The sequence below is a fragment of the Adelges cooleyi genome, unplaced genomic scaffold (assembly GCF_023614345.1).
Source record: "Adelges cooleyi isolate 19-005CV unplaced genomic scaffold, UGA_ACOO_1.1 ACOO_flye_CR_arks_rails_tigmint_CR_PRNA_1, whole genome shotgun sequence".
Taxonomy (NCBI): domain Eukaryota; kingdom Metazoa; phylum Arthropoda; class Insecta; order Hemiptera; family Adelgidae; genus Adelges; species Adelges cooleyi.
Window position 1 is genome coordinate 3,129,998 of NW_026095751.1, and position 70,047 is coordinate 3,200,044.

The 70,047-nt window shown below is 29.1% G+C and overlaps 1 protein-coding gene across 5 annotated transcripts; it reads right to left on the reverse strand.

Moving 5' to 3' along the window:
• Positions 1-41,836: 41,836 nt before the first annotated feature.
• On the reverse strand, positions 41,837-60,609 carry LOC126837640 (uncharacterized). Of its 5 annotated transcripts, XM_050571613.1 has the most exons (23): positions 60,396-60,609; positions 58,362-58,435; positions 58,251-58,280; positions 58,158-58,181; positions 57,537-57,593; positions 57,150-57,179; positions 56,676-56,705; positions 56,566-56,586; positions 55,137-55,160; positions 51,464-51,517; positions 47,264-47,317; positions 46,810-46,863; positions 46,593-46,622; positions 46,245-46,274; positions 45,510-45,569; positions 45,134-45,181; positions 45,006-45,056; positions 44,747-44,803; positions 44,189-44,245; positions 43,618-43,647; positions 43,200-43,277; positions 42,674-42,736; positions 41,837-42,226 (listed from the first exon to the last, which is right to left on the reverse strand). In XM_050571613.1, exons 2-23 carry the CDS (start codon positions 58,423-58,425, stop codon positions 41,985-41,987), a joined length of 1,188 nt encoding a protein of 395 aa, XP_050427570.1. In that variant the 5' UTR covers positions 58,426-58,435; positions 60,396-60,609; the 3' UTR covers positions 41,837-41,984. The 5 variants fall into 5 exon arrangements, with proteins under 5 accessions (XP_050427570.1, XP_050427702.1, XP_050427627.1 ...); XM_050571745.1 differs by lacking the exon at positions 47,264-47,317; XM_050571670.1 differs by lacking the exon at positions 46,245-46,274.
• Between the last annotated feature and the right edge of the window lie 9,438 nt (positions 60,610-70,047).

Here is a 70,047-nt window from a genome sequence, read left to right on the forward strand (position 1 = left end):
TTATAACTTAAAAACTAAAAGACGGATCCTCGTTGGCAATACGCATCATCCTATTCAGTGGTTTGTTACGGGAATAAATTGTCATACACAGTGGAATAGTGAAAGGATAGGAAGAGCGGATCTGGATACAGGAAATTTTAAAGTTGACTTTGGAAAGAAGTTCAGGACAGTCGATCGACCCATCGATAAGTTTGAGTAGGAAGACATTGTTAATGGTATTACGTCTATCGCTGAAGACTGTAAACCTAACCTATTTAATACTGCATCATAAACATGAAGTCTATGTACTATTTTTAATAGATATGCAGCAAAACTCAAAAACTTTCGTTGGACTCTTTCCAGTTGATTCATATTGCTTGCGGTGTGAGGGTTCCATATAATAACAGAAAATTCAAGAATGGATCTGTTAAGCGCACAACATAAAGCTTTTAGTGGAGTTATCAACTTAAATTCGTTACAAACCCGCTTAAGAATGCCAAGAGCTTTTAAAGCTTTACAGCATGTCGCATCTATGTGGTTATGAAAATTTAAGCTTCTATCATAGAAAACTCCAAGGTCTTTTACCGTATTCCCTTCAATAGCAAGATAGGTCCCACGAACTAAGTATTTAAATTCTAAGTGAGTGCGACCTCTATAAAAAGACATTGAGCAACATTTAGAGACATTAAAGTCCAAACCGATATTTATAGCCCAAGCATCTAATGCGCATAAGTCACTTTGAAGTAATTGACAGTCATGTACTGAGCGAATTTCTAGAAATAGCTTTTAGTCTTCTGCAAATAGTAAGAATTTACTGTGGCGAATAACTTTTTTTACGTCATTAAAACACCTATATGGATCGACTAAATACGTATAGAACTATATTATCCGATAATGAATGAACCCTAGCCCCAATAAAAATGTACTTATGAGCGTATACGTGTTACGGCAACTATATTGCCACACCGGCAATACACCTTCCTACGACTGCACAATAAAACCACTAGTGACTCTACTTTAAATTGACTAACTAAATATTATAATAATGAAATAATTGTTCGTTCAAAACGTTACATTTTTTATTTACCTTTTATATAACTTTTTCCAGATTGCATAATGTCCTCGTACTTTGCCCTATCTAATGTTCAAAATAAACCAATTTTAATGTAAACAATTTCTAATAATATAAATCAATATAATAAACATATGTTAGTCTTAAAAAAAATAAAATAAATAAGAAATTGTAGAAAACCAGTTTTTATAATTTCTGTATAACAGTTACTTTATACTAAAATTGTTTAGATTTAATAATTAAGCAATGTGACACATCGTACAATTGTTCGTTAATATTTGTACTTACCTGTTACAGCAAGTATTGCCAGTTGCATAATTTTCTGGTACTCTAACTTTCCTAACGTTTAAAATATATTCAATTGTAATGTAAATATTTTCTAATAATATAAATATAAATATCTGTTTACTTTTAAGCAGTATTATTGTTTTAGCAACACAACTTGGGTTATTAACTCCTGAAATTAAAGTAAAAATATATTTTACTTAATGAACATCAAATTATTATATTTTAAAATATAACACTCTTTGATTTGCGCTTTAGTAAGTTTTACCAACAAATATCATTACTTATTGAGATATATTAATTCACTCGACTGTAAAACAAAAGGATACTTAGGTAACCAAGTGTGTGTTGTTTTATCATCAACATTTCAATCTTGATAAAATAAATACGTATTATAATACATTTAGTGTATATTATAGGTTGTCTGAATAGTAAAAGTACTTGACTCTCTAAAAAGTATTCAAAAAAGTAGTTGACGTCAAAAGGCTTACTGAAATGGAATTATACATTTTAATTGAGTACAAGCAATTGTGATTTAAAGCATCGACCATTTTAACAGAATTAATTAAGACATTTAGAATGTGTATGATTAATGTCACTATATTTTGGAGGAAAAAAACCAGTACAGTTTGGTCAGGGCATAATGGGGGAATAAGTCCCTCATCAATAAAAAATGTTTCATTTCAAAAGAAATATTGAATTACTTTCCATTATTTCAATTGTGAGTGCACAATTTTGTGAATTAAGGTTTGAAAATTAAACTGAAGAATGGGCAAGAGGAATCTTTATTATATACATATTTCTCAAAAATATCCGTGTTATCATCAATATTTTCTGTAATTAGCATAACTCAAATTTATTATTTCATGACTTTTATATATATTATAATCTATTATTCTATTCAGCATGAATGACGTTACTTAATGAATATCAAATAACTATACTGAAATATGATCATAAAATGTTAAGATGTATTCTTACCCTTGAGGAATATTTATAAGTATCAAATAAATTCATGATTACCTTCTTCGGAATCTGGATCAAGATCTATAAGTGGAATTTGATTTTGACCAGGTCCTGTAACAAAATATATGATAACAGTCAATACAAAAACATTTTATTATCATTTCTCACTTACAGTTACATAAAACTGAGATAATTAATTTGGATCTTTCCCTTATTTCAATTATGAGTGCACAATTTTGTGAATTAAGGTCTAATAATTATTCTCAAAAATATGGAAAAATATAAAAGGGAATAATTAAACATTAACACTATAAATATTCCAGTATGTAATATATTAATAAACCAACAGTCAATAGCTTTCATAAGTCAATTCCGAGAAATCAATCGCAAATAAATATATTATCAAATATAAATTTTATCTTTTAATCTTACACTTAAGGAATATTTACTACTATCGAATAAATTTATGATTACCTTCTTCGGAATCTGGATCAAGATCTATAAGTGGAATTTGATTTTGACCAGGTCCTGTAACAAAATATATGATAATAGTCAATACAAAAACATTTTATTATCATTTCTCACTTATAGTTACATAAAACTGAGATAATTAATTTGGATCTTTCCCTTATTTCAATTATGAGTGCTTAATTTTGTGAATTAAGGTCTAATAATTATTCTCAAAAATATGGAAAAATATAAAAGGTAATAATTAAACATTAACACTATAAATATTCCAGTATGTAATATATTAATAAACCAACAGTCAATAGCTTTCATAAGTCAATTCCGAGAAATCAATCGCAAATAAATATATTATCAAATATAAATTTTATCTTTTAATCTTACACTTAAGGAATATTTACTACTATCGAATAAATTTATGATTACCTTCTTCGGAATCTGGATCAAGATCTATAAGTGGAATTTGATTTTGACCAGGTCCTGTAACAAAATATATGATAATAGTCAATACAAAAACATTTTATTATCATTTCTCACTTATAGTTACATAAAACTGAGATAATTAATTTGGATCTTTCCCTTATTTCAATTATGAGTGCTTAATTTTGTGAATTAAGGTCTAATAATTATTCTCAAAAATATGGAAAAATATAAAAGGGAATAATTAAACATTAACACTATAAATATTCCAGTATATAATATATTAATAAACCAACAGTCCATAGCTTTCATAAGTCAATTCCGAGAAATCAATCGCAAATAAATATATTATCAAATATAAATTTTATCTTTTAATCTTACACTTAAGGAATATTTACTACTATCGAATAAATTTATGATTACCTTCTTCGGAATCTGTGGACGAATCAACATTTATACTTGGAATTTGATTTTGGCCGGAGCCTGTAATAAAATGTATAATAATAATACAGTAAATAAATAACAGTTATCATTTCTTATATTTTATCATTTATAGTTACTTAAAATTAAGATCATTAAAATTAAATTAAGCAATGTAAATTATTGTACAATTGTAAATGCGAAATGTCCACAAGCCCAATAACGTATATATATATATATATATATATATATATATATATATATATATATATATATATATATTATATTATTTTGTTATAAATACCAAATAACTAAGTTGAAATATGTGCATACAAATGAGGGATAAACAGGTCCCTCATTAAAAACAAAGTTTTCACACATAACATGGTACCGTTTAAATATGATAGCTTATGTTGTATTTTGTCCACAAAAATGTATAAAAATATTTGTAACCTTAAAATTAATATTATATCCAATATAATATTAAGCCGAATACTTTGTACTTAATGAATATCAAATAACTATACTGTCCATACATTTTTAAGAAAATAATTACCTTGTCCTTCCAATGTATCACCAATATGCTCTGTAATTAGCATAAGTCAAATGTAATTTTTCTTGATGTTTTATAATACAATCTATTGTCCTATAAATACTAAAAAACTGTGTGGGTCACAAGATTCATAGAAAGACCGAAGATCACATATCACATCATAACGTATTATTATTTTGGATTTTCTGAAGGCGTTGAAAAGAAATGCAAAATCTAAAGTGTGGCCAAAAGCCTTGAACACACTATGCCCTACTGCAACTAATCTGTGTAAAAAGTGTAGCTAAAAATAACCTTATTTTATACTGTACTGATATCATGTTAGTCTATACTGCTTAAATTGGTTTAAACTATTTTTATTTGTATCTAGTTTTCTACTTTATGTTTGAGCTAGTATGAAATAAAAATTAACAAAAAAAACAGCATAACCCAAACCAGTGCATTTTAAACTATTATAAATCAAGTTCCGTCATAACCAGTAATGTAACTTAAATTTATAATTTCTTGACATAATTATGTGGAAATATTATAATATCTTATATTACGAAGTGTTTTCACTTCCTGAAATTAAAATTAAAACATTTTTTACTTAATGGATATCAAATAACTATGTTCAAAAATAACTTTGTTAACTTTTAAGTATTAATTATGTTCAAATAATAATTTACCATCAGAATCTGAACTAATATCTGAAACTAAAATACAAATATTTGTATTTAATTAATTTTAAACAACTATGTTGAAATATGTTTATAAAATGTTAAGAAATATATTACCTCCTGTTTGCAATTTACTATCAATACACTCTATAATTAACATATTTTAAAAGTATTAATTCATGACATTACATTTAATCTAATATTATAATATATAAAAACTGTGTGGGTTATAAGACTCCCAGTAAGAACGATGCAATTAAAATACGGTAACATGTAATTATGTTAGATTTTCGGAAGGCTTTGATAAATAATTCAAAAAGTATAGGGCGACCATTGTAAGATATATTTGTATAAAAGGTTATGGTAATTATTACCCGGCACTGCCAACATAAAAGCCATTTTTTCTGAAATCCACATAACAAAAAAATATTACTTTATGAGATTATATTTAATGTTTGTTCTAATTGAAAAAAAAAATTAGGAGTCAAGTAGGAATCACATAATATATTGTATTTAATTCGGTAAAACTTTAATTGGATTTATTCAAATAATTGAGTGGATACTAACGCAATATAATCGCTGAATTGGAGCAAATGTGATATGTAGAATAAATTATAATGATAAGATGACTTTAAAGAAAGTAAAATCATCGATTTCTGAAAGATTTCATTTAAGATTTTATGATTATTTGTATAATTTAAAAATATTTTTATCTTCTAGCATGCTTTGTCATTATTATATGTTTATTTATTACATAATTCTGATTACCCGGCCAATAATCTTCGGCGTTCATAACAATGCTTTTAATGATTTCCGGCATGAAATCTAGAAAAAACAAATAGTTTGACTCAAAAAAAATCTAGAACAAACTTTGTCAAAATTATGGGTATTCATAAAATAATAAATTATTAATTTGAACAAAAATCCTTAACTATAAAAATTAATACACTCTATACAGCAGCGCCACACCGGAATAATTATTAAGTGTTAAAATATTCCATTTTAATTTTCAATTGATTAAGTGTTTTAACTTTTTTATTATAACAACCTAAGCACTAAAGACTTAAGTTCCAGTTTATTAAAGTATTTTTATTTTTTAACAATTCTGTTGCCTCTCGAATACTAAGTTTTTTTAGTAATTTTTCTCTTTAAAGCTAAAATACTCAGTATAAAGAAGTTCCTTCTTGTTGCTAAATATAATCAATAATAAGTTAATTTTTTAACAAATATTGGTGAAACCGGCTGTGGTAATATCATCTCATTCATTCTTAATCTTAACTGCTTACAGAAACTATTTTTTTTTTTAATTTAAAAATTATTTGACTAGTCATCCTAATATACCAAAGACATTAATTTGTATTTTTTTTTTTTAGATATTTTTTAGTATTTTAATTTGAATAAGTTTTACCTTTAGCTTGCCTTATGTTCTCGTCTGTAACAAATTATAAAAAAATAAAAAACAAAATATTTTGTTATATGAAAAAAATATACACTGACTTGTTAAGATAACTTCTTCAATATAGTCATCTGTAACAAAAGTTAGATATTGATTTTTATTATAGATTTCTACTGCCTCATGAAGATACGTGTAAAATTAAATAATCACCTAATTCAATGGCCAAAACATGTCCAACCAATGCAAATGATATTAAAATACCTAGAAATTTCATATTTTTACTGCAAAAATAATAATAAACAATTAGTCGTTATGTATAAGACTCAATGACTATATAATTATTATCTCCTATCCAGAGTTGAGAAGATATTAGTTTTGCTATCATGTGTTTTTTTTTTTGTCTGGACTCTGGACCAACCATATAATTTTAATCTCTCAAGCAGTTACTTCCTGTAGCAACTTTATAGATCAGAAATCGTACCTGTAACGTAGTTAAATAGGCCGAAAACTAAAAAAAATTACCACTTGCAATTATTTCCATTATCTCTATTTTTTATCTCTTACCCATTAACTCTAATTTTATATTATATATATACTCGGTAACGTTTAGCCTTTTGATGCACACACGCACACACAGATTTTCTGATTAATCTCCAACCCAATATTTAAACATCCATGTTAAAAGTTATAAAGCATCGTAAGTCAAGATTTAAATTGTTATTCTAATGTATAGAGTTGCTACACGAACAAGTCGGATCAGCGGTTTTACAGATATGGTGGGTCCAGACACAAAAAATAAAATAAAAATTGAAATAAAAACATATCATTACCGCTTTATAATACCTAATTATTAGCTTCACGTCGAAGCTAATAATTAGTAAAACTTAAAATAATGTAAAAAATGTACGTACCATGACAGAGGATGGTTAATAGGTATATAGTAAATAATAAACTTCAACTACTGAAATACTTACATGAATGAGCAAAAGAACAACTGATATGTTTGTTAAATTGTTTTAAAGTACAGATAGGTACAAGTAAGACTTGTAGATGGAAGTTTATGTCCGACTGAAACGGTACAATTGAAATAAAAATTGCCGTGCCAATGTTAATTGTTTACATAGTTGGTGTTAGTATGTTATACGTAGACGCATAGTTTAAAAAAGCCAAGGTAAACAAAACAAATTATTAAAATTATTAATACTTACAGCTATTATAAAATAACGTTCTACAATACATTCAAACACAAACATCAAAACAAAAATTGTTACAAAAAAATAGCTCGTATTTTGAATTATTTACACTGCCTCAATCGAAGCAGATAACAATTTACCTTCAATTATAATATCTACAACACAACAATACACATTTTCTTGTAAAAATTGAAAATCATTATTATTTTGAAACATAGTGATTTAAAATTAGTAGGACCCGGTTATAATATTGTAGTTGTTCGATACAGTTATGCTCACATGCGCCCCTTTTTTAATATTATGTGGCGAACCGGCAATACTGCTTGTGCCACCACCACCGGCTGGAGCGAACGCTGATGTAACGCAGCTCGTCTTAATTTAGGAAATCACAATACATTCACTGTATGTCTCTCTCTTACGTTTAACGTCCGTTATTTCCACCGATCAGAGCTTAGACGGTATAGTTTGGCATTTTTGGGCTTATAACTGAATGCCTACCAAACAAGTTGGCCCCGGAAAAAGGTGCAGGTGGCAATTTTTCCCCTAGACAGTTGCCCGGCATAAGAACAAACCGCCAGTGGCCGATATTCGAACCGGCTACCGTGTGTTGATACATTGCCGCCTTCTCTCACTTCACCACGCGCCTACACACAATACATTTTTCATAGATAAAATAACAATAACGTTGTACAATGCATTCAAATACAAGCATCAAAACAAAATTTGTTACAAAAAATAGCTCTTATTTTCATTTGTTTATACTGCCACATTCGACGCAGATAACAATTTACCATCAAAATTCGTTAAACACGTAAAAGTATTTTATTGCAATTTACAATATTTTTTTAATTATTATTACTTTCGTTGTATGTCCAATCGTCAATAATTCTATAATTGAACTGGCGTTATAAATTTTGTTTAAATCTTATAATTACACAATTACACATATAAAATACCGTATTTTTTAACAAATAGTATAGTTTCATTTTTTCTTAACGAAACTCAAGTTAGAGCTTTTATTGCTTTTTTCAAAAACAAGTTGATTATATAAGTATTTTTTTTTGTAATTTGGGTACTTAAGTGTTAGAACTTAATTTTTTTTTTGCTTTGAAGGACCCTCATCTTATAATAATTATAACAGGAATTTAAAATTATTTTGCATAATACATAATATTATAAATAATAATCCCAATTAACATATATTTTAAGCGTCTTAAAATAAAATACAAAAAATTACAAATTAACATATTCACTATTATGGTAAACATATTTTTGCTTTGTTAAAAATTATTATAATACTATCTTAGACATACTGTGGATTATTTACATAGCAACGGTCATTGTAAAAAACGACACGTTACCTTTACTAACAACATATTTTCATGTTGAAAATAACCGCACAATTTTAAACCATATAAATTGTGGTAAAATATTGTATTACATTTTAGAAAAAGAATTGTTAGCGTTTTTGCAAATAAAAACATTTTATCTAAAAATGTATTTAAACTGTAACACATAAAACAATAATAATTAGTCATTTCAGGTAATTTGCTATAAGAATTGTAACATCGAGATTCTATAGCTTGTAGTAGATATGGGTTATTTGTCCTTAAGAGTTATGATTTGTTTAGTTGGTATTGCAACCAAACGTAGAGTTATATTATGTATATAATAGAGTTATGATTTTTGTAATTAAAAATTAAACAATTTATGTTTTTACAATTATTTTAAAATAGCCAAAATATTAAAACATATTAATATTGTTTTTCCTCTGAATAGACTTCGCTACACATACGGACCTTGTTAGTGTATAATCAGTAACTTTATTTACCTATTTGACTATTTCACAACGACTGTTATAATGTAAACAAATGACAAATGCCTGTTGGTACAATAAAGCAAAAACAAGATGTTTTCATATTTGGTTTTGTCCGTTGTGTATTTAAATGTTTGAACAATTTTTCTGATGTTGCTGTAGAAATGTAAATAGATAAAAAATAACTACAAGTGTTGGTTGTTCCAAAATTTTAAATTTTACACATTAAAATATGTATAGTTTATGTTTTTGATGAAACAAATTATCGTACCAATTATTTTAAAATACCTATCATATAACATATTAATATTATTAAAGTTACTAAATATTTTGAGTGGTCCATAACCAGTTTCAAATAACTATTTTTAAAGTTATAAGAGTTTCAAAGTTAAGATGGGAGTTGAAGTGCGGTTGGGAAATGCGTGCAGATAAAAATAATACTACACTCCACCTTTCCTCTTGCCCTAAACTTGAAACTTGAAGTCTGGATTTAGAAGTATTCATTATTAATATTGAATATGCAAAAAGTGTTTTTGTATAAATTGGAAATTAAATGGATTGCCTTTTATCTATATTCTCATTTGTACCAGCACCAATTCCCGAAAATTCTTCATAGTTGAACATTTTTTTTCAGTAAATTAGCCGTTTTAATAAAACAATTATTGGAAAATAAATAATAACAATGTTATTTCAATACAATCTTGAGGCCCTGTGTGGCGCCTGTTATTCTTAAGTGAAAAATCTGAAAAAGTTAGGTCATTTTTTTTCGACATTTCAAAACTATTTCTATACTTCACCCCTCAGAATCGAAATAAATTAACGACCACCCTAATGTATATACATATTATTTTTGCTTTATTAAAAATATTTTATGAATATAACTACTGTTAAAATAATTAAAATATTTAATTTACGTATTTTATATTTTATTATTAATAAAAGTATATTAATATTCCAAAATAAAAAACATATCATCAATTGTGACTCCGTACATTTTTAGCTGCTAAAAACATAATTTCAATTAAAATAAGTATTTTAATTTTTTGCAAAGGTAAATTTTTCATAGAATTACATTTTATAGCCTAAACCTTCTCGGCTAAAATCACTAAATAAAATGTCTCAAATAACAGTTTTTGATGATAATATACACATATACGTACATAAAAGAAATATTCTAAAGAAAATAAGGTCTTGAACGTTATATGATATAAAACATTCAATATTATTAGGACTAAATTAGAAAAATAAGTATCTATAATAAATGTTAAATATTCAAAATATAAGAAGTATAAAAATTTGAAGCTACGGGAATATAGATGGTTGCTTAACATGTTTTCATGTTGTTAAATAACCGCGCAATTTAAAACCACACGAATTGTGGGAAAATTTCGTACCTATTAAATTTTAGAAAAAGTATTGTTTAAAAATGCCTTTTAAGTGTAACACGTAAAATATTAATAATTAGACGTATCAGGCCATCTGTTACAATTATTAAAACACCGGGATTCTACCGTGCAAGAAAAAAAGTAGGTCAAACATTTAAAGACAAAAACAACTGCAAAACAAAATGTGTTAAGAAAAACACGTCGTTTTCGATAAAAAAAAAACCAGTACAGTGGGGTCGGGGCATAGTGGGGACGGAGCATAGTTGGGTCGGGGCATATTGGGGACGGGGAGGTCACAGGTTTACAGGAATTTTTAAATCTGAAAATGATAAAATCACTTTCGAAAAAACGCTTCGATGCAAATCGGTAGTTAGTATTTTCAAGTCAGTACAGTCCAAACCAAGCACAGTATAAACCAGCAAAGTTAGATAGTTTTAAATGAAGGTTCTGTATTTACAAATGAGCATCAAAGCGTTTATTTGAAAGCGATTTTATCCGAGAGGACTAGTACAGTAGAGTATTGGCATAATGTAATCAAAGCAATGAGGAAACGGAGAGGTCACAGGTCTACAAGAATTATTATAAATAAAAGTGATAAAATTGAATAAAATCGCTTTCAAATAAACGCTTTGATGCTCATTTGTAAATACAGAACCCTAATTTAAAACTTTCTAAATTTGCTGGTTTATACTGCGCTTGGTTTGGACTGTACTGGCTTGAAAATACTAACTACTGATTTGCATCGAAGCGTTTTTTCGAAAGTGATATTATCACTTTCAGATTTAAACATTTCTGTTAACCTGTGACCTCCCCGTCACCACTATGCCCCGACCCAACTATGCTCCGTCCCCACTATGCCCCGACTCCACTGTACTGGTTTTTTTTTTTTTTGCAAAAATGTAGTGGACCAAATAACACATATACAATGTCTTGTTATATTTTGTTGCAATTGTCGACGATTCATGTTTCAATCGTTCGTACTCCATAGTTAAAATTATAATCGCTTATTCTCAATAAAATTAATATTTATACTATATACTTATATACTATATATAATATTTATTATATACTTTCATTAGAGCAAACTCACACAAACTATTTATACTTCATAGATTATATTATTTCAAAGCTATATTATACTTCTATTTTACTAGATTGACAATGTACAAAGTAAAATACTAAAAAAACTTTTTCATAGATCCTTAAAATGTAAAGGGTGGGATAGTGAAACGGGTTTTCCCATTTAAATACATTAGAAAATTGCCGTTTTATTGTCTCATCCTGTATATTAATTTCTTGTTATTTTCTAAAGAAAAATCGATTTTCTTACATTTAAATTAAAATAATACGTATACTGGAACTGTGATGGAGAAAACAATAAATTTTAGCTACATATATTACTTATTAGTTAAATATTACTAACGTGTATAGCCACTAGCGGTCGGCTGTTGCCTGTTATTTAACAATAACCTTTTATAGAGATTTTAAAAATTGTGTTATTTTAATAAAAGCATAGGAGCAGTATCATGATGTTAAATGTTCACGAAATTTAATCTAGTCATAAAATAAAGTATTATCATTTATGACTTAATTATTATTAAAATTTATCTTAATTTGTACATAGTACTAAAATAATGAAATATTTTTAAAAGATTTTTGAAGATCTGTAACAATAAGGCAGTCTTAACCCAATATGCCCCCCCTCCATTTGCACTGCATAAGATAAATTAGTAAATATTATATTTTATGTTGTATTCAAAAATACAAAACAACAAAGCTAAAATATTACAGTTTGAATTATATTTTATGTGACTGTCCATATCAAGTATTTGACGATCAAGTAGACAATTAATGAAGTTTTGCATAAATCTATACAAATGTAGACAAAACAACTGCAAAACAAAATATGTTAAAAAAATAAATAATAAAACCATACAAATTGTTTTTGTAAAATACGAAGATTCTTATAATATTCAAAGTATGCGATACCTATACGAACTTAACATCTGTGTACACTACAATAGTCGCTGTGAAAAAGAGCTTGGTTTTGATAAAAAAAAAAACAATATTGGATTACATTTTACACAATAAATGATTTTAGAAAAACTCCTTGTAATTAGTTATAATTATAAAACATTTCCGATTTAGAAAAACCCAGTACATTAACTTTATACAAATTTAAAAAAAAAATTACTTGCCATAGTTGTTATAACTTATAACAATAACATTCCACAATGCATTCAAACACAAGCATCAAAACAAAATTTGTCACAAAAAAAGAGCTCGCATTTTCAGTTGTTTACACTGCTTCAATACAAGCAGATAACATTTTACATTCGATTAAAAAAACAACAATAAAACTATACACATTCTTTTGTAAAAATTGACAGCTCTATTATGTTAAAATAAAACATCGAAGCTAAAAGATTATAATACAAACCAAGTAAACAAATGCTCTAATAAATGTATCTCTGGACTTTGTGCGGTGAATGTAAAAAACATTTTAATTAAAATTAAAAATTTACAAAAAAAATAAAGTTAAATACAAAACATACAATACAAAAATATTTTGTTTTATCATTTGTGTACCTAAATGTTTATACCATTTATTTTCTTGCATTTTAGAACCTTGATGTTACTCTGATGTGGCCCTGATACATTTTTAAATTTGTATTTAATACTTATTGTAAATAACGAAAATAATACTACCACTTTTTCTTAAAAATCTTGAAATAATAAACAAAATTATAAATAGTAGGACCCGGTTATTATATTGTATGCTGTAGTCACTAATCACAGTAATATTGTCCATAAAAAACAAAACAAGTAATCCAAAATATCACAACTCCCATTTGTATTTTAGAATCAATTATAATATATATTTTGCCCATTATTGAATACAACTATACAAGTGATGAGAATTTTTCAAATACCAATGTATTAAACATAATTTTCTTAACGCCTAAATTAATTTAATGAGTACGGTTAATATGGTTTTTTCTTTCACTAATATGGTGTATGATAATATAGTTTTCTTGTAGAAAAGCTTAAGTTTATATGCCACTTTTTGTCAATATCGATGTAATTAATAATTGTACCTCCTAACATGTTTTTAAATTAGGTACATATTACACAAAGTGACAAAATATAGTGTGTCTTAATGCTTTAATTAACAAGTCTAGTATCATTTGAATACTAGTAATAATTGTATTTTTAAACTATTCTTTAGTCTATACAACTATTATAATATTTTTCCAAAAGCTAAAAAAATGTCATATTATTTAATTTAATTTATTTATTTTTAGTATTTTTAAAGAAATATCCATTTTTACTTAATTATATGAAAAAGTGATATTCTTCTATTCTTTAAAAAACAAAAATCGTACTATGTTTCAAAAGAAATATTGTATTAACTTGTTTTGTAATTGCTCAAATTATAAATAAAAAAGATGTTTACATATAAATCAAGACAAAAGGAATTAAATTCCTCTTTTATCAAATTTTTGCATAAGAAATTCATTTGTTTAATTGTGTAGGTACATTCTTTTGCTACCCAAATTTTTAAATTTTAATAAAACCTAATTTATTCTGTTTTTTTTTTTTTTTTAACCTATATTAGGTTGGTTTACAACGTTTTTAACTTCGCTCTCCATTTATCACGATCTTCAGCAAGTCTTTTTAATCCGGCGTAAGTATCAATCCCTGCGTCATTTTTCAGTTGAGATATGTACGAGTTTCTTGGTCTTCCTGGTGGTTTTCGTCCTTCAATTGCACCTTCTATTATAGTATGATGCAATTCTTCGTCATGGCGTAAAACGTGTCCCATCATGTCCCATCGTCGTCGCTTTATGGCTTTAATTATGGATCTTGTTTCTCCAACTTGGGTCAGTACATCTTCATTTGTTACTCTTTCTGTCCAGTTTATTTTCTCCATACGTCTCCAACACCACATTTCGAATGCTTCAAGGGATCTTTTTTCCTTTTCATTAATGACCCATGTCTCGCAGCCGTATAAAGCTACACTCCATACAAACGTTTTTAAAAATGTCTTCTTAATTTCTCTGCTAATTTTTTTCGAAACCAAAATTTTCTTTTTCTTGATAAAAGCTGCCTTTGCTTGTCCGATTCTTTGTTTAATTTCCTGCGAGCTTTTTCCGTCTGATGTTATTAAACTTCCCAAGTATTTAAAACTAGAAACTTGGGAAATAAGTTGGTTTTCTAAATAAATATTTGCGTTAATTGTGGGTTCACGTGCACAAACCAAAATTTTTGTTTTACCTGAATTTATACGCATTTGATACTTATTTATAATTATTTGCATTTCTGCCATGGCTCTCTGAAGGTCGTGCTCTGTTTCTGCTAATAATACGATGTCGTCTGCAAACCGGATCATTGGAATCAATATACCACCTACTTTGATTCCAATCCCAAGTCTGTTAAGTTTATCTTTAACTTCCGTTATACTTTTTTCTATGAAGCAGTTGAATAATAATGGTGAAAGTGGGCACCCTTGTCTTACACCTCTACGTATTTTCGCACTAGCTGACTCATTATTTATTGTAATTTCTGCGCTTTGATTTTTGTAGAGGTTATATATAATTCTCCTGTCTCTAAAATCTAAATTTAATTCCTTCATTATTGAGAACATAATTTGCCAATCAATGTTGTCGAAAGCTTTTTCGATATCTATAAATGATAAGCATGTTATTTTATTTCGGGATATTTGTTTTTCTATTAAGATCCTGAGTCCTAATATTGCCTCTCTAGTTCCCTTTGGTTTTCTGAATCCTTACTGATCATTTCCAAGATATTGGTTGGCTTTATTAAATATCCTTCGATATATAATTTTTATGAGTATCTTTGAGGCGTGGGGGAGTAAGCTCAGAGTTCTAAAATCTGTACAAGAGTCAGCTTTATTCTTTTTTGGTAATGTTACAATTCTGCTGTTGCAAAAGTCCTTCGGTATTACTCCTGTTTCATATATATCTTTCATAAGATAGTACATCGCGTCTATTATGCTTTCACTTGCGTTTTGTAGTAGTTCTCCGGGGATTTCATCTATTCCCGGGGCTTTTTTATTTTTCAAATCTCTAAGACTGGCATTAAATTCACTTCTTAGTAGCGGTGCACCATAAGAGTGCCACCACTCATCAGTTTCTTCATTGATATCTTGTAACTCATCCCCTTGATATAGTTATTCAAGGTACTCCCTCCGTCGGTTTACCACCTCTCTTGTGTCCAAGAGCAATTTACCATTCTTGTCTTTAATATTATTATTGCGAGTTTTATTTGTTTTGAGGAAACTTTTAATGGTTCCATAGGCTTGATCTAGCCTATTTGTTCCAAAAAGATTGTTTATTTCAGCACATTGTTGCTCTAGCCATTCTTCTTTTGCTTTTTTTGATTCTCTGTTTATACGGTTTCTTATGTTTCGATATTTTAGTTGTCCTTCCATGTCAGCTCGGTGTTTGTATTTTTGATGAATAGGGCCCATGCTTATCTTTTTAGTCAAAATATAAAGATGTTTAACATTATTTAAAATTGTAATTAATTTTCAGTTGTTTTCATACAAACATGTTTTAATAAAAGTTTTTTATTTATTTTATTATTTACTTTTTAGTACTATTAAAGGTACTTAATAATTATTGTTAAAACTAGTATTTTAAAAATTAGTATACATTTGTCAATAATTGTTTTTTTAATATTTTCTGTAATTGTAACTTATGGGTAACTGATCTTTTCATTAATATAAAACCTTGACTTTTTACCTGAATGTGTAATACAACAGAAGTTTAAACAACATTCCAAAGCAATGTTAATAAGTAAACATAATGCAATAGAAATAATCCCGCTTGGAGTTAAAAAATGTACATAGGGAACTCTGCAACAAATGTTAGGATTCTATTGTAAGTATACCTTCGTCTAACAAAATATGTTTTAATTTGCATTATAATTTACAGTCGAAAATGAAAGTTTTCTTTGTTTTACTGCTTTGTCCATTTTTAAATGTTTTGGCAAGTACTAGTGGAAATATGCTCCAAGAAGACCTCGTCCAAGAACTCCTGACAAACTTACTACAGGTACTTGGCTTAGGTTTAAAATAACTAAAAAACTTCAATATTCAAATTTTTTACAGCAAATTTACCAGATAGAAAGAGACTTAAATTTACAAGTCAGTACATTTTATGTTTACAAAATACATTATTAAGTTTTAAGACTTACAGTCGTTATACATAATTTGTTACAGACGTACTCATTGACAGACATATTTTAAGTGGTAAGACATACTTAAAATGATTAATACAATAAATTTAATGGTTTTAATATACTTGTCATTTGCCAGACAATAAGGTGATTTTTTTTTTATGAACTATAATTTCTATGAAAAAATGTTTTCAAAATAGCCTTTGTGTATTATGTTTTGAAAAATGGTTTTCACTGGAGTACTTCAGGAATTGTCAATAGTGGTGAAGTCGAGATTAGATGAGGATTATAAGCTTAAATAATGCGAATTGTATTGAGAATATTTCTCAAAAGAGTCTCCTACACAAAATATGATTCCATGATAAATCAGTTTCTACAACAATATTTATGATCTAGAATAGATATTATAGAATAATTGTGTAATCAAATTCAAAGACGGTTTATCACTAGTTAAATGAGCCACGTTTAACTCAAAATATATTACTATTCAGAACATTTTTATACATAATTTGTCGCATTAAAATATCATTTGATTTTTTTTAACTTAATCAATTATTTATTTATATCAGGGACCATTTGGAATCAAATAATAAATTTTGTTGTTCGTCAAGATGAAGACATGATGAGTAATTATTATTCTAAAACCAAACCAATTAAGTTTGCTAGTAGAAGAAATGTTTTGGAAATGATACGATATTTGCAAAAATTTATCAATGCAAATTTATAAGTGATCTAAATAGTAAATTTAAATTACTCAATATTTATTTGTAAATTTAACTTCCTTTTTATTTTTAAACGTGTATTTTATACCTTGACTACTCTATTTAAATTTATAATGGAGTATGAAATTAAGTCTAATATCGTTTAAAAATAATTTTTTGTAATCATAATTTCAGAGAAATTGACTTTTATATTTGCACTACCTGGTAATAATTGAAAATATTTCCATATAGTTGTTGGTTATTCACCAGAACAAAATGTTTTCGTTTTAATTTCAGAAAAAGATATTAATGGAGACTTAGATTACCGTAATTCATATTTCATATTAATAATACATTACACATGTCTTTTACATTAGTTTTTTATTATGAGAAAAATCGTATGCGTATTAATTTTGCCATAACAATAGTAGACATATATAAACATATGTTATTGTTTAAATTATAGAGAAGGCATTGGAGGATGAACTAAAACAAGAATTAAACAGAGACTTCGGTAATTATTAAATTCAACATGTTTTCTCAAACACTTTACAAAACTGATAGTTAAAATTTCAGGTAATTAAAAATAACTGTGTTTCACATTCACTTTTACTTAAAAAAAATATATAAAAAATATGTTTGATTCTTATGCGCTATACTTATTTTAATTTATGAATACTAATTTCTAAATTTATTGTTTAATCAACAGTATGAATTTTAATTGAACGAATTTGACCATTTTTATAAACAATGAGTTACTTAAGTAACATGACTACTTAACTTCGTCGATGAATAAAATCACTAAATCATAAACGGGATTGTGGGCAATACAGTGATGTAAACCAAAACTACTTTACCAATTAATTTTCGTACGAGTCTTAGCCGTCTATAGGTGTACTCTCGTTAATTAATCGTAAAGTTCACACTGAATAAACAAATGTACACAAGAAAATTAATGAAATCAAAGGAAAATGAAAAAATAAATAAAATAATGAAAATTCGTAAAACCTGATCGGCCGCCGCAACCATTAATCCCTTTCTTATTAGATAATATATCTACACGTTTTACAAATAGGACTATAGTACTTTTTCATAATGAAATAACATTTTAGCGTAGAGTGTTTGGGCAAGCTTAATTTTTTTAATAATGGCTCCAAAAATTTATTTTAGCATTATGGTTTCCCAAAAATACCAGATTTTCTAAACATTTTCATTTAGGTTCCTACTACTTTTTTCTTATAAATTGTTTTCTTAGCGCAGAGTGTCTAGGCAAGATTGACAAATGACCTAACCGATCATAGCTAAGACAAACATAAGTCCAAACACGCAGTTTGGTTTTCGTAACAGACATTCAACAATTCAACAAATAAATCGTTTAACAGATACAGTCGCCTCATCACTTGAAAATAAACAATATTGCACTGCGGTTTTTTTGGACGTTGCGCAAGCATTTGACCTAGTATGGCATGATGGTCTTCTTTTTAAACTAAAAGAAATTCTACCTCCATACTACTATTTACTCTTTCAATCTTACCTTGATGAACGACAGTTTACAGTACGTTACCGCACAACTCTTTCAACCATATCTGAAATAATAGCAGGTGCTATTTCTGCTCCTCTTCTCTTCAACATATTTACAACCTACCCATCTAAAAACAACCGTAGCAGAATTTGTCGACGATAAAGCAATCCTTTCTGTTCATAATGGCCCCCAAATTGCTTCTAATTACTTACAATCACACCTCAATAGTCTTCAAACACGGTACAATGATTGGAAAATCAAAATTAATAAAACTAAATCCTATCATATTACATTCACTCTCAAACAAGGAATCTGCCCTCACGTTACTCTAAACAATGTCCAAATACCCTCATCAAATACCTTGGGGTACACTTTGATAAAATACTAAACTGGGCACACCACATACACTCCATTAAAATTAAACTAAACTTACGTCTTAACATTCTGAGAAGATTTCTTCATTCTAAATCGAAGTTGCCCCTTCACACAAAACTAACCATTTATAAACTCTTACTTAAGCCGCTATGAACATATGGAGTCCAAAATTGGGGATCAGCTAAGAATTCAAACCTTAACAAAATACAAGTCTCACAAAATAAAATACTCCGTCTCATCACTAATTCACCACCTTATATATCAAACCATACTCTACACTCTGATTTACAAATAAAAACAATAACACAAGTTGCCAAAGACTACTACAGACGATACCACAATTCTCTCCAAAATCACCCAAACCCCCTTGTAAATAATCTCACATTACCCTCAATGCCCAACAACCCACCAAAGAAACTTAAAAGGAAGTGGTGCAGAGACCTTCTCACTATCAATTCATTAAAAAAAGAAGTTAATAAGAGTGTCGTCAGTGGACAGCTTCTCTTTTCATACTTTCAATGTCTATAATTTACCTGTAATCATTTATACTTATTATACTAAAATTGAATGGATCGTATATGTAAAATAAAGGAGAAAAAAAAATATATTTAACGTAATACTAAGAAATTTAATTTTGAAAAGGTTTTGGTGCTATGTGAGCTTCATACAATTATCGCCCGCTCCAGGCGCTGAGCAATGTATAGGAAACTTAGCATGTGGGTCCGTGATACTGTAGCCGGCGGTGGCAGAGTTCGTTCTTGATAATTGTCGGTATGGCACGTATTCAGTAGCTGAAGTCAAAGCACACTTGTGGTGGCGGCGACAATGAAAACGTGTGTTTTATAGTAGCCTGGTACACATTATTAATATTCAAACACTAAATTTCTATATACACGTTGGTGCCATGAAATCGTCACACGATTTTTCCACCCAAATTTTGGAATGACCTACAGCCAATATCATATGTATGTTACTTGTAATTTTCAACAAAATTGTGACTAATCATCTTTTATAATTAAACGATTAAGTTAATTAATTGGCCTAAGTAATCTCAGTTTTAAATTTACCATTATACGTAGATGTAATAAAATACTTATTTTCATTAATGGTACAATTATTTATTGCATATGATGTTTTTGTTACAGGCCTTAATGCCGAACAGGTTACATTTCAAGGTAATTACACTTTATTCGACAGTCGTAATTAGCGCTTAAAATCTAGATGTTCAATCGATATTTATGTTAAGTCAATCCCAGTTTTCGTAACGTAATTATAATAAACTGTTAAAATTCAAAGTTCAATTTACAAGTTTATATTTAACTAAACATAACATAACACAAATATTTGGTCAACAACTATACGTTTATTTAAACGCTATATATTTTAACGTTGAAAAACCTTTACCTCCAACTAAACGCAAAAAAATGATACTTTCATTAAACTTTTAAACTTATAACGTTACACGTTTTGACTTCAAATCCCGATATACCCATTTATATCTACCATACAAATATTAAAAAAAAATATATTTTTTTTTAGTTATTTAATAAATAGTATCAGCTAGTATTCACTAGTGGATATTTGTGTGTGATATTTATATCAATTAGCATTTTAATTGTCAGTGAAAAATTATGCCAGTAATTTTAGTTACCGCACATCACCTTACTATAATAAAATATCACAAAAAGTGTTTGAAATTGATTACACTACTATTGCTTAAAGTTTTTTACTTTATCTTCACTTTGATCACTGTTACTAGCTAGATTAATATATAGAATTTGTCATTAAACAATTGTTTTATTTAAATAACATACAAGTCGAAAAAAATATTATTTGGTTGAAAATTAATAGATTTTCGAATAACTATTTTTTTAAATAGACACTATGTGAACTTATAACTCCAATAAAAACATATTTTAACGATTAGTTTGTTTATGAAATGTGTGTTTTCCGAATAATGTAATTTGTAATTTTAAAATTTTGCCGTGTTAACAGAGGTTACAAAATTGCCATTTGAAAACCCCTTTAAAAAATTATTTATACTTTGTTGAACAAATTGATTGAATTTTTCAGTTGGTAGTCGTGGAGCAACTGAGAATGAACTTGGAAAAGCTCTAAGAGATATGTTGAAACCACAATTAAAATCGTTAACGACCGATATTAGAGACAGTAAATAATAAACTAATAAAACAACTAGTGGTAACAAGGAAAAAATGCATATTCGGACCAACAATCATTACACATTTATAGTTAAAAAAACTACATAAATTAATTGTCGGACTATTTTTCTAATTAAAAGAACTATTAACTTAGTTCAACTAGTTTTTTAAATATTATTCCATAGTTACAGTTTTTTACTAGGTTAATATCCGTACCTCAGAACAAAAGCTTAATAAATAAAAATTTACAATTTTCAAGCTTTTTAGTTCACCTAGTTTTAAATTGCACGGTCTATTCACTACCTATATATCTACCTTGTATGACGTTTGGACTTTTAGATGAGTCCTTCTAAGTTCATTTATTTTAACTAATTACTTAGTTATTTATTAATTAGAGCTTTAGAGGTGGTCGTTAAATTACATTTAATTAAAAAAACTACAATAAAACTGTACACATTCTTTTGTAATAATTAACAATTCTTATTGTGTTAAAATAAAAAAGATTATAATACAAACCAAGTAAAGAAATGCTCTAATAAATGTATCTCTAGACTTTGTGCGGTGAATGTAAAAGACGTTTTAATTAAAATAAAACATTTACAATAAAATAAAGTTAAATACAAATTATTAAGAATATTTTTTTTTATCATATTTTGTGAACCTAAATACCATTTATTTTCCCAAATTTAAAAACCTTGATGTTACCCTAGTGTGGCCGTGATACATTTTTAAATTTGCATTTAATAACTATTATAAATAACGAACATAATACTACTACTTTTTCTGAAACATCTTGAAATAATAAACAAAAAATTACAATTAAAATCTTTACTGATTCAAGAAATATGTATTCCCCCAAATAGTGATTTAAATATTAGTAGGACACGGTTATTATATCGTGTGTTCTAGTCTCTAATCACAGTAATATTATCCATAAAAACTAAAATAAGTAATCCAGAATCGTACCTTGGCTTTAGTGGTTCGCCCCTAAGGGGTCCCCTACGACCACGGACCGACTAGTAGCGCTAGGCGCTAATTGCGGGCCGGGGAAGGTGTGTCACAAGAGAAGTGAATCGGCTGAAGGCCACTTATCGTTCGGCTCGACGTCGCAATAGTCGCCTTTTACGACGGGCGCGAGAACCTTGGAAGTATTCTTTCTCCCCTATCCACTGGGATAACCGCGGCCAGCGCACGATCAACTGAGTGTTGCCCGGTTGGGCAGGTGATAGCACCACCACCCAACAGAGTATGATGTACATAAGTGCGCTCGAACGCATACCGCGCACATCACTGGTCGTGGGACTTCCACCACTCGACTCGAACGTCGTTCCTGTTTTGACCAGCCCTTCGTGTTTTAACTCTCGGCAGAGTGGTTACTGTAGTTGCCCCGTACCTCGGCCGCCCTGAGGCTGAGCCGGCAAGCTCGCGCTTGATAACACGCACTATCGGACATATTATTCAATTTAATTTTTTTTTTTAAGAAACATCCGTTTTTCAACCGAGTCTGCAACCACGAAAGAGCATTTTCATGTCTCGATGAAGTACCGAATAAATTTTGAAGTAGTGGTGGAATAATAGATAATGATATAGTATTTTTAAGAATTAGTAACAAGCTATTATATTTAAACATCAAGTTTCTGGCTAATATTGTAGTGCTTAATATTTGGATTAAAACAATTCATAGAGAATTCGGGGCTCTAAACTATTTTGAATTTATCATTTAGTTCTAATTTAAACGTTGAACGTACAAATAATCTCTTATCTCGTACCCCCTATAATTCTCACCCCCAACCCCATTCCCACCCCTATCACCACTCCCACCCCCAACCCCATCTCCGTGTGATAACGCTTTTTTCGGTTATGTGCCAGAGCTAAGAGATGAAAATGTCAAAATTGATATCCTTCTATTCTTATAAAAACAATAATCGTACTATGTTTCAAAAGAAATATTGTATTAACTTGTTTTGTAATTGCTGAAATTATAAATCTAAAAGATGATAACATATAAATCAGGACATAAGGAATTAAATTCCTCTTTTATCAAATTTTTGCATAAGAAATTCATTGGCATATTATCCCCATATAAACTTGATTAATATATTTTTCTCTTGGGTAACAAACAGTCGAGTCTGGTAATTTTAATATTGCGTTTTCGGTGATCGTATGCACAAATTGTTTTGTAAGGTTTAGTATCTAGTACACAAATATAATATTATACTATACTTGGGGATACGATTCAGAATTATGTAAATATGTTGTTTGATACGAAAAATGAATAACGTTGCTTATGTTAACAAATTCACATAAACAATTCTGCACAATACATCTAGATATTATTGTTTCGTTCGGCAAAATATGAGCCATTTGATCAGTCATAAAAACCCATTGAAGCAGTCAGTATAGACATCATTGCAATTTTAAAAGTAAGTAATATACGAAATTTTTTATTTATAATTACTGGCTTAATATGTTTTCTAAATGTAGAATGTATTAAATGTATACGAAATAATATTTTTAAATATAATAACTTTAAAAAATCACTTTTTTTTTGAAAATATTTACAATATGTTGTTAATATGTATAATAAGTAAAATGGCTATTTTTTTTTTCAAAGCTTGAGTGAAGGGGCGAATAGTGACTCTACTTTAGGTGTAAAAAATCACTTACAGACTATTTATAATAATATTTTAAACAAATAATCGAATACAGAATATTTAATCGAATAACTTTCATTTGAAAAATGTTTTATCTAGATGATTATTTAGATATCTTTTAATATAATTATGCAAAATTCTGGTTATAACTACGCATAGCATAGTACGTATCAAATCGTTTATTTGAAAGTAATTTTATCCTAGTAAGTCAGTACAGTGGGTCGAGGCATAATGGGATCAAAGCAATAAGGACAGAGTTGTCACAGGTCTACATGAATTGTTTTTTATAAAAGTGATAAAACCACTTTTAAATAATCGCTATAAACGCATCAAAGCGTTTAGCTTTGATGCTAATTTTTAACGTAGTCGTTATTTAAAAAAAAAAAAAGTTGTTCGTAGCTTCTTGCTCCTTTGTTTATGTTAAATGTGTTATTCCATACCACACATATTGTTAATAGACATCTACATATTAAAATATTTTTGAATACTATATGTTGCTGGCCTAATACAAATGATGTATAACGTTATGATATTTTATTGTATTAAGAATCGATGTGAATTGTTTTTTAGTATTGTAGTGTAGGACTTTCAACACTTGTTTAGTTGTATACCATTTTATACTTATATGATATTATTTTAGCTCCTACTCCAGACGTAGAAAATCTAATACTACGTTTACATATTTAACACGAAAAAAAACAATTTTTTAAACAAGTGTTTTGCACTAACTGAAAATTATCACCAGATATTATTGGGTACTCATATTATTATTATTATTAATATTATTTAAGTACTTTAAAAATAGTTATCAAAAACTTGTTATCGACCAGTCAAAATGTTTAGTACATTATTCTCAATTAAAATTGTTTTTAAAAACATGTTTTTCTAAGAAATAGTAAAAAAGTGAGCTAAAAAGTAAAAAAAAAATTTACTACAACTACAATTATTTACCAATCAATTGTAGCACATTTTGTTTTAAATTACAGTTACTTTGAAAACCACCGAAAATTAACTACAATTTTAAATAATGTTAAACATCTTTGATTTTTGACTAAAAAGAAAAGCGTGGGCCCTGTTCAACTAACAATAAAACTGTTATGTGTATAAGTGCTAAACTTGTATGTGTTTCGAATATATTTTCGATTTTTTATAACTTTAGCATTTTTAATAAAAAAAGTTTCATCATAAAAAATTAAATATATATATATATATATATAGAATAAACCCAAATTCCGACCGATATCGCAAATTCCGCGTAGAAATAGTAAATCAAAGTTGACCGTTATATTAGGTTAGGCTAGGGGAGGTCACAGGTTTACAGGATATAGTACAACTGAAAGGGATAAGATCACTTGTAAATAAACGCTTCGATGCGAATCACTAATTATTATTTTCAAACCAGTTAAGTCCAACCAATCACAGTATATAAACGATTTGACGTGAATCTGTGGATAGTAGGTTCAAACCAGTATAGTCCAATCCAAACACAGTAATTAAGTATTATACGTAAGCGATAAGTAGTAGTAGTAGTATTTGTAAGTGAACAAGTATTGGAGGTCCAGTATATACAGAAAAAAATACAAATATCGAAAAAACATTATACTCAATAACAAATTTGTGCTTATTATTTAAATAATCATTAAAAATTTAAAAATTATACACAAATACTTACAAGGTCAGAATATGTGTAATGGCTATACAAAAAATAATAATCTTAAACTACTAAAATAATAGAATTTATCCGCAAAAAAACGAATTTATGTTTGTTAAACCGTTTTTAAGTTATTTTCTTGCGACTTGAGGTTTAATGTCAACCGAAACAGTAAAATTAAAAACACATTTTGCAGGCCTTATGTCAATTTACTTACACAAGTGTAATTTTTCTAAATATAATTGCATATTTACATTGCACTGACGCAAGTTCAGTATTTAATTTTTAATCTACAACATATACAGAGTGATTCTTCTATCATGGGCCACTCTATATCTCATAGGGTTTAATAACAAATTTTTGTTTTACATGTTTTTACACAATGTGATGTCAATTTTTCCCAATTTCTTTTGTTTTTCACCCCTCCCAACTTGGTATTTTTGATATTAGTTTTTTTTAATTTTTAAAAGGTAACGCATACGTTTTATTAACTTTTAGATAGACGGATGTAATATTGGGCTATGTGCGGATGTCTTCTAAACTATCCTAATTTCTTTTAATCTTATTATTACCCTAATATTATTGTGATAAGTTATTTTCCACGTACCTTGTGTCTGGTCCAGTGACGACCTTGGAGTAGTAATTCTTTGTAGCCGAAGTGAATTTATTACTTAGATTTTATAGAGAAATACACTTATGTTTATTCTAATCAGTCGCCCCTTAAAGGTGAAAAATATGATGATAAACACTGTGTGTTTTGAAATAAAGTCAAACTCAATATATATATGTGTAAAACTTACCTTGGTCAAATAATCATTTGTATAACAATGCCATATTTGATGGCTATCCCTCACTAAACGGACCTTTAACCTTTAGATGGAGGATTACACAACAACTCACCTAACAAGTATACTTATTCACATTATCTCCCACACTCAGCGACTGGTCATAGTGACCGACCAACACTCTGCTCCAGGATAACTACGCATATAAACTTTCCTTGTAGATACTTTACTATAATAACTTAATTATATCTAACAGTATCGAGTGTGCTCAGAGTTGCGCTTATAGCTTCCCACGAAGTCACAACTGAATGACTCGTATTGTACTGTAAGAGAAAACCAGACTACAAATTATTATCCAAAAGTATTTTTTTGTAGCTAAAACCTCTTACTTAAATTTTCAGTATACATATAATTATACTTCATAAAAAAATCATGGTGGTTGTATGGACCGTAATGCTACATATCCATGATTCAATGTTTTTCTGGGGAGCGGAGATAATAACTAGGGTTTTTTTGATATTGCGTAATACGATATTATCTTCAGATTACTTGACTAGTTTAAAAAACTGAAACTAACCAGCTACTATGGTCTAGAGTAAACAGTGACTTTGTACAACTCGTATTATAAAAAACTACTGCAATATAATGTACATATTACCCTTTTGTAAATAAAATACACAAGCAACAAATATTTTTATAACCGAGATAAATCTGTTTATTTTTCAATTTTATGACAATTTGTAAATTAGTTCGGTAAGAAAAAAACGATTTAACAAAACAATAATAGAACTACAAAATAAGTTTTTATTATAATTTCTGATACAAATTATTCTAATAACTCCAATAAAAAAGGCTTAATTAGAGCAAGATTATTTACGTCTACTTTCCAAAATTCACCATTATGAAACTTATATAAAAAATCTTCAACTCCCAATACATCCGTTAAATAGCAATATGTTTGGTCAACAAGAGTATAGTCTATATAAGTACGTGGATATTTAATAGTTCTATATAAACCTGCTAAACGACACATATTGAACAAATCGTGGAAAACTGGATAGTGTTGACCTTAAAAAAAAATAACTAAATTTAACTCATTTCTTTCTAATTTTCTTTAATTACAAGGCAAAACTTCACACAGTAATACACGTGTATAAAAAATCACAGAAAAAAAACAAGACACACAGTTATCGTATTATACAACCGTGTTACTTATATTCATTCTTTTTTTGTAATATGGACAACACTAGGCCTTGTAATAAACAAAATTGTACTCTACACATTGGTTAAAATTAAGAAATAAAATTTAAAGCCCCAAAAAATCTATAGGCATATCAAAAAGTATATTATAAAAATAAAAATATGTAATCTTTATAATACTAACTCATATCTGTATGTTAGAATAATAAGTTCAGATATTCAAGATGTGGCAGATCAATAGGTACTACTAAATGTGTGTATTACTGTGCTCAGAAAAAAACATCTATAAACTATTTATTATTTTTTTTATAATAAATACTGTATGTATATTTACGTATTAATAATGTTATAGCTTCTAACGTCATTTCTCTTCTTGCTCTTCCCAAAGAAGTCAGGCCTCAATAATAAATAAAATATAAATTAGTATCTTCCGATTGGATCGCATTACATTTAAAATAACTTAAATATCTTCAATTTTCGCACAACTATGCCATTAATACTTAAAGGGACTATATTAAACCAACAATGTTAAACATAAACTCCTATCCCATTTAAATTTAAAAAAATACTTAAAAAGATAATTTACAATAATGTTAATTTTTCAAAGTTAACATTAGTTTTATCTTTAATATATTGGTGTAAATTGTCTCTATTACACATCTTGAAAACTAATTGACATAAAAACAAATCCCATAAACCATTGTTAATATTATTATTATTATTATTGCAAGAGACATTTTTTTTTATCAATTGTTTTCACTAGCATATATTTAAAATATATAGTAGTTTTAAAATCATTACAACACAATATAAACATTTACCAAATGCACGGATGATTCTTTTTTTTGGAACTGCTGTAGGATGCATTCTTCTCTGTTCTAAAACACTGGCTAAATTTTCTGCGAAAAAACATTAAAAGTGGTGTTAAATGTTAATAGATAATAATAAGACGAAAAAAATGTATTGTTCATGATTGCATCGCAATACATAAATAATAAGTGTAATTTTACCAATTGTTATAAAACCTACCTAAACTATACTAAAACACTATATTTGCACTTCCCCTTTTTTTTAAATAGTTTTATGACTCAATGTAAACCCTTTTTCAACCTTAAAAAGTTTAACGGATTGTTTTAAACTCATAATATGCCTCGGCAAATAAAACTGGCAGGACATATAAACAAACCAAAGGACTAAACGGTAGTGAGCCATTTACAAAGTAAAACCTCATAAATAATCATGTATGCTTATGATTACCTAATTTTATTTTAGGTGCTTCGATACGTCCTGTAACCAAAAAATAAAATACCAAAATATTACATGGTTATAAAAATCTTTATTAAGTTATATCTATCACATTAATCCTAAAATTTAACCAAAATATAAAAAATCAAACAATTGTAACGTTAAAAAAAATATTTTTTTTAAATTCTATCCATCACATTCAACTTAAAATTGAAAATACTTAGTCAATTCAATCAACGCAAGAACTTATAGTAGCCTCGTTTGAATTATCAACTTGGACAGTGTTTATAGTGTCATTTTATTATTGTAAAAAGTTTAGTTTTTTGACAATAATTAAAACAACAACTTGAATAAGATATACATTTCACACTCAAAATCCGATTATTTATTACAAGTCATACCTTCTTTAGCAGAGTTATGAAGAGTTAAATTAAATAAACTTTTGACATAAAACTTCCTCATTCATTCTTAATTTTAGAGATTAAAGTCAATATCAAGAATCAATCGAAATAATTTGATCAACCTATATATATATATATATATATATATATATATATATATAAATTCATGATTACTTTTGTCGGAAACTGGCGGACGATTTAGATCAATACTATGAATTGGAATTGTATCTGTAAGAAAATAATATATAACAATAATTCAGTCAATAAAAAACAGTTTTTATAATTTCCCTATAAAACTGTTATCTTAAACTGAGATTGTATAGATTTAGTTAAGCAATATAAATTATTGTACTACTAAAAAGTATATTTAAAAGTTGAGTTTGAACTGAAGATTTTAATTACGTTTGGTCGTCAAAACTAGAAGCAAAATTCATATGCCTTAGGACTTTGAGCTAAAATAGAATTGTATTTGGTATCTAAGTAGTTATCGACATTGAAAAATATTGTTCGCATAAAAATTTACCATTTTTTAGCCCGGATGTTTTGTTTTATTTGACACTAATCTCTAGTGTATACTAACCATTTTTCTTTAGAACTTTAATAAAATAATGAAAAAATTGTTCGTACAAAACGGTACATTTTTTATTTACCTGTTGTAGCACGTCTTATTTCTGATTGCAAAAGTTCCTCGTACTTTGACCTATCTAATATTCAATATAAAATCAATTTTAATGTATATGATTTCAAATGATAGAAATCAATATTATAAATATATGTTTACCTTTCATACAATTATTTAAAAAAAGAAGTTATAAAAAAACAGTTTGTATAATTTCTCAATAACAAAGTTACTTTAAACTGAAATTGATAATATTTAAATAAGCAATGTGATCTGTTGTACAATTGTTCGTTAAATATTTATTATTTACCTGTTACAGCAAGTATTGCTAATCGCATCATTTTCTGGTACTCCAACTTTTCTTATGTTTCAAATATAATCAATTGTAATGTAAATAATTTCTAATAACAGAAATCAATTCTATAAATATATGTTTACCTTCAAGCTGTATTATTGTTTTTCTAACAAAATTTGGGTTATTAATATCTGAAATTAAAATCAAAAACATGTTGTACTTAATGAATCTTAAATGACTATATTTAAAAATTGTAGTTAAATGTATACTCTTTGATTTGTGCTTTAGTAAGTACAACCAACAAATGTCGTTACTCATTTCGAAATATTAATTCACTTGATTGTAAAAAACTAGGATACTTAGGTAAGTAATCCAGTGCGAGTTGTTTTATTATCAAAATTACAATCTTGTTAGAAAACGATGTACTACAACACGTTGAGTTACCATAGGATATAATTAAGGATTTAGATACACCACCTAACGTTTGATGTAAAAAGTGTCTATAAACTATAGTATACTTTTATAATTTCAGTTGTTTGAAACTCGAAAAATTAGTTGAAATGAAAAGGTTTACTGAAATAGTAATATATATTTTATTTGCAGAAATTATTAAAGCTGAAAGTGATAAAATCACACTAAAGAAATAAAATGTAGTGTCCATAGATTAAAGACAAAATGTTTAATTGAAAATTATTTTATCACGTTTATCTATAATAATTCTTGTACACCTGTAATCACTTCGTCTCCACTATAACCTGACCCTACTGCACTGTACTAATATAAATCTAGAAAAGTTTTCTTTTTAATTTTAATAGTGACTTGCTTTGGTTGTGGCTTATTTATTCATTGGCGTGTACAGACCTTGCCGGGCTCATTCCAGCTTGCTCCAATCTTATATATTTTACTATTGACTTTACTCAGTTTCGAAAGGACAAACGAAAAAAAAATATTAAAATCCTTTCCCCTAGAAGGGATGGAAACTTTTCCTTATATCAATTATAAAAGAAAAACTTTGTGACCTAAGGTCTAAAAATTAAACTGAAGAATGGGCTAGTAGGAGCTATAATAACACAGCTTTTTCAAAAATATGAAAACCAAATAAAAAAAAAAAAAAAAATTAAACATTAACTCTACTAAATTTCTAGGATGTAATTTGTGAATAAACCAACAGTCAATAGCTTTAATAAGACAATTTCTAAAAACCAATCGAAATAAATCGATTAGCATATACATTTTATCTAATAATCTAACCCTTAAGGAATATTTATGACAACCTAATAAATTCATAATTACCTTCTTCGGGAGCAGTGGACGGATCAATATTTAGATCTGGAATTTGATTTTGACTAGGGCCTGTAATAAAATATATAATAATAATACAAACAATATAAAAACCGTTTTTTATCAATTTTTTTTTAACCGTTACTTTTAACTAAGTTTGTTTAAAATTATTTAAGCAATAAAAACTACTGCACAACTTAAAATTATAATTAAAAGCCGCGTTTGAATTAAAGATTTAATTAAGGTCGATTGTTATTCATGAACAAATTAATGAAATGGTAACCCGATCAAGATTACTTCCAGTTTTTGCTAATATTTTCATGAAATGGTTTTGAAAACAGGCGTTAAAATAGCAGTTTAAAACCAATAATGTGGCTTCAATGGATGACACATTTTTGTAATAGCAAAATGAGGAGAAAGAATTAAAAATATATTAAGCCATTTTAACAGTACACGTAAATCCGATTCACAATAGAAATATATGTAAATTTTATCTCAAAATTCACCCCTTAAGGAATATTTACGACTATCGAATAAATTCATGCTTACCTTCTTTGGAAATAGTGGACGGATCAAGATTTAGATTTGGAATTTGACTTTGACTAGGGCCTGTAATAAAAAATGTAATAACAACACAGTAAGTAAAAAAACTTCTAATATTTTTGGGATGATTTAATAGCAATTCCTGTATAGTTATTAAGTCTTCCTTAATAGTTTTTATAGCAAAATCATCATGAAGGGTTAGATTTAAGATATTTAGAGGGAAATTTGAGATTAGTCGAAGTGCTAAATTGTGGAACATTTGGATTTTATTTAAATTTGATTTTTTCTCTGTACCCCAGAGTTGTAGAGTCAATAAGTCCAAAAAGGTTTAAGAAGAGTTTTGTGGATTAAAAGTTTAATTTCTAACTGGAAAAGTTATTTTTAGTTAGAAAAGGTCTAAGCATACGCATTCGAGTATTGAGAGTTAATACTTTATTCCTGGTCTGTCAGTCACTTATCTAAGTTGACTCTCAAGTGGTTGACTGTATCTGAGGAAGGAATTAGGATGTTATCATAACGGTATCTAACATGTTTGATAGTAAAGTTGTGTGAATTGATTTATTTTCATTTTTTTTTACTCGCCATTTATTATACCACTCAGACATGAAATCAAGATGAATTTGTAAGATAGATAACGATATTGTCATCAGCATAATCAGCAACGATAGTTTGTTGAAGGATGGCCTGGTGAGAAGAGTAAATATTAAAAAGTAAGGGAGATAGGATTCCTCCTTGAGGAACAACGGCATTAATTTTTGCAATATCTGATGTAGAGGAGCTATACTGGAATTGAAAGTGGCGGTCGGTTAGGTATGATTTAATTAAAAGGAATAGAGGGGGAGAGAGAATTTTTTTCATTTTAAACAATAATCCCTCGTGCCATACACGATCGAATGACTATGGTCATCCAAAAGAGCACAAGTGCAGTATTGTTTTTTTCCCCTAAAATTTTAAAATAGCGGCTACCACTCTGTGAATTTGGTGTATTGTGCTGGGTGAGGTGTGAAATCTATTGAGTATTTGGGAGTATGTTGTTAGTGTATTTTACCATACGCATAAGGATAAGTCTTTCTATTATTTTTGATAGGAAAGGCAAGAGATTTATTGGCCTATAGGAGGTTGGGGTGTAAAGTGGTTTATCCGGTTTAGGAAAGAGGATTATTTTTGAGAATTTCCATAAAAAAGGAAAATATGATAATCTTAATACTGCGTTAAATATAAAAGTTATGAGTATTATATAATTATAAAGCTATGATATTATAAAATTTCAGCTTCTATATTTTAGCCACAAAAAAATTGTAAAGTGTACGTAATCTTATGCTTGTCCCTCCTCGTATACCCCTCGTTATCTACTCGTAAAATATCAAGTAAAATAGTATTACTTAAAAAACCAAAAGTACACAAGTGTATGAAGGAAATGAAAATAAAAAAAAACATAGGAAAAAGGCGTAAAACTTTATCGGCCCCCGCCACCATTGATTCATTTCTATTTATTCAAGTAAAAATATAATTATACGTATAAATATAATATCACATCCACGTTACTATTAGTACTTAATGAATACCAAATAACTATGTTGAAATATGTTCATAACATTTTAAGCAAATAATTACCTGGTCCTTCCAATGTACCAACAATATTCTCTGTAATTAACATAACTCAGAAGTCGCATTATATATTACTATCTATTATTCTATAAATATTAAAAAACTGTGTAGACCACGGGACTCCCAGTAAAAAGAACGTTATATTATGTTGGATTTTCGAAAGGCGTTGAAAATAAATTCAAAAACTATAGTGTGGCTAATGGCCTCGAACTCACTATAGCGCGTGCCCTACTGCAACTTAAATGCGTAAAAAGTTAGAGGAAAAAAAAATACCTTACTTTATACTGTACTGTTATTGTGTTGATCTACACTGTTTAAATTGGTTTAAACTATGCAAGATAAATAAATCACAGTCTAAATATAGCCTAAACCAGTGCAATCCAAACAATTAAAGTTTAAACATATAGAGTATAAATCAAGTTCCATCATATCCAGTAATGGTCCAAATAGTACAGTATAAACCAAGCTCAATTATGAATAATCTTAAAATTAAAATTAATACATTTCATACTTAATGGATAACAAACATCTATGTTGAAAAATAATATATATATTACCGTCAGAATCTGAGTCACTTTCTGAAATTATAATAAAACAATTCAAACATGATAATAAAATATAATAATACTTTCAAATATGTTCATAAATTATTAAGAAAAATATTACCAGGTCCCAATTTAACATCCAGTACCTCTGTAATTACCATAAATTCAATTTATTATTTTATGACATTTTTGTTTATGATATACTAAGATACTTGTGAATTTTTTTTTATTTTTATTAAAAATTTAATGATTATTCTTCAGTCAGAAGCTAGAGTAAGGAGGGGGGGTGTACCGTAATACATGTGTATATATTTGCATAAAAGATTTTGGTTATTATTACCTGGCACTGACAACATAAAAGCCATTGCCTCTGAAATTAACATAAAATAAAAGTATCACTTAATAAATATTGGATTTAATTTTTTGTTTTAATTGAAATAAAAAGACTTGGGTTAAGTAGGAAACACATATGTTATAATAAAATTAGTAAAAATGTTATTGGGTGTATGATAATAAATTGAGTGGAGACTTAGGTAATAAAATCGCTGAATTGAAGAAAATGTGATGTATGTAGAATAAAATACAATGATTACATGACTTTAATAGAAGTAATATCATTGTTGTTTGTCAGAAAGATTCCATTTAGATTTTAGAGTAAAATTATAGATTTAGGATTTTACGATCATTTAATTTCAACATAATTTAATCTTCTAGCATGCTTTATCATAATTACAATATGTTAAATGCTTATTTATTATATAATTTTGATTACCCATCCAATATTCATCAGATTTCTCAACAATTCTTTTAATTATTTCTGGCATGAATTCTAGAAAAAATAAATAATGGAGTTATACCATTATTTAAAAAAAAATCGTTTACCCCATTAAATCAACCGTCAGCCAAGTATACCAAAGACATAACTGTCTTTTTGTTTAGTTATTATTTAGTATTTTAAATTTAAATAAGTTTTACCTATTGCTTGCTTGATTTCTTCGTCTGTAATTAATTATAAAAAAATATCATCATTATGTAGCTTAACGGGTCATGAAGTTCGTCACGGACAGTGAGCGCTAACACACGGCCTCTTTACCCACTCGGTCACAACATTTAACATTTAATATTTTGTTGTACGAAAAAAATGTATACTGACTTGTTAAGATAACCTCCTCAATATAGTCATCTGTAAAAGAAAGTTAGATATTGTTTTTTTCTTATAGATTTCTACTACCTCATGAAGTTACGTGTAAAAATTAAATAATCACTCAATTCAATGACCAAAACATGTCCAACCAATGCAGATGATATTAAAATAGATAATAGTTTCATATTTTAACTGCTAAAATAATAATAAACAGTTAGTCGTTATGTATAAGATTCAGTGACCATATAATTATTATCATCTGTCCGGATTTGAGATAATATTTGTTTTACAATGACGAGTAATCGCACAGTGTAACCCATCACAGTCTTAACAATGTTTAATCCAAGTACATATTACAGAAGTTTAAATAAATAGGTAAATACCCAATCTTGTGGTTTGTTGATAAGCCAACATAATAAAAGGGTTGTATATGATGTGAAATCGCTTTATTGTCAATTTGAACATTTTAAAACAATTAAATATTTTTGTAAGATATTCGGTTTTATTAAGTGATGTTAAGGGGTCTAGCAGTTTTTTTTTTAATGTTTGCATGTAGCGCATACGTGTTCGCTTATTATTCGTAAGCGCGGCAATTTTTTTCCTTAATAATCTTACTGAAGTCATTAAGTTTTAAAACATTATATAGATCGAGGAACACATGTTTACACAATAAATATGTATTTTAACTTGTAATAATTCTAATAGACCTGTGATCCCCTACCCCAATATACTCAACCACCACTATGCCCGTCTCCACTGTGCTAGCTTATCTAATTTTGCTTATGATCTAAAATTTTTTAAACATACATTTTGTTGAACCAAAAACGTATAAGGTTTAATACGCATTAAACAAATATTGAACTGAAAACCAACGTGTACAAATTATAGACACGGTACACATTAAAATCATTGTACGTATGTTACTTTTTCACGTTATATTATTTTTAAAATTAATAAACGTGTTTTCATGAATATTCAAAACGGCTGGTGAAAAAATATATTAAAATAAATATGTTCAAAAAATCTAAAATTCTATATCCGTCCTATGTAGCCTTCGAACCTTTAACAAGTGCTCGAATAAACGCAAAAAAATACTAATTTGAGAGAACCGATTTCATCCATTTAAAATTCTATAAAGGGAAAATTATTTGACAAAAGACCAACCAAATGTTGATTAGTTTACTTCACTTTCTAACGAAATAATAATGTACTCCTAAACAACTTTGACCTCCCTTTCAAAGCTTATTAGAAACTTTGACACCAATGTGGCTCAACTTCACATAGTGTTTTTCTTAGTTACAATAAAATATGTATTTTTTATTAGGTAAATGGTAATATCAATGAACACATTTTTCATTATATTAGTTTTTGCAAAGTGTATTTTAGAAAATATTTTAGCATTTTTAATATAAAAAGTTTCATCAATAAAATTGTAAATAGAAAATTCCCAAATTTGGACAGATATCGCAGATTTCGCGAAGATATAAGAAATCAAAGTTGACCGTTAGGTTAGGCTAGAGACAGATCTACAGGATATAGTATAACTAAGTTTAGGTCAGGAGGAATGGCAGAGTGTAGTGTTATATTTATTTATGCGCAATTATCAACTGCACTTCCCCTCTCATTCTAACTTTTAACCTCTTATATATTTGAAAATAGTTATTCAAAACTGGTTACCAACCAGTCAACATTTTTAGTGCATTATTCTTAAAATAATAAGTTATTGAAATAAATGCGTCACCATTAAAGTTTCAAAAATGGCGAAAAAAAATAAGTTGGGAGGGGAGTAAAAACAAAAGAAAAATTGAGATCACATTGTACCGAAACATCATGAAAATAAAATTAATTTCCTATTAAACTCCTATATGCTGTATCTACATAAAAAAAATTCTACCCGAGTCACAAAATAATTCCACTATACCTCGCAACGTTAAATCGCACCGTATCATTTAGTTGAAAAATTGCGTTTTGAATTTTAGGATGTTTCTTTGATTTTTGTTTACATAAGCTACTTTTTTTTTACCTCTGACCTACGTTTAAATATAATTGACTTGGTGGTTAAAACGTTGTCTTAGGCAATACAAATATACGATAAGGAATAATTATTAAAACTTAATAAAAATGTATGCAAATGTACTTACAATGTCAGAATATATATTGTTAATGGGTATACAAAAAGTAATAATCTTAAGCTACTAAAATAATACCATTTACTGGTAAAAAAAACAATTTATATGTTTGTTAAACACAGTTTTTAAGTGATTTTTCGCTACTCGAGGATGGACTTTTATGTCGACGGAAACAGTAAAATTTTAATTAAATTGTGCAGGGCTCATGTCAATTTATTTAAAAAGTTGTAGTTTTTTTTTTAATATAACTGCATATTTACATTGCACTGACGCAAGTTCAGACTAATTTCTAATTAATTTCTACTACATATGTAATATTTCTTTTATTTAATGAAATAATTATTCCGATATAACTCTATATACTATAAATTAGTGTATGGTATCACAACATCTATGTTGTCGAATAATTTCTCACCTAATACAATATTATGAAATAACGATAATAGCGGTTTTTATCAATAATTAAACATACCTACTTTTTTTTTTATAATGTGTAAAGTAATACTATTATCATCCGCTTACTTAACAAGTTCAAAAAACCGAAGTTAACCAGTTACTGAGATCTAAAATTAAACAGTAACTTTGAATAACTCGTATTATAAAATCTACTGCAATATGATGTACACATTACCTCTTAACTGTGTAAGTTTAAAGTTTTGACTATTTGAATACTTTTATTGGTGTATTAATAAATTACAAATGTATGTAAAAAATGAAAATACAATAAGTTGTATTAGAATTTAATGGATAATTTAGTTAATAATACAGTAAAAATTAAATTTGTATTTTTGTTTGAAATGCTTTTAATTTGAAAATTTCTTAAAACAATATTGTCATGTCAGTATTATGATCGTTTTGAGAACGACCAGTATTTATTTACTATGCAAAATAGGTTCTTTTGATTGGACAGTAGATTTTTCCAACACAGACTATTAGAGTACAGTCTAAACCCAGGCCCATTATAAATCAAGCGAAGTATCAACTAGTTCATTGAAAAATTACTTAAATGGGATCCAGTATTAACAAATTCGCATTAAAGCGTTTTCCATTTGTGACCTACTAAAGTATCATTTATATACATTTGCTGATCGATAGATATGTTACTTAAGTGAATAGGACTACAGAAAAAAAGTTATCCTTATAAAACCAATACCTTCTCAGCTATTTATATTTTGTTATTTGAAAGACATCTTACAAGACTCATACACAATAATAAAATATTTATTTTAATAAACTATTGCTGTGCGATTACCATTCCACGCCTGTATTTCAATATTGGTAATATTAACGAAAAATAGTACGGCTTACTTTGAAATCAATTTATTATAATATAATAATAATTATTGAGCCGCTCCCCCACGTATGTCGTGTTATCAGAATAGTTAATATGTTGGTGGTAATACCCAGAAAAATGGTGTAGGATGAAATAATTAACAGAGTAAATCTCAGAGATGAGTACAATATCTATTCTTTTCTCATGAAGTAAATTTAAAGTTCATTTTTATGATTTATAAGAGCATAAGCACCAGAAAAAATAATTAAAAAACAATACAAATAAAATTCATTAGCAACAAATATTTTTATAATCGTGATAAAAACTGTTTACTATTAAATATATTAATTTTTTCGACAATTTGGAAGTTAGTGCAGTAAGAAAAAATGTTTTAAACAAAAAAATAATAGGACTGTAAAATAATTTATAGTCTAGTCTATACACACGGAAGTTGGTTAAGCTAAGAAATTATCTATTATTATAATCATTATATGTGTTTATCAATAGCAGCGTGTTAATCATTTAATTAATTTGTGTTGTATTTATTATTCAAATACCAAACGCCCACTCGCAATAACTCTATATAATATAAATTAGAGTATGGCATTACAACATCTATGTCGTCGAATAACTTCCAAATGTTTATGTTTCTTTTTTTATTTAGTTTTTAAATCAGATAGCCAAACAAAAGGGATATTAGGAACACATAATTAGCTAATCCTAATTAGGTACACCTAAATACAATTTTACTATGTTTTGAACATTTTTATTTGTATCGATTTCGCGTAAAAAATGTATCGGGAACCTCTATTTTTAATTGATATCAACGTAGATACGAAAAAAGCTTTAAAAAATGATTGTGTTTTAATTTTTAATTTTCATCAGTCTGTTCGTTCACCATGTCTTTGTATGGATATTATATTTCCTCTTGTAACATCATATTTTTTCGGTTATCTAAAACCCAATAGCCGATAAAATTCGTGTTTATGCTCGCAGTGTCCGGTAATACCATTTACCACACCGAATACAATATTATGAAAAACCTATTTATTTGAACATGGATGTGTTATTTGGCAAGAGGTCAATCGGAAAATCTGTGCGTGCGTGCGTGCATCACGCTGAACGTTACCAAGTATATGAACCCACTGTATTCTTTCAATATTTTCTTATTACGGTTTTTGTTCTTTTGGCGAACATATCACGTTTTCAGTTGTAATTTTGTGTTTTTTGAGTTCGGCTAACGTCTGAGAACACCCGACGGTGGAGGGAGCTTCGCCGGACAAGTACATTCCAGAAGAAGACGCATTTTGTGTAAACCCAGTTCGTTGCTACACGTTGGGCAGAATATCTTCGAAGACCGAAAATTCGCCTATAGCGCGTCTTTGACGCCGGAAACATCTACCTAGACAACAGGTGGGTCCTTTTCGGGGGCTTATGGCGCCCTCGAAGTCACCGAACCGAAGCGAAATTAGGAAGAAAAGTATTTTGTGTATGAGTGAGTACAAGTCGTTTTTCTGTACGAATAACACATCGAATACCAGCGCTTTTAGTATTAGCAGATAGGGCGTGACACGGCGATTACAACGCGGGATCGCGCGTCTCTCTAGCAGCGCTCCCCGTCGAATTAGAGCCCTTAGAAAGCAAATTTGAATAAATTTTCCCAGCAAAAGTCGATTGTTGATTTGCATAGCAACGGCCGCCGACGGCCGGCTATCAACTTAGCAACCTCAAATAGGGTTACTATTTCGGATAAGGAGATGTCTTTTGGGCAATCCGACACCGGGAATTGATAGTGGCGATAGTATTACCCGTTAGGGAGGGTTTGAGGCCCTAGGACCACTCTTAGACCGATTTATCGACAAAAAATACTATTTTACTCGAAAAGTAGTAGTTTATGTTCATTTCGATGACCGTTTTTGTTGAAATAAAATCCTTATTCAGAAGCGTATCAAATAATAAAAGGGTTGAATAAGTATAACAAATAAAATGTTTAATATCAATATGTGTACACGTATAAGTAAAAACGACGACTGTCTCCCAATTACAATAATTAAATACTCGGTATACACGAAATACAAAATATGCTTACTAAGAATTTTATCGAATGGAGAGCGGCCAAGTCCACATCATCGGTCAAGTTGCTTGTAGAGGAATTTACAAAGAGCACAATTTGTGCATATGGCGCGATCTAGCGATCAAGCTTAAGATTACGTACATTTTTACATTTTTTTTTGTCCAAAATACAAAAAACATCTTATATAAATTTTAAGTATATTTATAATTTTACCTCATAAATAAAATCCTTGTAGTTATACGGACCGCAATGCTATAACATAATATCACTGATTCAATGTTTTTCCAGAGAGATGAGAATAAAACTAAATTGTTTGTTATGTTAGATAAGTATATAGAAAATGTACGACGACGGGAAAATATTGAGTTGGTTTGTGATAAAAACAAATGTAATAAACTCATTAAAAAACAACAATTTACCACCACACAATTTATAATGAAATTCACTTAGCTGCACTTCATTTTCATATAGATGTAATCAAGTTCAACAAACCGAAATATTGCGGAATATTGGTCGGGTATATTTTGAATAATACAAGGGAATATGGGTTATCGTGCGTAGTACAATAAATCTATATTATTACGTTGCCCTCGAGCAAATGTAACCATATCACGCCTTGATTTTCAGACAAGACATCATCAAAGATGAATATCAAATTAGCTAAAGCTTCTTCTAAGCACCAGATCTTCCTTAGAACTATTCATACGGCTTTATTGAATTTCTATACAAAATATGGGTATTTTACGTCACTATAACACTATAATCTTAATATGCAAAAAAATATCAAAAAACAGTATAAATAAAATATATAAGCAACGAATATTTTTATAATCTCGATAAAAACTGTTTATTATTAAATACATTCCATTTTTTAACAATTTGGAAATTAGTAAGGTTTGAAAAATATATATTTTAAACAAAACAATTATGGCATTATAAATGAAGTGATTACTGTGATTTCTGATTCAAATTATTTTAATTCGGATAAAAATGGCCTTATTCGACTATCCAGGTCTTTTACGTCTACTTGCCAAAATTCATCTTCAATGAACTTATATGCGAAACCTTCAACATCGTTTGCATCCGATAAAAAGCAATGATCTTCATCAACAAGTAAAGTATAAATAAAAGATTGTGGATACTTAATACTTCTAAATAAACCTGCTAAACGACACATCATGTACAAATCCCAGAAAAGTGGATCGTTTTGACCTAAAAAAAAAAAATTAACGAATTTAAATAATGTATTACTAATTTTCTTTATTCGCAAGACAAAACTTTACACATTAATACACTTGTATAAAAAAACATAGAAAAATAAAACAACACAATCGCTTTCCGTATCATAAAAGCATGTTACTTTTCTTCTTTTACTTTTTGAAATGGGAGGAACACTATGCCGTCTTTTGTAAAAATGTCTACTCTAATATAAATAAAATTGGTTAAATAAAATTGACATTAAGTCCAAAATGAATCTATAGGAAATTAAAGTTTTTACCGAAAAGATAAAATGTTATCTTAATTATACTAACTAATATCTGTATAGTAGAAATAATATTCAAAGTATCATGCTATGTCAGAGAACACTAAATTTGTGTATTACTATTTATATTTTATTACTATATTACTGTATATACTATACTATGTAGGTATATTTACGTATTAAATTTGTTATAGCTTCTAAAGTAATTTCTCTTCTTACTCTTCCCAAATAAGGCAGGCCTTAATAACAAATACAAATTTAATTAATTGCTTGCGATTGAATTGCATTAAATTTAAAAGAACTGTAATATCGTCAATTTTCGCCTAATTATGCAATTATTATTAAAAGGAATTATAGTACACCGACAATTTCAAATATAAACTCCTATCCCATTAATTAATTGAAAAAAATACCTAAAAATATAATACTCAAAAAGAATAATTTTTAGAACATAATTCAGTTGTAACCTTTATATATTGTTGTGAATTTTCCCTATTAAACACCTTTGAAATTAATTGACATAAAAACACATCCCATTAGCAAAGACAAATAATTCTAATCATAATATTACCAATCATTTGTAAAATATATAATAATATATTATTTTATATAAAAAAAAATTGTAAATCAATTATTTTCATTGGTCTATATACAAAGTCTATAGTGGTTTAAAAACAATTACATCTCAAAATTAACAATTACCATAAGCATGGATGATTCTATTTCGTGGTGCTGCTATAGGATTAATTCTTCTCTCTTCTAAAACACTGACTAAATTTTCTGCAAAAAACATAAAATACAAATTTGATATTAGGTAATAAAATATAAAACAAATAAGTTGCTTGTGATAGCATCGCGATACATCTTAAATTACCGTAATTTTACCAATTTGTGTACAACCTGCCATTAGTACCTAAATCATACTCTTTTTACACCTCCCTTTTTTTAATTTAGCTATGTGAATCAAAGTCTGAGTTAATTTATTTAGCCCCATTTCAACCTTTTAAAGAGTATTATCAGTTTTTTAATACCTAATATGCCTCGGTAATTAAAAATGGCAGAACATATAGACTAATGAACTGAACTAATATCAGAAAAATTCCTGTATGCTTGTAATTACCCAATTTCATTGTAGGTATTTCCATACGTCCTGTAACCAAAATATAAAATACCAAACAGTTATAAAGTTAAATTTTTTTTTTTTTTTTAACTGTATCTATTACATTAATCATAAAATTGAAAAAAAATTGTCAATTCAATTAATATAAGATAATATAAGAAATTCTAGTAGCCTCATTTGAATTAACGATTTGGAAAATGTTAAAGCGATCATCAAAAAACATCAGTTCCAATATCTATTATGGCATTTTACAATAATAAGTCTTCTTTTTTTTTATAAATATTGTCAAAAATTTGACTACATTTTATGGTATTAAATATTCCATTTGACAATAATAACTGAAACGACAAATTGAAATGGATATAAATGTCGCACTAAAATTTCGACAGTTAATTATAGATCATACAATTCTTAGCAGAATAATGAAGTGTTAAATGAAAAAAAAACTTTAGACAAAAAATATCCTTATTTATTCTTAATTTAAGAAATAATTCGATTAACCTATATACATTACGTCTGGTAATCTAACACTTAAGGAACATTTACGACTATTGAATAAACTCATGTTTACTTTTTTCGAAATAATCAGCCGGTCGATTCAGATTTAGACTTTGAATTGGAACATGCTCTGTAAAAAAATAATATGTAACAATAATTCAGTTAAAAAAAACAGTTTTTTTAGTTTATCTATAACAGTTACTTTAAACTGAGATTGTTTAGATTTTATAATCAATATAAAACATATTGCAACTAAAAATTATATTTAAAAGTCAAGTTTAAGTTAAAGATTTCAATTACTGTCGGTCGTCAAAACTAGAAGCAAAAAACATGTATCTTATGACTTTTAACTCAAATAAAATATAGAAAAATATTGTTCGTTTGAAAATTTCATGTTGGTGTGAAAATATTATCTACATGCGTACTTTACAAATGTATTAAAAGTACAAATAGACTATAATGAAAAAACTTCTAGTAGCCCCGTTTGAAAAAAAAATTTAGACAAAGTTATAAATGTTATCAAAACATCTATTGGATTTCAACTGAATTAAAAATATTTATCATTTATAATTGGAACTTTTTTATAATAATGAAATATTTTTTTGTACAAAACGATACATTTTTTATTTACCTGATGTTAACTTTTTCTTTCTTGCGGCTTCCATAATTTGCTCGTACTTTCGCCTATCTAATATTCAATATAAAATCAATTTTAAAGTAAGTTATTTCTAATGATAAAAATCAATATTATAAATATATGTTTACCTTTTAAAAAAATTATAAAAAAAAATAATTTTTAAACTTTCTCTATAACAGTTACTTTTAACTGTAATTGTTTAGATTTAATTAAGCAGTATAAGCTATTGTACAATTGTCAAATTTGTTATTACCTGTTACAGCAAGGATTTCTAATTGTACCATTTTCTGGTACTTTAACTTTTCTAATGTTAAAAATATAAGCAATTTTAATGTAAATCTTTTCTAATGATAGAAATAAATAATATAATTATATGTTTACGTTTAAGATGTACTATTGTTTTACCAACAGGAACTAGTTTTTTAATTTCTGAAATTGAAATAAAAACGTGTTGTACTTAATAAATAAAAAATTCTATATTTAAAAATTGTAGCTAAATGTAACACTTTTGATTTCTGCTATTAGTAAGTATAAACAACATTAGTCATTATTTATTTTGATATAATAATTCACCCGACTGTAGAAAAATAGGATACTGTTAGGTAAGTAATAATAATAGGTATGTATGTAAAAAAGTGTCAGCTGTTTTTAACACAAAATACCAATATTGATAGAAAAAAGGTGTGTTATAACACATTTAGTTATTATACGGTATAGTATAGGATTATTTACGACTTATAACTAAATTCATGATTACCTTCTTCGGGAACAGTGAACGGATCAAGGTTTAGATCTGGAATTTGATATTGACTAGGGCCTGTAATAAAATATTTAATAAAAGTCGATAAAAAACAGTTTTTTTTTTTAATTTCTATAAAACAGTTACTTTAAACTAAGATTGTTTTAATTGAATTAAGCAATGTAAACTATTGTACAACTATTATACAACAAAGAGATAACCTTGTCAGTTTTGACGTGGTCTCATTGTTTACAATGACAGTAATATGATATATTGAAAATTTCAGCTTTTATATTTTGCCCACAAAAAATTACAAAAATGTACGTAATCTTAAGCTTGTCACTCCTGGTACACCCTTCGTTACCTACTCGTAAAATAACTAAATTAAATATTATTACTTTAACAACTAATGTACACAAGTATACCTACGAAAGTAATGAAAATAAAAAGAAATACGAAAAAGTAGTAAAACCTTATCGGCCGCCGCAACCCTTTCTTCATAAATAATATAATGACACATTTTACGCAAAATACATGTGTATTTCATAGTACCCTGGCACCCACATTTATTTTTCACCCAAAAAATCTCTATCGTTACCTATGTCGATGACGCGAAATCGTAACTAGAATTTTGCACATACATTTCGGAATGACCCCAGCTTAATATCATATTTACGTTGATATTTTGTACTTATGAATACCAAATAACTATGTTGAAATAATATATTCATACAATTTTAAGAAGATAATTACCTGGTCCTTCCAATGTACCATCAATATTCTCTGTAATTAACATAACTCAGAAGTCTCATTATATACTATAATCTATTATTCTATAATTATTAAAAAACTGTGTGGGTCACGGGACCCCCAGTAAAAGGAACGTTATATTATGTTGGATTTTCTAAAGGCGTTAAAAATAAATTCAAAAACTATATTGTGGCTAATGGCCTCGAACTCACTATAGCGCGTGCCCTACTGCAACTTAAATGCGTAAAAAGTTAAAGGAAAAAAAAATACCTTACTTTATACTGTACTGTTATTGTGTTGATCTACACTGTTTAAATTGGTTTAAACTATAATAATAATACTAATAATTACCTGCTCCTTTCGTGTTACCATCAATATTTTCTGTAATTAGCATAACTCAAATTTATTATTTCATGACTTATATATATTATAATCTATTATTATATTCAGCATGAATGACGTTACTTAATGAATATCAAATAACTATACTGAAATATGATCATAAAATGCTAAGATGTATTCTTACCCTTGAGGAATATTTATGAGTATCGAATAAATTCATGATTACCTTCTTCGGAATCTGGATCAAGATCTATAAGTGGAATTTGATTTTGACCAGGTCCTGTAACAAAATATATGATAACAGTCAATACAAAAACATTTTATTATCATTTCTCGTTTCTCATTTATAGTTACATAAAACTGAGATTGTTAATTTGGATCTTTCCCTTATTTCAATTATGAGTGCTTAATTTTGTGAATTAAGGTCTAATAATTAAACTAAAGAATGGGCAAGAAGAATCTTTAATATAAACAAATTTCTCAAAAATATGGTAAAAATATAAAAGGGAGTAATAAATATTAAACATTGACACTATAAATACTCCAGTATGTAATATGCGAATAAACCAACAGTCAATTCCGAGGAATCCATCGAAATAAATAGATTACCATAGATACGTTTAATCTGATAATCTTACCCTTAAAGAATATTTACGACTATCGAATAAATGTATGATTACCTTCTTCGAAATCTGGATCAAGATTTATAAATGGGATTCGATTTTGACTAGGGCCTGCAATAAAATATCTAATAAAAATAATACAATAAAAAATACAGTTTTTTATCATTTCTCTCTAATAGTTACTTAAACCCCCGTGTGGGCCTCGGGTTAAAATAAGGCCACGGGCTGTCCGCCCTATCGTAAAAGGCGATTAATAGGAACACCGAAAGTTTCCCGGGATAAGGAGACTCTTTTACAAAGTTAATGGCTTTCGAGGCAGATGAGCTGTGTTCTAGAGTTGGGAAACCTGCTCTAAAGGCGGAGGAACCACGGAAGTGGTTAACGGCATAAGGATGTAGAAGGCAGAGGACAACCACTACATTAAAGATCCTACGGGATAGTCTTTGTAAAATCATTCATGGCAATGCTCACAGCTAAATTATTTTCCGGAGTAAGTCCTTCATTCGGATCTCCTGGGAGGACAGTTATGAGTGCGGACAAGAATGATGAGTCAATCAGTTTCAAGCAACCTTTGAAAATAGGTACCTTGAATGTTAGAACAATGGCACAAGTAGGCAAGTTAGATAATGCTATCCAGGAAATGAAGAGGATGAAAATATAAATTATGGGTATAAGAGATGAGATTGCCTGGATCAGGGGATGTAGAATATTTTATTCAGGCAGAAGCAAGATTTGAACATGAACCCTCGCTCCAATCGAAAAGTTTCACTATTTAGCTGGATGTGTTAGTGGTCGTGCTGCAATTGTTGTGAACTCATTAAGAATAGTAGATGCCAATTATCCAATTGTATGACAGAAATTAAATGAACAATTTGACAATCCTCGGTTAGCGGCAAAAATGCTAGTTGATAGTGTATTGAATTTTCGAAAAATGGAGAATGAATCGGTAACTGGATTAGTGGAGTTTTTATACGTCTTTGATAAGTCACTCCAGTCCTTAAAGGCAATTGGTATGGCGGATTTGCCTGGCTTTGTGTTGTTTGTTCTTGCTAATCGGACGTTGTCTCAATCGACACGAGAACTCTTTGAGAGAGATAATAAAGAGGAGTTTCCTACCGTCGACAACTTGGTCCACTTTGTTAAGGCCCGAGTTAGGGTGTTGGAGAATTTGAGTGTTCCAAATAATACCGGGAATAGAAATAGAACCAGCACAACGGGACCAAAAAAGGCTACAGGTTTAGTAGCGACCAATCAAGGTACACAATCAAAAGTAGGATGTCCCTCGTGTAAACAGAGATAGAAGTATGCGTCAAGTTCCTGAAAATGCCGTTTCTTAAACGTCATACGTTAATAACGAGTTTTCGTCGGTGTTTCCGTTGTTTGGGCGCGGGTCATGTGTCATCATCGTGCGAGGCGAAGAGTTTATGTAGTTCATGTGGAGAAGCTCATCTTCATCATTATACTTTGTTGCATTTTCGTAGGTTTACGTCTAAATCATTGTCTCCCTCTAGGTCGAAAAATAATGCGTCGTCTGACGACGTTTAAACTCGTACACAAGAAGAACCCGTCGTGGTTTCTGCTATTGTTAATTTCCGACCGTCTACAGTAGTTCTAGGAACAGCTTTGGCGCATTCCCGTGACCGATCCGGAAATGCGGTGACTGTACGATTACTCATCGATTCAGCATCCCAAAGAAGCGTGATTTCCGAGTTTTGTGCGCATCGCCTTGGATTATACATAAAGAAATGGACAGTCCCTGTGTCAGCTTTGTCAGGCGTGAGCGTTCTAAAAGTAAAAGTGTTTGCCAATTGTTCTAGTTCACCGCGATAATAATCTGATCCAACAATTGAAGTAAATGCATGGGTATTATTAAAAACCTACGGTTAACTTGCCTAGCACTCAGTTGTCGCCCTCAGTAAAGGATCAGTTCTCACATTTGCCTCTGGCAGATCCCAACTTTGAAGTTCCCCCACTAATCGATTTGCTGATTGGAGCAGACCTGTAAAATAATGTGTTTGATGGGAAACAGTATGCGGAAGATGATACACTTCCGATTGCATACACTTCAGTCTTCGGATGGATTATATTAGGTCCTGTCACTTCAAAGCAACTTTCGATAAATCAGTCATTTGTGGTGTCCCTACTACGTCATTAGTAGAAGAGATAGAAGAGATATTAGTTAAATTTTGGGATATGGAAGAGCCAACGAACATGGAACACGAAGTGACTGAGAATGAAAGATGTGAACAAATAATTAAGGACAATTCGTACAGAAACGAATGTGGTCGAGTTGTAGTTCCATTGCCCTTTCGTGTTTCAAATCCGGAACCTATCCTTAGAGAATCTAGATCGATGGCAATGAAGCGTTGTTTGAATGTAGAGAGAAAGTTATCAACAAATCCTACACTACGTTAGGAGTATCAAAAGTTCATGGCTGAATATCTGCAGTTGGAGCATATGAAGAAAGCAACGATGCCCGGAAAATATTTTCTACCTCATCATGCCGTCACCAAAGAGGAGAACGGGAAATTAAAAATTCGGGTTGGTTTTTATGCTTTGGCACGAGCGCCTAGTGGGCGATCGCTAAATGATTTATTGTACACGGGGCCGAAATTGCAGAATAATATTACAGAGGTATTATTACGATTCCGACTTCCCAAGTTCGTTTTCTCAGCGAACATTTGGAAAAAGTGTCGGCAAATCCTTATTTGCCCGGAACACTGTGCTTTTCAACATATACTTTGTCGCGCCCATTCTGATGAAGAGCTGGTAGAATACGAATTACTTACAGTAACGTATGGAACAGGCCCGGCGCTCTATCTTGCCATCAAAACGCTTCATCAAATTGCCGAGCCCAACCAGGATATGTACCCGGAAGTGTACGAGGCAATTATGCATAACACGTATGTGGATGATATTTGTACGGGAGAAGATTCTCTAACTAGTGTTTTAGCACTTCAACAAAATTTAATTAAGGCGTTACAGGCATACGGTTTGGAACTGAAAAAATAGACAAGTAATTGTCCTTTAGTATTAGAGCGCATTCCCGCTGCTGATCGATGTGAAATGAAGGTATCATTCGACGATCCAAATGACATTTATTCGTGTACTAAGCTTACACTGGGACTCCGTTCGGGATGCTATAGCTTATCATGTTTCACCAGAGCCGAAGTTTCCTATTTTCTTGCCCAAAGAATCTCATTTAGGTCTCCTCATTTTACGGCATTATCTTATATATTTTTTACATGCAGGACCAAGATTGCTCTTGGCAACCGTGTCACGTATGTTCTGGACAACGTCAGCTCAACGTGAAATCCACAAAGTTATTAAACGATCCATGACTTGCACGAAATGGGCGGCAGTTAACCCTCAACCAGTGATGGCCGATTTACCAATTCCCAGAGTCACACCCTCTCCACCATTCTGTCATGTCGGGATTGATTATGGTGGTCCGTTCATGATGAAGGAGAGCGAACGCCGAAAGTCCAAGCAATATAAGGCTTATATAACTTTGTTTATTTGTGTAGCCACGAAGGCTACTCATATTGAAACGGCCACCGAATTGTCAACAGATGCTTTCCTGGCGGCTTTAAGTCGTTTTATTGCCCGCAGAGGAGTTCGCTCTGACGTGTATTCGGACTGCGGAACAAATTTCACTGGTGCTGATAAGCAACTCCAAGTTCTAATGAAGGAAGAAGAGGCACAAAGTCTTATTATAAAAAACACGACGTGTAATTGGCATTTTAACCCACCGGCAGCGCCCCATTTTGATGGGCTATGGAAAGCGGGTATCAAATCCACCAAACTATTGATGAAGAAAACCGTCAGCCCTCACGTTGGGGACAAGCATTTTGGTACTCTGTTGTTGTTGTGGACAAGCTATTTTGAGTCCTCCTGTTGTTGTTGTTGGTTGGGCGTCCAAGCAATTGTGGTAGTCAAGTCCGGTGCGGTCCTGGGAAAGCGGTGATGACCAGTTGGTTTTGGATGGAGTTAGAAGTGGACACCAGGTTAGTTAGGCATAAATTACAAAATTGTTCAAATCTTTTCACTTGTGTAAAAAAAAGCCAATATATATTTTTTGTTATATATATATGAGCTTATAATTTCTTCCCTCAATCACCTGTCCTATTGACGGTATACTATCGGTCAACTTTACACCGAATTAGTTGCCAAACAAATAGATTACCATAGATACGTTTTATCTGATAATCTTACCCTTAAGGAATATTTATGACTATCGAATAATTGTATGATTACCTTCTTCGGAATCTGGATCAAGATCTATTAATGGAATTTGATTTTGACTAGGGCCTGCAATAAAATATCTAATAATAATAATAATCCAATAAAAATAAACAGTTTTTTATAATTTCTCTATAATAGCTACTTAAACCCCCGTGTGGGACTCGGGTTAGAATAAGGCGACGGGCTATCTAGGAAATGAAGAGGGTGAAAATAGAAATTATAGGTATAAGCGAGATGAGATGGCCTGGATCAGGGGATATAGAAAAAGAAGGATATAGAATATTTTATTCAGGCTCAGCAGAAGGAAGATTTGAACATGAGGTTGGGGTATAACATCGAAGAATGTGGGACGAACTTTATACCAATATGAATATTAGACAAATATATGCCCTAACAGCAGCAAAAGTGCGAAAGAAGTGGAGCTATCAGGGTGTCCAAGAGGTTTTTTGGCGTCTTCCTAAAAGCAATCTTAATATTATAATGGGTAATTTCAATGCCAAATTGGGGGAAGAAGTGAAGACAGCTTTCGTCGGTCTTCGTGGACTTTGAGAAAGAAATGAAAGAGGTGATCGGCTAGAAATGTTTGCGGAAGAAAATGAACTTTTAGTGCTTAATACGTTTTTTCAATTACCACCAAGAAGACTCTACACATGGAAATCGCCAACAGATAAACCAGAAAAAATGATCCGCAACCAAATAGATTTTATGATGGTGAATAGAAGATTCAGAAATAGCATCACTTCAGTTAAAACTTACCCAGATGTGGACATTATGTCTGATCACACACCTTTGGTGGGTATCATAAAATTAAGACTTAAGAAGATAGAAAGGAAGACAAAGCCATATTTTAACATTGCAGCTTTAAAAGATCCTTCGGTAAAACAGAAGGTGGGAGTAAAAATATGTGAACAAATCAATTAGTTAAAACAGGGTAACAGTTATCAAGAAGACGTTATGGTAACGAAATGGTACAGAACATAAAGAAAGAATTCTTAAAAACCAATAGAGAAATAAAGAAGCCCTGGATGGCAGAAGAAATTTAAGACCTAATAGAAGAAAGAAGAAAACATAAACAAAGTAATTTGGAATATAATAGATTTGATATACTTATAAGAAGAAAAATTATAGAAGCCAAGGAAAAAGAAGCTATGGAGATATGTGTAGAGATAGTGATATTGCAAAGCAAGTATGATAGTTTTAATGTTCACAAAAAAATAAAAGAGGATACAGGAATTCAAAAAACGGCATCAGAAATAACTTATGGATGAAGATTGTATGGTTATCATTGAACAACAAAAAATTAAAAATAAGTGGAAGGAATACCTGGAATACCTGGAAGATCTGTTCTATGATCTAAGACCTAGCGAATGCTGCTTTGAAAACAAGATAATAACAGATTCAAAGATATTGACCACTGAAGTTGAGACCGCAATAAAAAATATGAAAAATGGAAAAGCCGTGGGACCTGACAATGTGGAAGCCGAATTCTTGAAATTGATAAATGAAGAAGGAATAAAATAGATTACAAAATGTTTTAATAATATTTATCATACAGGAGATATACCAAAATAATGGCTAAAATCATAATTCATTGCATTACCTAAGAAATGTGAGGAATACCACACCATAAGTCTTATGAACCATATTCTTAAGTTATTTTTAAAGGTCATCCATAAAAGATAATATAAAAAGTGCGAAGAAAAAATTTCGCCAACCCAGTTTGATTTTACTAAAGCTGTGCGCACTAGAGAGGCATTATTTGGAGTGCAAGTTTTGGTACAAAGATGCAGAGACGTAAATTGTGACGTTTACGCATGTCTGATTGGTTATGAGAAAGCCTTCGATAGAGTCAAACATGAAAAAATGATGGATATACTTAAAGAAGTTGGTCTAGATAGCAGAGATTTAAGAATAAGATGCAACCTATATTGGAATCAGTCTGCTTGCTTGAGACTAGATGGAGATACAACCGAGCATGTAAAGATACTACGAGGTGTTATACAAGGATGTATCTTTTCACCCTTAATTTTTCACCTCTATTCTGGGAAAATATTCAATGACGCTCTAGACGGGATAGAGGAAGGTATACAATTAAATGGAGCCAGAATCAACAACATTAGGTATGCGAATGACACTATAATTTTAGCCGTCAACATTACTGAACTGCAAACCTTAATGGATCACATAACACAGCACAGTCATCAGTTTGGACTCAACATAAATGTACACAAAACAAAACAAATAGTTATTAGCAAGAACATTATAATGGAGCTCACATTTATGTCCATCAAACCAGAATAGAAAGAGTGGAACAATATTGCTACTTAGGCACCATGATAAATGAAAAATGGGACAAAACTCAAGAAATAAAATATCGTATAGGTAAAACGAGAACGACATTTAATAAAATGAGCGCTTTCTTCAAAAGTCATAACTTATCTCTTAAAACAAAATTGAGACACATAAGATGTTATGTGTTCTCTATGCTGCTCTACGGTGTGGAATCCTGGACACTGAATGATGCCATTACGAAGAAGATAGAAGCATTAGAGTTATGGCTGTATAGAAGAATACTAAAGATACCGTGGACTGCCCGGATTACAAACGCCGAAGTTCTTAAGAGAATAAATAAGGACACTGAGATAGTAAACACCATAAAAATAAGAAAGCTCCAATTCCTAGGACACATAATGAGGAATGAGAGTAGGTATTCAATACTTCAAGCCATTTTGCAAGGGAAAATATATGGAAAAAGAGGCCCTGGCAGAAAAAGAAAATCATGGCTTCATAATTTATGGGAATGGTTTGGAAACAGCTCGTCAGAGTTGTTTTGCGTCGCACCCGACAGAGAGAGCATTGCTGGAATGGTCGCCGACATTCGAAATCGGATAGGCACCTGAAGAAGAAGAAGTTACTTAAAACTGAGATTGTTGAATTTAAATTTTGCAATAGAAACTATTGTACAACTTAAATTTCGAAATGACCCCAAGCCCCAATAACATATTTATATTTTGTTAACCATTGATTCCTTTTATGTCCGTGTGTAGTATTCAAACTCCTCCTAAACGGCTGGACAGATTTTTATGAAATTTTGTGTGCGCGATGAAGTTTATTCGAGAATGGTTTACATTTACGATTTGATCCGACAGAAAATTTTTTTAATTTTGAATTAATTAATATTAATTTATATGATTATCAATATTATCAATAGTTATACAGTATGAAAGTGTGTGGGGCACGGGTAAGAACGAAGTTCACATATCACATGGTTATGTTATATTATGTTGGATTTTCGGAAATTGTTAAAAAGAAATGCAATAACTATAATGTGGCCAATGGCCTCGATCTCACTACAGCGAGTGCCCTACTGCGACTATCTACGTAAAAAAATGTAGTGAAAAAAAATATGTTACTTCATACTGTACTGATATTGTGTTGATCTATACTGTTTAGATTAATTTAACCTATGATAGTTTTTAACTGATCTAGCTGTCTACTTTATGTTTAAGCTAATATGAGATAAAAATTAACAAAACAAAAAACTAGCATAGCTCAAATCAGTGCAATCCAAACAATTATAGTTTAAAAATGTATAGTATAAATTAAATTCCATCATAACCAGCAACGTAACTTAATTTGTAATTTCATCACAATAACTATGTGGAAGTATAATATCATATATTACCAACGGAAACTGGGTTTTCATTTTCTGAAATTAAAATAAAAACATTTTTGTGTTAAAATAGTAATGTTGTTTATCTTAATAATAAAAATACGTTGTAAACAGGAAAATGTTATTAAAAAAAAACAAGATTGTTTTGTAAACACTCGTGCAATTTGTGCGCGTGTACAACTTTGTATGTTAATATAAACAGCATTTGATCTAAGGGGTTTGATCTCATTCTATCTGTTCAGTTAATGTATTTTACAAGTGTGTTATTGTTTCACTGTTAATTATATTCTATGTAATAATATAATTTATTATTTTAATTACTATATGTGTTTATATGTATATGCACCATACTTAATGAATATCAAGTAACTACGTTGAAATAATATCAGAAAAAACCTTAGTTATTTTCTCCGCTCCTCGGAAAAACATTGAACCATGGATATATTTTATCATTACGGGTCCGTATAATCATAACAATTTTATTTGTATGAAGTAAAATTAATAAACATTGAAAATTGACGGCCGCCATTGTCGCACTTCCAAAGTACCAGGGTCATATGTTAAGTTTGCTATGCATTTCTCAGCAGCTGCAGTGTATGATAATTTATATGAGACGCATGCCACAGAATAAATTTAATCAGAATGGAATCATTGATAGTTAAACATAGGAAATCTAGGACGCATTATCTATGACCTCCGGATGTTTTCTCAGTGGTTGTTCTTTTATTATTATATCTATATCTAGTATATAAATATATATAATTCATTCATTTCGGACCACACAGAAAATGGCTGCCGTTTTTTATTTACACAATATATTTCCATTCTAATTGCATTTTGCATTTATTCTGTGCGCATACCGTCAGATCAATACCTATTATCCCATCTTATTCTTAACCTATTGAAAACTAAATGTGTTTAAAATGTTTAGAATGAACTAATTTGCTTATGTTATTATGTTAATAAAACATACTAGCGTCCTATGCGTGAAATGTGTATTTATATATTATTTGAAAATAACCAAGCAACCCAACAAAAGTGTCCTAGCAATCGCGAGTGTCAGCGCATTATATGGTGGCGGCGAAAATGAACACGTGCGTAGTCCAGGACCCTTGTGCCCATATTTATTGTTCATTAAATAATCTCGATCTTTATGTCCATAACACGAATTTGTAACATGAATTTCAGAATGACCCCCAGCCCAAAAACATATCCATGTTAAAAAACCAAGCTCATTGTCAGGTCTAAACCAGCATAGCCTAAACCCGTGCATTCCAAAACGGTATAGTTTAAACATTTAGAGTATAAATCAAGTTCTGTTATAACCAATAATGTACAAATAAAGTACAGTTCTAGCCAGTGCAGTCCAAAATTGTACAGTTCAACCCAAGTTCAATGATAGAAAAGCATAAAATTAAAATTAATGAATATCAAATTTTACCATCAGAATCTGGGTAAACTTCTGAAATTTAAATAAAAACCATTTTGTACATTATAAATATCAAATAATTATATTTAAATATGTTCATGAAATGTTAAGAAAAATTATACCTTTTGCTTCCAATGCAACATCAATTGCTTCTGTAATTAACATAACTTAAATTTTTTATTTCATGACATTACATTGTATTATTCTAGTTTAAAAAAACTGTCGCAGGATCTCCAGTGAGAACGAAGTTAAGGTAACATTGAAGTACGTTTGATTTTCGGAAGACTTTGACGAAAAATGCAAAAAGTATAGTGTGGCCAACGACCTTGCACTCGCTTCTGCGTGTGTCCTACTGCGACTAGTCTGCGTAAAAATGTGGAGCAAAAATAATAATTTTTTTTTCTGCGTTCACTTTCCTTGCTAGCACATAGAATATACGGGTGTTAAGAATTTCATGTAACACCTATTTTATGATGATTCACTAATATTTTAAAATAATAATAATTCAAATTTTATTTTTCAGTCGCAAGATCTAGGGGGATGGAGTACCGTAAAACATGTGATATATTTGTATAAAAGGTTTTGGTAACTATTACCCGGCACTGCCATCATTAAAGACATTTTCGCTGAAATTAACATAACACAAAATAAGTATTACTATAAGACAATAGATACAAATTGTTGTTCTAATGGAAATAATAAGACGGGAGTCGTGTAGGAAACAAATGTTACTATTAATTCGGTAAAAGCGTAATTGTATTTATTGTAATAAAATCGTTGAATTGAAAAAATGTAACTTGGAAAATAAAACATAATGATTGGATGACATTAGGAGGATTAACAAAACCATTGTTTTGTCAAAATAATTCCATTTAAAATTTAGAGTAACATATTTTATGTTATTTTAAAATATTTTTATCTTCTAGTACGATTTATCATTTATATATTCAATGTTTATTTATTAGGTATATAATTTTAATTACCAATTCCATACACTTGATAATTTTCAATAACATTTTTAATTATTGCCGGCATGAGTTCTAGAAAAAACAATTAATGGTTGAGTAAAAAAAAAATCTAGAATAAACTTATTATTTTTATTTAGAATAAATAAATTTGTGGATTTACATAAAATAATAAATAATATACAAAAAATACCATGACCATAAAAAAATAATACACCTCACAGCGGAATTATTAATGGTTCATAGTAATCAAGTTTTAGTAAAATGTTTTATAATGGACTTAAGTTCCAGTTCAACAAAGTGTTTTTATTTTTTAGCAATTCTATTGCCTCTCGAGTATTAAGTTTATTTTAGTAATTTTTCTGTTTAAATAGTCACTGTTGTAGCCATGTGAACTTCAATAAAAATATAGATACTGCTTCGTCAACAAAAATGTAATTTATCTGATTTTTATAAGTTAAGTAGTTACTTCGTGTTTACTGGTATTATAATATCATTCATTCTTAATCTCAACATATTACAGAAACTACTGTTTTTAATTTAAACACTATTTGACTAGTCAGCCAGGTATACCAAAAACATTAAATTGTATTTTTTTTTTAGATATTATTTATTATTTTAATTTAAAACAAGTTTTACCTTTAGCTTGCTTAATTTCTTTGTCTGTGATAAATTATAAAAAAAATATAAAACATAAAATATTTTGTTTTATAAAAAAAAAAGCATACTGACTTGTTAAAATAACCTCCTTCATATATTCTTCTGTAAAAAAAACGTTAGATATTGATTTTTTTAATAGATTCTACTACCTCATATAGGTACGAGTAAAAATTGAATAATTACCTAATTTAGTGACCAAAACATTTCCAACCAATGCAAATGATATTAAAATACCTAAAAGTTTCATATTTTATCTGCTAAAATAAGAATAAACAATTAGTCGGTAATTAGTCGAGAAGATGTTGGTTTTACAATTATTATGACGTGTTTGTTATTTTTCATTTTCACTTGTCTGGACTAACGATATCTTTAAAACAGCCGAAGCAATTACTTTATAAGCAACTTTATAGATCAGAAGTCGTAGCAGAAGTCAAACATTAAGATTAATAACAGATAATTGATGCCAATATAGAAATAGTAAAAATCCAAGTACATTTTAAACCAGTACATTCCAAACCAAGTACAGTATAAAATAAGTTAGCAATGTTGGATCAAATCAGTTTTTAAATCTCAATATGATTTTATCACATTCCGCAAATTCGCATCGATGCATTCCCTTGTACTAAAAGCACAGTATAATAAATTACAGTACCTAAACTAGTTCTATATGATTTACCATAATATAACAGAAGTTTATATAAATAGGTACCTTATATTTTGTACATTTGAAATATATTCAGTTTCATTAAATTGTGTTAAGGAGCTTAGCAATTTGTTTTAATATTTGTATTTTGTGTATACGTATTCATTTATGATTTGCAAGTGAGACAATTGTTTTTCTTAATAGTTTTACATAAGTCATTTTATTTTAATATGATATAAATCGTGGGACACTTGAATACACAAAAAATGATAAAACTTTATTTTTAAAATCGAGAAAAACACCCGATAACCCCACTTATAATTTTACTTGTAAAAAATTCCTATAAACCTTGTAATCGCCACCTCAATATGTTCCACTACCACTTTGCCCCGCCTCACTGTACTAGCTTTCCTAATTTAACTTTTGTTTTAGACTTTTTAATCAAGCGTATTGCTATTAAGCAGATATAATATTACATTTATGTGTAATCACAAAATATGTTATACGGTTTAAGATGCACATATAGTCATTAAATAAGTATTAAACCTAAAGACAACGTGTACAAATTAAAGACATGGTACGCATTAAAGTCAGTGTACCTATGTAATTTTTACACGTTATTTTATTAAAAGTTTAACACAGGGTGATCCAACTAACGTAAGATACTCGTTTTCTCTAAAAATATGAATATTTTGAAAAAAACAATTTTTCCCTAAGCTTTTAGGTACATATTTTTCTACATCTTTCAACATTTTTAAACTATTTATCACCAATCCTTATAAGCCAAAGAGGGGAGTTTTTGTTTTTTTTAAACGGCAACAAATGTTTTTAATAACATGAATTTGTAGACAAAAAATTAAAAAATAAGTCAGCGTTTGAATTTTGATTTTTTATTTATTTGTTCATTTGTTATAATTTTACAAAATAAATTTTCAAAATATTCTTATTTTCAGAAAAGTTGAGTGTCTTACATTAGTTGGATCACCCTTCATATTTCGTTTTATGAATATTCAAAACAACAGTAGAAAAATTATATTAAAATATCTTACACAAATTCTAGAATAATATGTTTAAGGCGGGAATATTGTCAATCTGTGTTATAAATAATTTTATTTGAGAGAATTTATATAAAAGGATAGTACAAACTATAAACATAATAAAGCTAGTACCGTAGGATTGAAGCACGAAGTATAATACTTGTATATTATATTATAGTTCCGTCCTAGATCTACCTTCGATCTAGTTTTTAGATCTAAATATCTAAAACTTTGCTTATAAAAGAGAAATAAAGAAAAAATTGTATCCCTTTTAGGGGAAATAGTTTATGATATTTGTTTGGTTTGACAGTGTTTATGGGTAGTACTACGTTTAAAGAATATTACATAGACATTTAAACTAATTCATTAGTAAAAAAGTTATAGAGCATAGTAATTTTAAATCAAGTTGATTTATAGAGTTGCTACATGAAGAAATCGGATCAACGGTTTAAAAAATCATATCGTGTGTTCAGACACAAAAAAAAAACCTATAAAATAAATTAAAATAAAAACCCAATAGTATAAAATATACAATACCTTCTCAGTTCCGCGTCGACGATAATAATTAGTAAAACAAAATAATGTACAAAAAAATTGTACTTACAATATCAGAAGATGGTTAATAGGTATATACTAAGTAATAAACTTCAACTACTAAAGTACGAACATTCATGGGCAAAATAACAATTATTGATGTGTTTGTTAAATTTGTTTAAAGTAATTTTTTCGCGACACTAGGATGGGCGTTTATGTCGACCGAAACGGTGAAAACGAAATAAATTTTGCAGTGCCCATATTCTTTTATGTACACAGCTGGCTTTAGTATTAATATTATTGCAAGTTTACATTACACTGACGCAAGTTCGCAATTTTCTTTTCAATCTTATTAACACATACCATAGCATTTTTTTTTAATGTTCTATAAAAATTTCTACTCGAAAATCAATCGTTCTTAAAAGAATATAGTATAATATACAATTTTTGTAATTTGGGTTTGAAAATATATAATTGACCTACAATCGCAACACGACACTACTCGTTTCCCAGATAACTTCTCCGGGACATTATGATATCCGGGAACGCTGCGGTCATTGCCAGGGCCATAGCAAGGGGGGGGGGCAAAAAGTGCCCTCGCCCCGAGCGCAACATTTGAAGGGGCGCAAAAATTAGGAAATTGGAAAAATATTTTAATAATATAGAAAATTCGTACGTAATAAGAAAAATCAAACGAAGTAACATGTTATTATAATATAAGGACAAATTATTTATATTTTCAAAAATAAAAAGTAATTTCATTGTGGAGAAAAAATAACGGCGTATCGTCTCACCAAATGGGGTTTTCGGTCGAAGTCACCGTCACTCTACATTTATACCGTTTTCAATGCATGAAAAATAAAATCTTTTGTTATTTGTTAACTAAAATAATATGTTGTCGATGTTTCGCTGCCCACATCTGACCCCCCGCGTGCGGCACAGCAACACTCGGATAAAGTCAAAATAAAAAAATTTTAAAATTGATGTCATCGCTTATCTCTATATTTTAAATATACTATATTTTATTAAAAATTATTTTATTTGTCGGCGATCGTTCGAAAATAAAACGGGTATAACATTTTACATTTATTCATACGAATTTATTATAATATACGCATAAGAACAATAACTATTATTATTATTCTTTTATCAACGTATTCGTTCTTCCACTACCCACACGCTTAAGTAGGCAAAAAAACGTACTTAGCATTCTTTCTGCTCATCTTTAAACCCTTCCACATCGGTTCATGAACTGTGGACCTCTGCAAAAAAAAATTTAAAAATGTACCAACCATCGCGCTCCTTTTCCCTAAATGCAACGTATTTCTTTTCCCCCTATAATAAAGTGGCAATTTACGTTAGCGCATTACGTTTTTTTTTTTTTTTTGGACGAATCCATCCCCTCCTCTATACCTATACTAGATAGATTCAATTGGATAAGGATAATTAAAAATGAAAATATTCAACACAATACATAAAAACCCTATTTAACGCTAACAGAAGTATTGATTATCTGGATATGTACTGATAATTATTATATTTTAATAAATGTATTTCAAAGTAGGTTGTTATACTAGTGTTTTGGTAATACTATCAATCGTTCAGTCATATTAAAGTGAAAACACGGAACGGTAATCATGAAGCAAAAAAAAAAATTAAATGATTAACTAATGTGTATGGGTTCTCTTTAGATGTCTTTCTAATAATAAAACATAAATACATTAATACAAAATTAGTACGGTGTACAGCTCATTGTTATAAGTTGACTGTAAGTATTTTTTTTTTTTTAAATTCCATATTGTGCAGTTTGGTTTGAACTGTACTTGGTAAGTAAATAAAATATTTTACAATTTCAAGTAGTTATCTAAAACAAAACATAACAAACTAATTACCATTTTACCCATTTTATAATTTAATACCCAACATGTATAAATCTTACCTGAAATCGGTCAACGACTAATAGAGTAAAAGAAGAGTATCACCGTGTTATAAGTTGAAATCGTTTTCAAATAAATTTTATCTTGAAATCCATTAGTTTTCATGAACAGATCACATTATATAAAATAATTATGGAAAAAAAATTATAAATTAAACCCAGTGTGATATTGAATGGTTCACGATAAGTTGATCACACTGTATTGTAAAACTAAAATCGCCTTAGGTATTCGCACAAACGCTAAAAAGAACAACTCTTCAAACAAAAATTCGCAATGAAATACACAGTTATTTTCAGTTTACTTAAAGTAAACTTGCATTTGTTTTTGTTATACGTTTGAAACATGTTTTGTATGGTTGCAATTAGGATATGGGCAGCAACCTTAAGTAGTTTTGTTAAAGTACAACTATAGCTAAACTTGTTGTTCATTTTATTAAAAAAAAAAAAAAGAATAATTCAGTAGTATTTCATTAAAATGTTTTATATTGTGTTAAAAGTCTTTATAATGTTAATAATAATCAGTATGTGGCAAATTTTAATAACATGTAATGACAAAGAAAATTTAATTTTTAGAATCAACGTTATACTAAGCAATCCTGGATGGTGTCAAATCGACCATATTAAAGGCAAACAACAAGGATCCACAAAAACATTTTTTGGCAATGAACTGTTTGTACCCGATGAAAAACCCAATCTTTTTCGCGTAACCGACAAAAATGTCTACGAAAAATACTCGATGACAGCTCGATTGATGGAGTGTTTGTACGCAAAGGCAATATTAGATTATGTATCCTTCATTTTATTTATCGTAGACCAAAGCTCACGTGAAGCAAAAAGTGTGAGCAATAAGCTCTGTTGTCGAAGACGTTACCGTAAAACCTACAGAGTATCTTCTACGAAAGCTAGAAAATCTGTTTTAAACTATGACAGATTTTGGGATATGCTCGATTTAGCATCGGGTCTTATAAAAAAAAGTCACGAGATGTTTGACTGTATAACCGATGCATTGAGTTTTCTAGAAGAATCTTTGAATACATTACGTGAAAGCCCAAATATTAAGCCAGATTCAAATATAGAACTTATAAAGACAAGTATCTTCCTAATCCGTTACGTGAAGAATATTTTAAAACAATACAACGAGGAAAACCGTAATAATTACAACTCGAGAATTGCGAGAATTCCCGCTCTATGGAAGAAAATGTTTAAACACCATATAATAAACCACTTGACTAATTTTACAACCGAACACTGCGTAATGCTACAAACCACAAACGCAAGCGAACCTCAGGCATTAAGTGTTCATCATGCCTGCAATATTCATTCTTTTGAAAACGCCCAATTAGAAATTGAAAAACTAATAAACTTGGTCACCAATAATTACTACCGAAAATTAGGTTTCCAGAAAGAAGAAAAACTGCCGTAAAGCGTAAATTGTTGTATTTTACACTTATATATTAATAAGTATAAGTATATAATTTTGTTGGACATAATTTAATACTGCGGCTGTCTATAAAAAAAAATGTTTAAAAAAATCTTTGTAACAAACGAATTATATCAATACAACTAACGCTTTATGATACAATTTAAATGTTTTGATTTCCATATGAATGAATGTACTTTTATGAGATTTTAATTGAGTTTCTAGCAGTGTTTCACAGTGTAAATTCAACGGCATAACAACATTTGGCGTTGTTAGTTTGAAAATAAACAAATGGTAATAATCACTGACAAATTTTTGGAAGTATGTGGCAGCTAGAAAATACACAGAATAAAATAATTAACTGACTAAACATAATTCTAAGTACCACGATCTAACAAACCGAAGATTTATTTAATTTTACAACTCATTCAGCCAAAAAAAATTTAATTAAAAAAAAAAATAAACAAATTTAAACTAAAAACAAGTATTTGTGTATTAAAACTTAAATGTATCATTCTGAATAGATGTTCGTATAAGGATGTAATGATTGCATAACTATTTTTTAAGATGTATGGTGTATATTGTGTTAGATTGTACGAAATTTGCGAAAAACATGGTTTCCGGCAATTAAAGAAAAACTGTCCCAAGTTTTTTCTTCGTTTTATATGTTATGGACACATATGACTTCTAATTACTGGCAAGTTTTCAACTTAAAAGCCCTAAAATTACGGCTAAAAAATCCTCCAAAAAAAAAAAAAATAACTTGCAGCCCGTAGGGAGGCGGGAAATAGGTATAAGTTGAATTTGATATTTTTGACGTGTGAGGGCATAGCAAATAAGTATTCCATATACATTTCAACTCGATCCGACTTCATTTTGTCTGTCTGCAATTTACGTTTATCATAATTCTGTAATGTACACAACAGTATTAACACTTTTTTGTTGTTGTAACGCGATATGGAAATAACCTAGTTTAGCGCCCACAAGTGCATCACAAACGAATGTATGTTTACTTTAAGTGAAAATGAAATTAACTGTGAATTTCATTGCCATTATTTATTTGAAGAGATACTTTTTTTTTGTTTTGGCGCGAATACCTCCTTAGCTTAGGTAGCAAGTGATCTACAGGAATATGGTGTCTGCCAATATTTTAACGGTGACCTACATACTACACCTACTAAAACAGTAAAGAATACAAAATAAAAAATCGTATATTCGTTAGTACTAATACTCAATGCTATAAGCGTTTAGTTATTTTTTTATTGTTGACATTTTTGAGGGAAAAAATTTTTTCGACTACATTTACACTCGACCGCAGAAACGCTGTTTGTGTTTAAAAAAAACCACAGTTAAAATGTACATACAGTAACACAGTTTATAGTATTATTACTCACGGAATTATCCTATACCATAACCAACACTCAATATATTATTATCTTAGTCTATACTAAATATTTTGTATAAGCCCCACATTCAACTACATTCAACTTATCATAACTTTCCAATTAAACACACCCTAAACATAAAAACCGCGTATATTTTACTTAAGTAGGGTAAATTGTCTTAAGTGGAATTTTTGAATCTCAGGTGTGAAATACCTTATAAAATCGTCCAGCACACGGAGCAAGTTTTTTTCAAACTTCAATTCCTTTTTTAACATGCCTCCACGCATCTTTGTCAAAAGAGGTAAAGCGTTTTAAGGTTGCGCTAATATTCACATCTTTTTGTAGTTACCATATCCTTTCATCTTTTTATAAATCTCCTACAAGATTTAATTATACGCGAGTGTCATAATTATACAAACGACATAAAGTGTTATTTTTTATATATGTATTACCATTTCTCATACCTGGGGGCGATTCTTGAATGTTTATCGGATTCAACAAAATTTTGTCACCATTGGTTTAGCATGTTGACAAAATATTGTCGAATTCGATAAACATTCAAGAATCGGCTCCCTGGTCATGGTCCTCTCGAGCTAATTGTCAAAATTAACACTTCTAATTGTTGAAAAGCCAGCCGTACGACACGCGTCTACTTCTAGTCAGCGAGAAGTGTGGTTAATATGAGTTTGGTACTAAATTATAATGGTACCTACGTTAACTGTAACTACTAAAGGTTTTCTGTAGGTATACCATTTGAAAACCGTACAAACTCGTTTTTCGTACGTCACAAAGAAATTCAAGTTTACCTTAGGTAAATTTCAAAACATAAGTAAATGATTGGTTTATTTTCAAATTAACAACGCCAAATGTTTTTATGCCGTTGAATTTACACTGTGAAACACTGCTAGAAACTCAATTAAAATCTCATAAAAGTACATTCATTCATATGGAAATCAAAACATTTAAATTGTATCATAAAGCGTTAGTTATATTGATATAAATCGTATGTTACAAAGATTTTTTTAAACATTTTTTTTTATAGACAGCCGCAGTATTAAATTATGTCCGACAAAGTTATATAATTATACTTATTAATATATAAGTGTAAAATACAACAATTTACGCTTTACGGCAGTTTTTCTTCTTTCTGGAAACCTAATTTTCGGTAGTAATTATTGGTGACCAAGTTTATTAGTTTTTCAATTTCTAATTGGGCGTCTTCAAAAGAATGAATATTGCAGGCATGATGAACACTTAATGCCTGAGGTTCGCTTGCGTTTGTGGTTTGTAGCATTACGCAGTGTTCGGTTGTAAAATTAGTCAAGTGGTTTATTATATGGTGTTTAAACATTTTCTTCCATAGAGCGGGAATTCTCGCAATTCTCGAGTTGTAATTATTACGGTTTTCCTCGTTGTATTGTTTTAAAATATTCTTCACGTAACGGATTAGGAAGATACTTGTCTTTATAAGTTCTATATTTGAATCTGGCTTAATATTTGGGCTTTCACGTAATGTATTCAAAGATTCTTCTAGAAAACTCAATGCATCGGTTATACAGTCAAACATCTCGTGACTTTTTTTTATAAGACCCGATGCTAAATCGAGCATATCCCAAAATCTGTCATAGTTTAAAACAGATTTTCTAGCTTTCGTAGAAGATACTCTGTAGGTTTTACGGTAACGTCTTCGACAACAGAGCTTATTGCTCACACTTTTTGCTTCACGTGAGCTTTGGTCTACGATAAATAAAATGAAGGATACATAATCTAATATTGCCTTTGCGTACAAACACTCCATCAATCGAGCTGTCATCGAGTATTTTTCGTAGACATTTTTGTCGGTTACGCGAAAAAGATTGGGTTTTTCATCGGGTACAAACAGTTCATTGCCAAAAAATGTTTTTGTGGATCCTTGTTGTTTGCCTTTAATATGGTCGATTTGACACCATCCAGGATTGCTTAGTATAACGTTGATTCTAAAAATTAAATTTTCTTTGTCATTACATGTTATTAAAATTTGCCACATACTGATTATTATTAACATTATAAAGACTTTTAACACAATATAAAACATTTTAATGAAATACTACTGAATTATTCTTTTTTTTTTTTTTAATAAAATGAACAACAAGTTTAGTTATAGTTGTTCTTTAACTAAAACTACTTAAGGTTGCTGCCCATATCCTATTTGCAACCATACAAAACATGTTTCAAACGTATAACAAAAACAAATGCAAGTTTACTTTAAGTAAACTGAAAATAACTGTATTTCATTGCGAATTTTTGTTTGAAGAGTTGTTCTTTTTAGCGTTTGTGCGAATACCTAAGGCGATTTTAGTTTTACAATACAGTGTGATCAGCTTATCGTGAACCATTCAATATCTCACTGGGTTTAATTTATAATTTTTTTTCCATAATTATTTTATATAATGTGATCTGTTCATGAAAACTAATGGATTTCAAGATAAAATTTATTTGGAAACGATTTCAACTTATAACACGGTGATACTCTTCTTTTACTCTATTAGTCGTTGACCGATTTCAGGTAAGATTTATACATGTTGGGTATTGAATTATAAAATGGGTAAAATGGTAATTAGTTTGTTATGTTTTGTTTTAGATAACTACTCGAAATTGTAAAATATTTTATTTACTTACCAAGTACAGTTCAAACCAAACCACATAATATGGAATTAAAAAAAAAAAATACTTACAGTCAACTTATAACAATGAGCTGTACACCGTACTAATTTTGTATTAAAGTATTTAAAGAGTGAATGTGTCAACTTTCTATGTGACAAAAACATTTTTAAATACTTTAATTAAATAATAACTACAATGAAACACCTACAACATAATTGCATATGAAACAAAAATTGTCACAATTTTTTTTTAAAACAAAAAACGGTATTACAAATGAACATCAGCAAGATCATAATTAAACATTTTTTTTTTTTAATTTTACAATATAATGACCGAAAATAGTCTAATATAGATATACAATAAAATACCTATAACATAATTGCAAATTGAACAAAAGTTGTCTTAATTTTTTTTTTATAACAAAAACAGTAGGTAAGACAAATGAACATAAGCAAGATCATAATTTAAAATTTTATTTTTTTATTTAAATTATACAAAATTATGACCAAAAATTGTCTAAAACAGAACTACAATAAAATACCTATAACATAATTGCAAATAAAACAAAATTTGTCACAATTTTTTTTTATAACAAATAATGGAAAGTAATACAAATGAGCATCAGCAAGATAATAATTAAAATTTTACAATATTGTAACGGTCACATTTAGCCGCCCGAATTTGATCGTGCAGTAGCAAAATGTGCATACAAAGTACCTGTAAGATAAAAAAATATTCTCGTTTTTTATTGTATTTTCAATTCATGTAACCCTGTTGTCGTATATAAAACGGGACTATCGGTTTTTAGAAAGTCAAAAACACGGGGGCCAAAAAAGGTGAATTATGTTTTTTTTCTTGAAAAAAATTTATCGAGAAAATAAAATTCTATCCGAAGCTTCTTTGAATACAAGAAGTGTTTTCTGTTTAACAAATAGATGATTAAATTGTTTTATAAAAAAGTATGACTCTTGTTCGTGGTATATCATGATTATTTATTGTGTTCGTGTTTTCTTTTTCTCCGTCGGTCATGCTATAGGCGCCTTTAAAACAATTTACCGCTTGCTATTCAATGTAGGTTTATTTTTTCCCTTAAGATAAAGACAGTGCATCGTGAATATGTTTATGGTACTTGGAGGCTGGAAGACGAATATAAGATACATTTGTAACCGTCACATTTAGCCGCCCGTTACCGCTCGCCTCCGAATATGCATTATTAGCAGTTTACCCCGATTGGCATGTAAGCCATTATAGGTTTTTTAATTAACTCTCGGGTTGTAGAAAAGTAATTATTTTTTTTTTAAAGTATAAAATTCTAAATTCAAGTATAAAATAATCTATTGGAATTATTTTTTAATACAAGAGAATAATCATTATGGCTGGTCATGTCATATGCAAACCCCAAATTTTACAATATAATAACCGAAAATTGTCTAAATTAGAATTACGATAAAATACCTATAACATTATTGCATATAAAACAAAATTTGTCACATTGTTTTTTATATCAAAAAAAAAGTAGGTAATACAAATGATAATTAAAAATTTTTTTTTTATTTAAAATTTTACAATATAATGACCGAAAATTGTCTAAATTAGAACTACAATAAAATACTTATAACATAATTAGGAGGGGGGCTTACGTTTCAATGACATAATTACACATTTTAAAAGCTTTGTTTGAATAGTTTGCATATATTATGACCCATACCTATCAGGCTTATGTTATATTCTACATAAACGTATAGTGAAATATCATTGTCTGTAAAACTAAATAACTGAAGTTAGAATCATACAATTTGTATGATTATTTTTCATATTTTATCTGTTGATGCAGCTTGAACTAAATTAGACACTTTTTTACATTGATATATGACACAAGTATAGTTGGTTAAAACATTAGTAGTTTTTGCGTATGATGTTGAAAATGTTGTACTCTTGAACAATCCTATGATTCGACATGTGTAGACAAAATCAATATTGTCGGTCCTCTGGGTCTAAGGTTTTAAAGGTTAGCCATATTTAGCTTGCTACACTGACAATAATACACATAGTTGAGCAAACTAAAATTAAGGCCAATCTTATATCCTCTTCACCCAAGAGAAAAAGTGTATTGAGTCACAAAATGTAAATTTTACAGAAGAGAGAAAAATATATATTTAACAAGTTGCAATTAGAGTCTTCGTTTGAATTTTATATTTGCTGGTAAGGAAAAGCTATTTGAAAATATATAAATTACAGCAAAAAGTAATTTAAATATTTTATAATAGTATA

What these genes read in the sequence shown, in the direction of transcription:
- LOC126837640 (XM_050571613.1), bottom strand. Translation starts at nt 58,425, where the DNA reads ATGAAACTTTTAGGTATTTTAATATCATTTGCATTGGTTGGAAATGTT. An exon ending in TGGTAACACGAAAGGAGCAG is followed by an intron (nt 46,275 to 46,592) that starts GTAATTATTAGT and finishes TGTTAATTACAG; the next exon opens with AGAATATTGATGGTACATTG. An exon ending in TGGTACATTGGAAGGACCAG is followed by an intron (nt 45,570 to 46,244) that starts GTAATTATCTTC and finishes ATTTTATTACAG; the next exon opens with GCCCTAGTCAATATCAAATT.